The sequence below is a fragment of the Xenopus laevis genome, chromosome 4S, assembly GCF_017654675.1.
Source record: "Xenopus laevis strain J_2021 chromosome 4S, Xenopus_laevis_v10.1, whole genome shotgun sequence".
Classification (NCBI taxonomy): domain Eukaryota; kingdom Metazoa; phylum Chordata; class Amphibia; order Anura; family Pipidae; genus Xenopus; species Xenopus laevis.
This window is the reverse complement of record NC_054378.1, coordinates 32,101,463-32,173,551: the sequence shown is the minus strand read 5'-3', so window position 1 is coordinate 32,173,551 and position 72,089 is coordinate 32,101,463. Positions and strand designations below refer to the sequence as shown.

Here is a 72,089-nt window from a genome sequence, read left to right as displayed (position 1 = left end):
ATGTCCTGGTTAAGCACTGGAGACCAAAACTGTACGGCATATTCTAGATGGGGCCTTACCAGTGCTCTATACAGTGGAATAATAACCCCTTACTGCCTTGAATCAATGTCCTTTTATTAAAGCTCAAGACTTTATTTGCCCTTGATGCTGCTGACTGACATTGTTTGCTACAGCCAAAGGTATTATCTACAAGGACGCCAAGGTCCTTTTCCATTTTGAATTTGTCTAGTGCAGTCCCATTAAAGGAGAAGTAAAACCTAACTAAAGAAGTAGGCTAGAAATGTTGTACATTGTGTTTTGGGCTTCTGTACCAGACCAAGTCAACTACAGCCCGCCCTTTAGCAGGGAAGATCTGTGTCTCCAAAGATGCCCCAGTAGCTCCCCATCTTCTTTTCTGCTGATTCACTGCACATGCTCTCACTTACTGAGTTTAGGGACCCACTCACAATATACAATACACCTAGAATAGAAGTTTCACAATATAAGGCTGATTAGTAATTCATACAGATAATTACTACATGGCAGCACAGAAACCAGCGCAACTAGCATCAGAATTTAATAATTCCTTTAGCATCAGTTTATAATACAGACAAACCTAATTTTCTGCTGGATAATTTGTGATGACCCCTAAGATAAGCTTCTCAACAGCTGCTCAGACCCCACTGAGCATGTGAGTGTCACAGACACTTTCCAAGATGGTGACCCCCTGTTTGAAGTCCTGGATCATTGCTGCTATTGACAAGCTGAAACTTTAGGCTGGTGCAATTAGGTCATTATATAAAATATGGCAGTTTAAGCCATATTCATTTTTAGGGTTTAGTTCTCCTCTAAGGGTATAAGTGGCTTGGGTATTTTTACATCCTAGGTGCATGTCTTTACATTTAGCAACATTGAATCTCATTTGCCACTTAGCTGCCCAGATTGCCAGTTTGTCAAGATCCTGTTGCAAGGATGCTGCATCCTGGATGGAATTAATTGGGCTCGATAGTTCTGTGTCATCTGCAAACACTGATACATTACTTACAATACCCTCCCCTAAGTCATTAAAGAACAAGTTAAATAAAAGTGGACCCAATACCGAGCCCTGAGGGACTCCACTAAGAACCTTACTCCAAGCAGAGACTTTACCATTAACAACCAACCTCTGTAACCTATCCTGTAGTCAGTTTCCTTAATGACTTCATTAAGCCCAACAGACCTTAGTTTAGAAAGCAGTCATTTGTGGGGCACAGTATCAAACGCTTTGGCAAAATCCAAATACATCACATCTACTGTCCCCCCACTGTCCAGCATCTTACTTACCTCATCATAAAAAGCAATCAAATTAGTCTGACATGACCTATCCTTCATAAAGCCATGCTGATTGCTGCTCATAATGTCATTCACTTGGACAAAATTTTGGATGTGATCCCTTAACAAGCCTTCAAATAATTTGCCCACCACAGATGTCAAACTTACTGGCCTATAATTGCCAGGCTGAGATTGCAATCCTTTTTTAAATATTGGAATGACATCAGTTTTTTTCCAATCCATAGATACCATACCAGATGAAAGCGATTCAGAGAAAAGAAAAAAAAAAGAGCTGGTCTAAAACTGAACTAAGCTCTCTTAGAACCTGGAGGTGTATGCCATCTGGCCCTGGCACCTTTTCATTTTTATTAAAGCTTTATGAATCATATCCTGAGTCAGCCACTGACTAAATTGAGCTGAGCCATCAGTGCAGCTATGAAATGAGTCTGGGAACTCTGACTCCTCTATTGTATACACTGAAGTAAAATAGTAAATAACTGATTTAGCACATTCAACTTTTCTGTATCTGTCACAACCATACTGGTACCATTATTTAATACATGGGGAATTAATTTGCTGCCATACATTATTGTAGGCCTCTGTACACATCATGGCAACAGGTATGGATGATTTAATAAAACTGGTTAAATTGAAAGAGAAAAAACTTTTCTCCAAATTCAGTTCCAATTTTTTCCCATAAACTTCTGAATTGAATCAGATGGAATCTCATCCATGACTTTTCACATGATAAACCTTTCTTTCCTCACAAAATTGAACCTGGCCCATAATATGGTTAATAAATAATGAATATGATCATGAAATAAAGTGCATTAAAACAGTGGTATTAAGGTATTGTCAGTGTGTTAAATCTATGTAAGCATCTCAAAAGTCACTTTCCAGCTTTTCAGTCATACCATACAATAAAGCAGAAGATGTAACACTTAAATCATACTGTACTTTAATTCCCTTCTCCTCTCCTGGCAGTTTTTCTTGGAAAAATAAAAAGATGCCATTCATTTCTATGGGCTTCGTCGTGATATACTCTCAATAATGGAAATGTCCTGTGGCTGGTTTCTTAATGTTCCTTAAGCAACTGTACTGTGTACACATGCCTTTATTTAAAAAAATAAAAAAAATAAATGCTTGTTTACAAACTTAGTTTTTTGCAAATGCGTCTTTTTGTCCAGCTGTAATGATAAAGCTTAATGAAAAGGGTTTTACAGAGACACTGCAGCAGGCAGAAAAGAAAAATGACTTTTCCTAATGGAAACAGGGATTTACATATATTCTGCTTCTATGTCAACATGAAAATAAACGTTGGTGGTCGGATTAAGAGAAGGCATTGAAACAGAATAAATACAATGTAATAAATGGGCAAGCATGGAGTGTGCAGATGTTGTTGAACTAAAACTCTCAGTACAGCAAGCTGCCCAGGTTTCCCTTTTGTCAGTCCATAACAACACAGTGGGTGAACAATTAGAAAAAATATTCTTAAAGTGGACCTGACAGCCAGACATAAAAAGCTGTATCATAAAAGTCCTTTTCAAATTAAACATAAAATCCAAATTTTTTATTAAAGCATTCATAGCTGTTGTAAGCTCATTTAAATATCTCAACTGTCAATCAAATATCGCCTGCCCCTCCTCTATGCCTTAGGCATAGAGGCAGGGCAGGCAATTACTTTCACTTTCCACTCACACTTCCTAGATGTCACTGCTCTCCCCACACCCCCTCTCTCTTTTAATTTAATTGTGTAGCCAGGGCATGGGGATGGACATCAGGTCCCCAGTTCTGGTGCACAAACAAGATTCTGAGATGATGCAAGGCTTGCCTTAATAACAGTGTCTACAAAATGGCTCCTGCCTGCTTGATATAATTATGAGTTCCCAGACTGATGGAAACAAGATTCAAATAATGTATACAATGAAACTAACGTTAATTTTGCTTGACTAATGTGATAAAATAGGATTTGGAATACTTCAGTTAGCTGAGTAGAATGGCCTGTCAGAAAGCAGTTCCATAGTGCAGTACTGGCTCTTTCTGAAAGCACATGACTAGGCAAAATTACCTGAGATTGCTGTCTACACACCAGTTAATTATTTGCAGTGTAAACAGTATTATTTGCAGTGTAAACAGTATCATTTAGAAAAAAAAACGACACCATAAAAATCGTAAAATAATTTGTTTAACGCCTGTGTGAGTAAATCATCCCCGCTGATACACTAACAACACTAATGGAAAGTATCTAATATCTAATAAAGTTTACAAACATTTAACAAATAAGATGTGTTCTGCATATTTTAATATATTTTGAAAAAGTTTTTTTGTAAATTCTTTCCTTTCCTCCCCTATGGGTTTACAAAGACACACAGGGGGTCATTTATCAACTTGTTGCATTCATTGTTTTACCTGCAGCTTGCTGAAAAAAGCCAATCACTGATTGGTTGCTGTGGGATACTGCCTATGGGCATTGATAAATAAGCCCTAAGGTGCAGTGTTCCTGTATCAATGAATCTGAAACACATGCAAAAATGAGACATGAAGTTTTCATATGACACCTCAATGCAGCGCTATCCAGGCACTTTGGAGTTGCTTTAAAACCTGTGGAAGTAATAAGCTGCAGCTGATGTGTGGCTTTTATAATGAAGGAACTATTCATTTGTAAAGTGACACAGGAATATCAGTTTACTGCTCTCGGAGGATGGGCTCTCTGTTGGCATAATGTGTTATTATTGTTTGCTCTTTTAATTGAAATGTAAATTCTGAGAACGTCCTGACCCAATAGAGGCTCCAAAGAAGGGCAAAATTCTCATTTTCTTTTTAGTAAAAGGTCTGCAGTCTCATTATTAATGACTGTGAACTGGATGTTCTTTAAAGGAGCAGATACATTTAGTACTAATGATCACAGGATAGTAGTGTATATAACGATATAGGTAAAATGAACATATATGATCTGCACTAACATTCTGGCAAGCACTTCCTTTGGTCTCAGTACTCGTGGATACATCTTATTTTGGAAAAAATGAGCCAAGTACCAGCCCTCTGCCCTTCTAAACATGAAACACTAGTACTTGTTCCAGTGAATCCAAAGTTTCACTGCTCTCTGAGGCTTATTCACTAACTAACACTTGGCAAGTTTGCACCTGCACATTCAGCAAAAAAAATCATTGATTAGCTTTGTTCAGACATTTGCAATAACAATGAAAGCAAAAATGTGCTATGCTTGCCATAGGTTACTGCAAATTATGGAAAATTTTCCTAGTAACAGTAATTTTCCTGGCGATAGGGCGATGGTCTCTTTTGCTAGCGAATTGTCCTCTATGCCTGTTAGTAAATTGGCAATGTGCTTGCGGATGAAATTTCTGCCAAATTTTCTCTAGACAGCCACTTTTCTCTTTAGTTACTCTGCCCCAATAAGTGTACACCATGTGTGTGTACCATCTGTGCGAATACTTTCTTGGATCTGTCCAGGTTAATTTTAATGTCGGTTAGGGAATTTGCCCATATATGATTTGGACCACAGTTGCCCCAAGGTGATTATGCTGCTGACTGAAACTTTTTGACACCTGCATTAGGGGTGGTTCACCTTCAAATAACTAGTTGCTTTCAGATAGATCACCAGAAATAACGACGTTTTCCAATGACTTTACATTTTCTATGTGTGACAGTTTTTCTAATATTGAAGTGTAAAGTGTCATTTTTCACCTTCTGAGGCAACTCTGGGAGGCGGGGTCTGCAAACTGTTCTAAATTGATACATTTAGTTGATACATTTCTTATCTTACTGAGCAGAATCTCTGGGTTTCATTCCATTACAGGCAGCTTTTTGAATTGATACCATAGTTGCTAATATTCCAGAGATGCTGCTGAGAAATGTATCAACTAATTGTTGCAAAATAGTAACAGTTTAGAGTTACTGAATTACTGAGCTGCCAGACACAAACACCAAAGACATTCAACTTTAAACTTAGATTTTGGAAAAACAGTAAAAAATTAATTATGGAAAGTAATTGAAAAAAGTCTTTATTTTTGGGGAACAAATCTAAAAACAACTGAACTGAAAACGATTGGAAGGTGAACAATCCCTTTAGTCAATTGGGCCTGCTTGGTTTGTATCAATCTATGATGTTGTGCATGACAGACTGTTAATTGGCATATAACCCACATTAAGAGCCAGATGAATTCTCTTATTATGAGCAAAATCGCCATTTTTTCCCCCAAATGCAGAGTAATTGCCCCCAAAATTCCAGCATAATTATGTATCACAAGAGGACAAATTGATACCTAATTTGGTCTGTGTTTTGCTGCTTTGCTGTGTTTTAATGAGTTCTGCAGTTCAACTGCATCTGAGTTGTTTCATTTAAAATTAATTTGTGGTAATGTACAGAACCAAAATTAGAAATAAAGTTGTCTTTGTCCAAAGATTTATGGGCCTAACTTTAATTCAAAAGTGAGCACAGAACAATTTATTTAATAACTAAGAATACCCCAATAATCCTATAACACATCTAATACTAAGCAGAATATATACACATTAGTTAAAGCAGACATCAACAACTTGCACTGTTTTAAATGATTTTTTAAATGACTTTTAATGAATTTCTTACCCCTGAACTGTAAATCGCCACCAAATGTCACAGCCCAGGGGCCCAAATCCAGATATGAGCAAACTGACCACTAAAAACCATGTTTGGAACACAGGGCTTATTTACCAGTACACAGTGTACTTGCTATATTGATCCTATATCAACCAATAAGCATAAGACTTACCTGTACTACGGTGTGCCTGGTGCGCGTGGTATCATCACAGAAATGGCAAGAACTTGCACTTTCATCTCTATGGGACAGACCAAAATTCCTTCAACTATTTCAGTGTTTCACTAGGGTTTAGTAAATGTTACAAATGTTACATTTGCTATGGAGTCAATACAAGTTGCATTGTTTTTATACAATTTTTAGTTTTGCTGCCAGTTAAAAAATACAACTTGCTCTCCCTTCAAAGAGTAACAGTGACATTTATAATATAGTGTTGCTGGAACAGCACAGAAACAATTGTTTCCTTCATCCAGCTGAAAAAGCCTAAAAACAATATCGTATATCTTTTTTGGTCAAGTTCTGGAAACTTTTCCTGATTTCTATGGAAATAACAAAAAAGCCTTTCATATAAGAACAGATTATTTAACTATGTACTTTACCTTTAATATGACCTCCATGATTGCCCACTGGCAGGAGTAACTTTCTCTAAATCTACCACAAAGCCTACGTTTGTAATAGATCTGTTTTTAGTCTCATTGGCTAAGAAATAGCAATGCCTGGATTTAACTCATATCTCAAATGTGTTAGGCCTTGAAGGGTCACCGTATCTTTTTCTCCCTCAGATACCTGAATTGTATAAATAACACTTGGCTCATGGCACAGAAGACAGATAAAAATTGCCAGCAGAGTAGTACCCAAACCTAGTCTGTCATTTGTATTAATGGAAATTGCATCAGGGAATTTTGAACAGAAAATGCATATTTGAGCATTTTTAGCTGAAATCGACCAAAACCAAAAGGTGCAAACACTGAACTAATTAACTCTTTACCGTGGGATTAAAACAACAGCCTATGCTCTGGCTTCACTGACAATAACTAGTTTATAGATTTCTTGTGTGCTTAGTCTATAATGCAGCCATCAACTTGGGACTGATATTTAGAATAGGCCCTTGCATTTCAAGTACACAGAGGCCCAAAGAGCTCCCCACCTGGCCACTAAATAGTCTATACAGTATGTTTCGTCATTGGAAAAAAATGTTTTAATTGCATCCACTTTAACCAATTTCAGATCTCAATGAATTTCTCTCAAAGTTTGTGAACAAATGGGTTTTGTGAACATACTCAATGTATGTAATAAAATTTCTGAATCGCAAAGTGTTTTATGCACCAAAATATTTAAGGAAATTCCAGAGCAGGCGTTAACTCCAACCTTTGCTTAGTGATGAAAAACACCAGCGCTAATCACATGCAGCGGTTTGTTTTCCGAAGTTGCCCGAAGTTGCCTCACGAGGAAACTTCGGGCGACTTTGGAAAACGAATCGCTGCGTGTGATTAGCGCTGGACTTTTTTTCATTTTAGCTGGCGCAGAGTCAGGGAAGGCGTTTGGGCGTTTGCAGCAAAAACGAGGCAATTAATTGCCAGGCAACCAAATCTCCCCAAAACGCCCTGTTTGGCCTGACCCTTATAGCTCATCTGCTGCTATCACACTAGTGGCCCAGCAAACGACCCTCTTTCTTCAAGCCTTTAGCTCTTCAATCAACTTAGAAGATCATGACTATGCAGGCAAAATCTCTAAAAGGTAAGTTAAACCCTTCATTGCCTGACAAGCTTCCCATGATGGCTTTAAGTGTTAAAACACTTTGAGCCAGATATTCCCCCTATAGACACAGTAGGCAATCAGGTAATGGGAAGATTCAGTTAGATGAAAAAAAGCTTATGTCATGGTTTGTCATGTGAAAACTCCAAAAAAAACTGTAGAGGAAAATTTGAAACTGAATTAGGATATTTGTTTTCTCATTGAATTGAATCTGGCCCAAATCTGTTACTCCTCTCATGGGTGAAGCTAACAACATTTGAATGGTGTCATGGAAATAAATTGGTGCATATGATCAAGAAATACGCAACCCATTTTTCTCTATAAAAAGTTCAGTACAGTGATACATTACATGAGTACCTTGGTATAGGAACAATGACAGTGTATATTTTATTAACAACTTTAGATTGGGATACAAGTATTTATTAATTTGAAATGTGTATGAAATTAACTGAAACAAATCAAGGAAATGCAACAAAACCAATAAAAACTGAAACAGCTGGGTTTGACACCAGAGCTCTTTGTAGCAGCAATTCCCACTTTCCTGTCTAATGATTTTCTCAATATAGACTTGCAGTAAAGAGCTTGTGTGCAAGTGTTTGTGCCTTTGTGTTTGCCTGAAATCATTAATCAGGAGCTTTCAGTCCTAACATTTGGCATTTAACCTTACTTAACCTTTATGGACTACAATTAGAATGTTCACCACCTTCATTTAAACAAACAATATTTATATATTTACTGGATTTGTTTGAAATGTTACCCATTAATTCACTGTATTAACCCCTTCTGTCCCTGTCCATTAGAAATAAAAAAGGTATGCAGCTAATATCATTTTATTGTAAATTTCAACTGTTTGGCCAGGCACATTGGCCAGTGGAAAATGGAATACGTTGGATATGTAATTTTGTCTTTCCTTTATCTACAAATGTTAGAAAATAGGGTCACAACTCATACTGAAATGTATATTGGGCACCAATATATACTGTATGTGATTCTGGGTACCAATATAATGGCATTATATACCTATATTTAAAATGAGCAAAAAAAAATCTAAAAATGTTTTCTTATCAGTTGCTTAGTTGCTATTCTCTGGCATCTGCTTCACTAACGTCACCAAGACTTTATCTTAAAAGGCATATTTTGTGTAGCACTGTATCAAAAAGTAGAAATCTTCTGCAACACCACTCAGTGTCGGACTGGCCCACTGGGATACCAGGAAAACTCCCGGTGGGTCCAGGTATCAGTGGGCCCTCTTGCTTCTAACCATTTAGCCTATTTCATGGTCCTTCCCTATTTATTTATGGAACAGATGCTTAATAATGGAAGACTATAGTAAGTAGATATAAAAGACTAGGAGAATAAAGAGCTTGACTGAGGAGAGGAGGAATAAGAGTTTGGAAAGTGGGCCCACAGTCTATGGTTTTCTGGTGGGCCCCTGGCATTCCAGTCCGACACTGACACCACTGATCAATATCCTAATTATTAAAGTAGAAGGAAAGGCAACAATGACTGTAGGGTACCAAAGGCTAGACAACCCCTCAGTTACATAATACCTTGGGTCAGTATGCCCAGGCCCAGGGTTCTTCCAGCAAGCACCATGGAGAGATCTTCTTCTTGCTTAACTAGGTGACTATTTAAATGGTTCTAACTGATTTTAGAATTGTTTTCTAATCTAATCTAAACAATAGTGGTGATATATATCACCTGTGTTAGTTATCCAACCTCTACTTGCATGTGTACGGTATTTCAGAAGGGCCCAAAAGTCTTGTTCACATTAACATTGCTTAACTTGACCTCTGTCAGTCACTGATTTGTTTGTGCTAATTTTTCTGTACAACCACATGGTGAGTCCCATAACTGGCTTCTCTTATACAAGAAATCATTAATCATATTTGCTTTTTTGGAGTCCCCTATAACCAAAATATTTTAATGTTTGTTTTGACAGACCAGTAATATAAATCCAGATCTTTTTGCTTTTTTACTTTTGTTATGCTTAATAATTTGTGAATCGATCGTACAACTGAAGCCCCTTTGTATAACCATTAGCCTTTTTGAATTACTGAATCCTATCTCAGTACTGTGGTCCAATGTTTACTATAAATAAAATCTGAATATCAGAATTGTATTGTTGATAGGGATACCTCGAATCCAATTTTTGGTTTGGATTCTGCCTTTTTCAGTAGGATTCAGCATAATCCAAGTGTCTGGCTGAATTGACTCAGAATCGTTAAAATCATGTGACTTTTCTCAGTACAAATAAGTAAGTAAATTATTTTTTAACCACACGCTGCATGCATGGTTCTCTTTAACCTATCTAGCCCATAATTTACATATAAAAATTAGGCTTCAAATTCGGTGCGGTACTCATCCGAATCTTTCACAAAAGAAAGAGATCAGGTGCATTACAATACACTGTAATTATTCAGAACTCTGGACTTGAAGGTAGAACCTTTCATTTTTTAAACATCAATACCACAAAGTCAAACTCTTCTAAAATCTAATCCTAAGAGTTTTTTAAAAGATCCTTTGCAAAGTGAACTTAATTGGTTTCTAGCAAAGTAATACAATATTGGTGTTGACCTTAAAGATACCGCTTACCTGCAATGACCTGTGCTACGACGTGGGAACAGATTGGCTGACTAAAGTTACTTGGCATTTCTGACAAATAAAACATCCTACAAATAGAAGGTGATTCTCGCAGGAGTTCATACAGAGCTTGCATTTGGTAATAAATATGTAAAAAGAAGACATTAAAAGCAGCTGACATTTAGGAAAGGAAAACACGAGTTAAGGCAAATACCTTTTGATTCAAAGCTAATGGAGACCACAAAACTGGCAAAAGGACTTATAGAAAGAATTTATAAATGAGCGAGTTAAAGTATGAAGGTCATACGTGCTTAAGCCATCTGGGACATCAGCCTTAATGATCAGATTAGTGCTATTTTGCCAACCATATAGATAGCATAATTGGATAATACCTGACTATTTATAGCACATGGGTCAATTAGTACTACAGCAGTAAAATATATCTGTCTGAAAGTATATCTGTCTGAAAAATGGCACATAGTGCTGTCTGAAAAATGGCACATAGTGCTATCTGTCCCCCACATTTGGTTGCGGCTACAAAACACCAGAAAATATCCTGCCATTGACAATACTGAGATTTGTCTCTGGTAAAACATTCATATCTCATAATAACTCAGAATGTCCTTGTGATTACGTGATTTGACCTGACTCATTAATACAGTGCTACCTGCAATCGGCAGCCCCCGGTGCCCCCCAGAGGGGAAACATATTCTGCAGCCCCTGTTCTGGGGAACATGACAGAGGCCTGAAGTTGCTGCACAGAACAGCAACTGAGAAAAGAAAATACAAAACTACATACAGTAAACAATTGAAAAAAAAAAACCCATTATTTTTTGGTGTACAATTTAGAAACAGTTGGGGGTAATGATGTATCAGTTCTTTTAAACCATAGCAGCCAAAAAGCAAAAGCTGATTATTTGCTATAAGTTACTAAACCTGGTGCAATTTGTTCTGCTTTTATTACATTACCTTAAAAAAAAATTGTGAATGGTCCATGGGAACTGTAATGCCATTTGACTGTTTTGCTCATGCAGAAGAATGGAGAGTTAAACAAGACTGAAACTGCAAGTAGAATAATTAAACAGATAAAAATAAGTCAGATAAAATGTACATTCCTCATTTATTCATTACATTACAAAAATGTAAATGACTCCATTTGAAAATATAGAACTACAGGAGAATAAAAGTGTAGTAACAGTAATTTTATGAAACTCTTCTGTTCTGACGGTGAAACAGGGGGGCTTATTTCTTAACACTGGCCAGATTTGCTCTAGTGTAACCCAAAGAAACCAATCACCCAGAAATTAGGTGTCATTATATTACTTATAGTAGGCTAACTAAAGCTAACTGCTGATTGGCAGCTATTTACTGAGCCTGGATAACTTTGACTAGTGTGAGTAAATATGTATATATTGTGCATGGGATTTAAAAAGCAAGTAGTAAGTAGGCAGACACTGACTCAGACAAGCAAACTACAGATAATATCCTCTGCTTATTAAATGAGACAGTCACACATTTGCCCTTTATTTTTTCCCCAAGTTAAACTATTTTTGAAACATTTTGCCCAATAATTACATTTAGCAAGGATGGGCTTCACAGAGTAGTGCCTTTTTGGCTTCATAGGATAGAGTATGTAGTTATGGTATGTACAATTCAGCTTTACCTCTAAGTACTGTATTACACATTTTCAAAAATACCCCAAATTCATTATAGGCCCCCTAACATATCCAGAGATTGCCCTGTTATATCAATAAATGTTGTAACTCCTCATTATTTGGTCCTCATGGGGCCCCCTATGCCTCCGGGGCCCCCCTGCAGCCGCAGGGTCTGCTTCCTCTATAGTTATGCCCCTGCCCAAAGGAATGTAGCCTTTGGCATGCAATTGTCCCTTAAAACAATCATGAAATCAGTGCTAGCAGTCCAAGAGATACCTTTTTGCCATAGCCGTAAATAGCTAAGGACCACATTGTCCAAGTTCAATCACTACAATACAGACATAAAAACTTGTAGTAACACACTGGGCTCATTTATCAACACTGGACAAATTTGCCTGTGGGCAGTAACCCATAGCAACCAATCAGTGACTGGCTGTTTTCAGGCAGCTGCAGTAGAACCATGAATGAAACAATCTGATAGGCTGGTCCTGAGTTAATGCCCACAGGCAAATTTGCCCAGTATTGATAAAGGACCCCTACTTTGTATATAGCTGTGCTATTTTTATGTCTCTGTATTTAGAGTTTATATCACAGAAACAGTATTTTTTTGGGGACATGTGAGAAGAAATCAGCATTAAAAGAGTTAAGAAGTGTATCTTTTTACAATTAAATTCCAGAAGAAAAGTGGAATATTAAGTAGTTTCATTACACAGCCCCATTCAACCACTGAAAGGGATCCGTCTGTAGAGTTGTATGAAATAAAGTGGACGCTGTCTGTCCTGTTCAGATTATATCTGCAAGCCAGCTTCCCAGCTGCCTGGGAAAATTAAGAGCACCATATCCAAAGTACTTTAATAGAGTTTATTACATGGCCCTTTGCAAAGTGATCCTGGGCTGTATGTGAACTTTACAGAGAGAACAAAAGGGAAAGTGTAGGGGGCTGCACTCTCTTGGCCTGTGAATGGCATCCTACTTCTGATTTCAACACTTGGCCATTAATTCTCTATGAAGTGTGATGTCCTCAGAAAATAGTGCAGGGCACTCAACCAAAAGCTTTTTATAGGAAGTGCCTCATAAATGCCAGAGTGCTGTGTCATAGCATTGGGAATCAATTCTAAAATGATTTATTGAAGCAATTGCTATCCTTTAAATCATCTTAAACCAGTGGATCAGGATGAAGAAACCAAAAGAACAGACACCCCAACAGAACTGCAATAAGGGAACATTTGTTATAATATATATAGAAGATATAATATATATATATATATAAGAATGAAATTGTTTTTTAGAGCCTGCAGCAGTCAGAACTGAAAAAGCCCATTGTATCTGCAATTAAGTTTATAATTTGCATATGCAAATTAGGGGCGGGAGGGAAATTGTGTGACTTTTTGTCACAAAACAAGGAAGTAAAAATGTTTTAGACTTCCCACCCTTAATTTGCATATGCAAATTCGAATCCGGATTTGGTTCGGTATTCGGCCGACTCCTTCGCGAAGGATTCGGGAGTTTGAATCCTAATTCAAACAGGATAAAAAATGAATTAACATCATAATTTAGTCAATACATCTAGTGGGGAAACAAAAGCAATCTATTATGCTCCCTTTAAGATAGTATGCATCATTTTGGTTCCAAATATTCTTCCAAGTGTATGCATTTAGGGAGACATGTAGTAACATATGCCAAGTTTGTCTAGTAATCCATAGCCACAGCTTGTATTTACAGCTCTTTTATACTTAAGGACTCATGTAACAAGTGCCAAATATGTGTTTGTGCTAATATACAGTAAAATGTTGCACTTATTGACACTATTCATGAAAGTTGCATCCAAACACACTCCTTACAAGTCTGTATAATTGGAACATGAGCCACTGTATCAAAGCTTGGAGCTACCAAACCCTGAATATGGTGGTAATTTCAGGGTAACCACAGGGATTTGTGTAAATGTCATTTTAACACCCAGTGCCAGAAGTGACACAATGCTGACTGAAAATATTAGCTAGAACGTTCATCTGATTAGCTACCACACACAAGTGCAATTATATTTATTTTAACAGAAATGTGGGTGCAACTCCACAAGTGGCCTCAGATATGCCGGATTATGGAAAATAATGCTGTATTATAGGTAAAAAAACATGATTGTTTTCTTACTAAATATTACTTTGCACGTGGCCCTTGTGGTCGTAAATGAGCCGTTTAGAAACAACAGATATCGGATTTGTTGCTATTGCTTACTACACCTGATTTCAGCCCTGTACCTTAAATGGCACTTATCATATAAAAATTGTTTCCCCTATTGGAGATGAGGGTTAAAAGAGCCCACACTCTGGATGAGTGAAACAATTGCTTTTTTTTAAAGAAAGGGAGAAGGGTTTCCACCTCTCTTAGATTTATGTGGCGATGTATTCAATGGCCAACCTCTATGGCTTAGTCCCTACCTGTGATGTCATCACACTGCCCTGAGACATCACTGCCCCACCCCATGATATCAGCAGCCGCCCCCCTGCCCAGATTTTCCCCCCTGCGTTGGGACCATGCGGCCTTGGGGTGCTGCTTCACAAAATCCGGCCCTACATATGACCCAATATTGCAGAGCACTTACAAGGGTGGTTTTCCTAAAGAATGGGCAAAACCATTGTTTAACCCATTCAGAGTGCAGGCTCTGTTAGTCAGCACCTCTGGTGGGGGAAACAATTTTTCCCTTTAACTATTATGTGCCCTCTAACTGGTTTCATGGCTTTGTCATTTAATCTAATCGCCAACATCTGAAAATAATTTCCAGGGATTTGTGCTTTTGTGTCCTTTAAGAATTGCTCCAAATGAGAGAAAATGTGCTGTGGCTGCCATATACAGTATAACAAGCTGGCCACATTTATATCTCTGCTGGTATATATTAAGCATCTTTTGTAAAGGTTATGGTGTGAGTACACACTGATTTCTGGTCACAACTCACAAGTAGATTTACATTTTTTGTTTTACTTCTCCTAGTATTGGAAATCCTTCATTTTCTAGCAACCCTATCTACAAAGCCTGCATCTGAAATGGGCATAGGTTTTGTGGATAAAATGCTACATGAAACTGCTCCTTGGGTAGATCTGCCCATCAGCCCTTTGAATTGGAAACCAGAATCATTTTGCTGGAACTAGTCAATAGCCATACCAAAAATATGGCATTTATCTCCATAAATGTTTTAATAGTGAAGACACATAATTAAACAGCATCTACAAATGTTGACAGAGGTCTGCAGTAACTAATCTGAGGCCATATTAGAAAAAATGTATTAAAGAATGCTGCAATGGGCGGGCTGAAATAAAGCATCACTTAATCAATATTGGCTTATAACACTGTCTCAGAGGAAAGCAGCACTTGTTGTACCAATAACATTTTTGGTGTCTGTCATTAATCTCTATTAAAAATGAGAAGCGTGGCATGCTTTTAGTTCCATAATAAACCTATAGTGAGTTATTATATTGATGTTGTTTTCTGCTGGGATCTTACAGAGCAGGGTATTGATTAGAAAGTGAATTAACACAAAGCATCTACAGCTCAGATAGCAAATATGTGTTGGATTGATTTGCATTCTTCAGCCCAGGCTTCATTTCCAAGGGAACAAAACCATTCCTTGTATCATTTTGCATAGCTTAGTCCTGCCACTCCTGGTTATGTTGAAAGAGATCATTCTTTCGCTTACCTTTAAATATTACAGTTACAGTTAATTGCTTATATCATAATGTTCTGATCCACACGAAGACTGCCCAATCCACTCAATATAATTCATTGCTTCCTGTCCAACCATTGTATCGATTTCAGTTTTGTGGTTGTATAACACAATTTTAAGTCCATTGTAGTTTAATGAGCCATCTTCCTATGATGCTTCAAGAGATTTTAAACAGTTGTTGAAATAAATATAATAGATTGCGTGTCTGCAAGTGAATGGAGTTTATTCTTAACCCAGCATGGGTCTGAATGGGGCATCCAGCTATGCAGCTTTTTCACCGGACAAGATCAAAGCGACCTTATGAAACAATAGAAGCCACACTTACATTATATCAAGGGCCACACACAGCAGCACCTGCGGGGCAATAAAATGCATTACTGGGTTTTCAGTACTGGCAGAGTGGAAGTTGCTGGGACATGATTAGCAGGTGCAGGGAAAGAAAAAAAGGGAAGAGGGGGGTGTTAAAAGAGTTTGCTTCTGTCTGAATTATTGGCTTTCACTTTATTCCAAAGCTGTAAAGGTTTATCTGTACTTGTGTTCAGGATTAGGGATACGTTTATAACTATTCAGCAATTTTCAAGATTTTAAAACTCTTTAGCTAGATCTGGTAGGAGACAATGAGAATAAATGTTATATTTGCAAAAGGAATAGGTCGCTGTCAAATCTAACAAAGGAATTGGCTAAATAATACAGAACTGCTCATCCTAATTAGCATGCAATACATAAAACAAATATTAGGGGAGAAAATTAAAACAAATCTTTGTAAGTATCAAATGTATTGATGTGCAATAAATATTTAACTGATTTCATTTAATTAATTTTAATATGTTTATTAACAGCTAAGCAGGGACCTCCTTTGCCAGTTGCTCTTTCATTCTGTCTGTCCATATGTACAGGAGTGGAACCTGTTTCCTGGGACCTGGAGTTTTCCGGATAACAGATCTTTCCATAATTTGGATCTTTATACCTAAGTCTACTAGAAAATCATGTAAATAAACTCAATAGGCCAATTTTGTTATTATTACAGTGAAAAAAGGAAATCAGTTTTAAAAATTTTGTTTATTTCGATAAAATGGAGTATATGGGAGATGGCCTTTCCATAATTCAGAGCTTTCTGGATAATGGGTTTCCATATAACAGACCCCAGACCCCATACCCGTACTCGATAAATACTCTTGCCCCAAGACATTTTCAAAATAAATTTACCATGATCCTTATCTTTAAATGGGTTGCTCACCTTCCAAACACTTTTTTCAGTTCAGTGGCTTTCAGATTGTTTACCATAAATAAAGACTTTTTTCAATTGCTTTCTATCTTTTATTTTTTTTAAATTTAAAATTTTGTTTGTGTCTCTAGTGTTTTAGTCTGGCAGCTCAGTGATCCAGGAGCATTTTTAACTGTTACAATTTGCCACATTTAGTTGATACAATTAGATGATCCATTTCTTAGCAGTATCTGTGGAATATTAGCAACTATTGGGTATCTATTATAACAGCTGCTTTTAATGAAACTCAGGATTCTGCTAGATATCAAATGTATCAACTAAATGTATCAATTTAAAATAGTTCAAGAGTTGGTGACCACCCCCCCCTCCCAGACCTGCTTTAGAAAGTGAAAAATGAAACTTTACACTTCAATATTTAACACAAATAGAAAATAGAAAGTAATTGGGAAAAAGTCTTTATTTCTGGTGAACTATCTGAAACCAACTGAACAGTAAAGGAAACCCTTTAAGGAAAACTTTTATCTTTAAGTAAGGATAAAATCTGGAAGATGTTTTCTTGCTTAGAACCCAACACGAGAAGGCTTATTTAAAGATGATGGGGTTTTAGAGGTTTTAAAGGTTTTTGAAATTACAATTAGGGGCAGATTTGTCAAGGGTCGAATTTCGAAGTGAAAAAAACTTCGAAATTCAAACATCGAATAGGGTAACATTCGAAGTTGAAGTTGAAGGATTTGTAAGATCGCACGATCGTACTTCGATCGTTCTTCGAATTGAACGAAACGAAAAAATCCTTAGACTTCTCAAAACTTAGCCAAGTACTGGATATAGGTTCTAGGAGGTCCCCATAGACTAACATAGCAATTCAGCAGGTTTAAGGTGGCGATGTTTCGAAGTCAACATTTTTTAAAGAGACATTACTTCGATTTTCGAATGGTCGAATTTGTGAAGTATTTTCAATTCGAACCAAAGTCGAAGTCGAATTTGGCCTATTCAATGGTTGAAGTACCCAAATATGACTTTGAAATTCAAAGTATTTTAATTCGACCCTTAGTAAATGGGCCCCCAAAACTCACAAACTCCAAAACCACGGTTGTCATCGAATTTATTAAACATTCTGATTTTAAAAAAGTACTAAAGAAAAAAAGCTCTGAGTGATCCGAAAGAAAAATCCTCTAAACTTTGAAAACCTCTAAAAATTTGAGTTTTCAGATGATTTATAGCGGAAAAAAAATCTGAAAACCTCTAAAATTCTAAAATGGGCCCCATAAAGTCCTTGCACCTAGTGAAAGTGGAGAGAGTATTTTGATTATCTTGCCCCACCTTACCTTGTGCCAGTGCTTTACCCTGTTTCACCTGGGCAGAGCCTTCCTCATTACTGACTGACACACAGTGAGTAGAGTGCTAACTGGCCACTGATTTTCCTGAAGTGCTGTTGGCTTGCATGTCTGTATCCAGCTGCTGCTGAACTTAAATCTTTTATCCTTTTTAAATGAAATAATTTTTACATAATTCAAGGGCCCACTAACACGAAATCATGAAAATACTTTAAATACAGTTATAGATTCATTCTGTCTGTCGAAAATCTGCAAATATAAGTCACTCATTAGCAAGGGTTGGTTGGTATGGGCTTTTGGACATGGTACAAACTTTGTGACTTTAACTACATTGCTCTAAAATATTTTTTAGCTGATATAGACTTTTTTGTAGAGAATTTTTATACTATTGGTGCAATAAGAGCCATGCATGGCATCGGAACATTGTTAATCACCAGTAAAGTATTAAAATCATTCTTAGAAATGTACTCTCAGTGAACATTAGCCTTGAAGCTCTACAGCACTTTGCTTGGCAGCCTTAATTGCTACAAGCCTCTTACTTATACAAGTGGTATTTGGGTTTCTGTAGCCAACACTATTTTTGCAAGTGAAGTGTAAAATTATATTATATATTAATTTAGATTACATTTTTTTTATTTTTATTCTACTGGTCCTTTAAAAAGACCAGATTATCATTTAGAATTTCTCATAACATATCAGCTTTTTAACTCAACAGCACAGCATGTAGGAATATGCTGACTTTTTTCTAAAAAAGCCAATTTAGTATAATACATTAACCCTCATTTTCTTTATATAATTGTAGAGATGAAAAGGCAATTATTGGATTGATATTTCTAAACCATGCAATCTCACAGCAGCACGACAAACACAGAAATTAGCAGAGCACGGGATGAGAACATTTTTTTCCACCCAAGCACAGAGTTACAAATAAGAGCACCACAGGATCCCTATTGACTCCAAGACTTGTGTTGGTCACAGCTATTCAGTAATAATGTCTGCTTCAGGTCCTCTAAAGAGCAGGGCTACCAGAAAGAAAATTGTGATTCAGGCATCGTACTGCCTGCTTCAATATCCCACAGAGATATCGTAAGTAGATGGTTACTGGGTGATAATAATATATAGTATAAAGCAAGTAATATGGTAATATAATGAAATTATCATGTAGTGTTGCCCTGCACTAGTAAATCTGGTGTGTTTGCTTCAGATACTCTAATAAAGTTGATTTAAACAAGTTGCTATGTAGCCATGGGGGCAGCCATTCAAGCACGGGATACCCAGTGGATAACAGATAAGTTCTGTAGTCCACAATGGTATTCTTCAGAAGTTATCTGTTATCTGCTGTGTATCCTGTGCCTTTTTTTCAGCTGGGAATGGCTGCCCCCATGGTTACCCAGCAGTTTGTTTATATAAACTATAGTAGTTTCTGAAGCAAACACCCCAGTTGTTCTAGTGCAGCACAAAAGTACATTATAGTTTCATTACTAAACACTTTAATTTGTTGGTGTTACTGTTCCTTTAAACATCAGTGTTTACCCAAAATTCATCAGCTCCTTGCTTTTTTGCCACCTCCAATGTGAAAATCTTCATGCTTCTGCAACTGGGAGGAAAGAGTTGTGTCTGAAGGTGGCCGTACATAGTCTAAAAAAAGCTACTTATGAGTCGACAGCTTATTGGGCCTTGTATGGGGTTCTCTGACAGGCTTCTCGGACCAATATCTGGTCAAGAATCAACCAGATATTATATTGGACAAGTTTAAAAATCCTGTCAAAGCAAGGACTACATTGGGTCATTTATGCGGTCCTCACTTTGACCACCTGTAATAATTTTGCTCTGAGCCTCAGTGTGGGCATATCAGGGAAAGAGCTGCTTGTTTGGCTATCTTCATGTGCATGGCCAGCTTTAGTATTTGGTGAAACACCACAATCCACATGTATCTGTTACTAGCACAATACTTCTTATCTATGTCTAAAAAAGGCTAATCTTAGGGTTATACTTTGTATTTGTGGACAGTGCTCAATCATATCTACCTTTTACAGTCAACAGTCAAGGTGCTTGATGTGCAAACCAGGGCTGAAACTAGGGAGAGGCAGAAGAGGCCTTGTCCGTCACTGAAAAAGGTTAAGCGGGTGCCTCTCTCTGACGTTACAGCATGCTGACACAGGCCCATCCGCGCTCGTTTGCGCATGGGCATGCACACGTGTCCTCTATACTAACGGGTGCATGGCCACACGGGGGCCGGGAAGCTACATGGCCGGCAGGGTTGCCTAGGGCACCTGGCTGGCATTGCCTGGCACTTGTGCAAACTAACATCATAGTTCAGTGTGCCCAGTATATTTTACAAAAGGGTGGCTATAGAGTGTTTGTGTGTTTATTTACTCTAATAAAACAATGAGCAATAGCTGGTTTTACTGGGGTAGAACTCCACGGTGCGGCTCGAGCCAATACGTCGCCATGCGACGAAATGCAGCATTTTCATCCCATGTAGTTCTTACCTGCGAGTTATTCCCTAATTAGCAGTAATAATTGGAAGTAGGTGTTATTCAGAGACACATCTAATGGTTTGATTATATGTCTCAGCTTCACCTGGGTGATTATTCAACCTGTCAGCAATTTATTGATTTGTATACTGACCAATACCAGGCATTAATGCTTAATTAACAAAGAAAATTAGAAATTAGAATAGATCACTGAACGGTAAAACAAAAACAGTTTTAACTTTTGTAGAAATCAGAAAAAAGGTAAATGGATGTATTTTGAACAGATCTATTTAAATTAAATAGGTGATATATATATATATATATATCAATAATACTTTACTGGTGTCTTCTGACTGTAGATTGTTACTCATTTTAGAGATCATTTTTATTAACTCCCTCCTGTGGGACTTCAGAGACTCCATGAAGGAGCTGGTTGATTTAGTCCAACTGTCTTTTTTAGTACATTCTGCTCCGTATAATTAATGCCTGCTTATTCATTATGCCTGTAAAAATGGGATGGAACGGAGAAGGTGGGTGGAATTAATTCTCCCTCTTTGTACTGGTAGGGTGAGGGGTATTAAATCATAATTGTCTCTTCTCGCAGTGACTCATGAGCCAAGAGGACTCAAGCTGGAAAGACTTAGTAGATAAGAACATACTACATGGAGTATATATATTTACAACATACATTGATGAATGTTGTATTACGGTGTATATTAAAAATGTAAGGATTTTTTAGCCTGTGTCCAGAAAGCATTTAATATTCCAGAAGTGGTAGATGTTAAAATACCTCAGTTCTAGTTCAAATCTAATGTTTAATTAATGGCAAACATGAGGTGAGATGATTGGTGTAATATATGACTTGAGGCTTTATTCTCTTTTAGAGCAAAGGCAGACAGGGTGCTTAATGGCCACAGGAAAACTCCTCTCTTGACAAAGCACTAAATTATACATTTCCCTACCCCGCATTTTCTCATGATTACCTAATATTATCTTATGTAAGCGTTCTACTTGCAGTAATTCTAATGGATCAGGAGGGGAAGGTATGTGGAAGGTATGTCACCCATGGGAGAAGAGATTTCCTGTGGGAAGCAAAGCGCCTGATCTGTCTTTGCCCATAATTTCCAAGAAAAGTTTTTATAAACAATTACATTTTTTTTCTTTCATCATTTTCATATTTTTGTATTTGGTTGAATAAATATAATTTTAGGTCCAAGTTAAAAATAAAAAGTTGATCCTTTAAAGCTAAGCCAAAGCCTGACGACCAACAACAAAGTCTGTACCAAAAACCTAAAGCGGATGTGATAGTAATATTTTAATACTGGAGTAAGAGAACTAGTAGGAAAATACAATGTTGTAATGGGCCAGCACTTTTACCTTTGTTCTGTACGCAGCACTATTACCTTTGTTGTTACGCAGTGTCAAATGAATGCTAACAAAACTTTTTTACACGGCTTTACAAATATGCCCCTTGTGTCATTGTTATTGCTGTGCCTTGGAGCAGTGATCAAATGCTTGTGAATTGCTTCATATTGACAGTAGTAGAAGACACCGTGGTGTAATAAAAAGCACTCACCCTGGTGGTCCAGTAGTGCGGCGGGGACGCCCACCACGCCGCTCCTCTTCAGCTTGGATCCTTAGGGCGCGCGTCTCGTTGTAATGACGCAGGCGCACAAATGCGTGCAATGGCGTGAAAATTGAACACTGTAAAAGACCCATTTGTGCTTTCAGACCTTGCTCGTTATAGGTTTATCCTGTGGTGTTTGAGCTTTGTGCTATTTGATATTCTGATCTTGATACCTGTTTTGACCCATGCCTGGCTTTCGACGATTCTGAACTTCTGTATCCTGACCCTTGACTGATATCCGACTACCTCTTCTGCCTAATCTTTCTGATTGACTTCCTGGTTTGACCTTTGCCTGCCTGACTTCGTTTGTACTCTGCCTGCCCCGACCCAGCCTGACCTGACTACAATTCTGTCTACACGCCTTGTACCACGACCTTCTGCTGAAGAATTTGCTTTATAGTTGTGCCCCTCTGCTTGTCCAGAACCCCTCGCCTTGCACCTCTCGTTATAAGACCTGGCAGCATCTGAGTAGCTGAGGGCTCCTCCCGAGGCCAAAGGCGGCTGCTACAGTCAGAAGCACGAGCCGAGACCAGGGTGCTTGGAATCGGTTCTAGATTTAGGGTGCCAACCGTTACACATGGTTCACTCTATTAAAATTAGTGTTGATCAAATGCCTAATGTGAAGTTACATTTAAACAGCAATATAAACCTATATACACCTACTTATAACATGAACAAAATAAATTGAACTTTTGTAAAAAAAAAATTCTGCTTTTTGTTTACATTTTGCTTATTCTTTTCAGGGAATACAAGTTTGGAACCAAAGACTTGTACAGATATGGTATTTATTACCCAGAAACCCATTATCCAGAATGCTTTGTAATATGGAAAGGCAATTTTTCATACAGTCCATTTTGGTGGCAAAAGAATCCTATAAAGCTTTTTATAAAGTTGTCCTAAATGGGCATTTTCTAATTGTGCCATTAAAGTGCCTTATTTGTATTGTTCTTTCTACCACAATCTTTTCCTTTTTTTATTGTGTTGAAGATGTCTTTGATAGAAAGTTCTTAATGGCTGCCGAAAATACAAAATTATTCATTATAATAAGATCTGTGCCGGAAGTGCCCCATCTATTCAAAACTGGGGAATAAGTGACTTAATGACTGGTCAGGTTCTCAAAGGATTATTGAATGTTTATGCATTTCAGTACAATACCATGCCCAAAAATAATACTACAGTTATTTTGTAAAATAACAACATAATATTGTAGGTGATGTCTTACAATAGAATGCTTAAGGTGGATTTGGGGAAAGGGGGAAATACGTACCCTTATTTGACACAACCTCAGCTAGGCTTATTCTAAAAATAATCAACACTGCAGTAACAGAAGGGAAAAAAGCAATACTGATTTTCTGGGAGGGGACAGGCAGGCAAGGAAGCTGCCCTGATTGAATGAGTAAATACTTGTAGGAGGTTGCCGGAGGCAGAAATCAACCTAAGCAATGCAACCATCCCGAAGAAGGGAGGCAGAAGGCCTTGTAACTACCTCTAGCACAAAAAAAAATCCTGCTGCAGGTTGATGTTTCATCCTTTATGACAATGCACAGCTTTCTTGTTTTAACTTTTACAGTTATAATGAAGTGCAATACAGTATAATTCACTACCACTGTGCCACCGATCAATGTTTTAATAATAGCACCACCACCTAACTTCCATGTACAAATGTCTTTCTGGAGCTCTGTTGTAGCACCTGCTCATAAGCCACATATCCATGGGGAGACCTATAATGTCAGATCCCTGGTTGAAATAATATTATTTTCCATGCCAGCTATGCATACACTTTGGGGAGTTCCACTGAATTCTTTCTACTTGTTGTGACCAAAATTATTCTGTATATTCTAGCATCTATTCTGTTTTTCAAAAGTTCCCTCCCAGCTATTTGTATAAGATTTAGTTGACTCTGTCCAGCAGCGATACAGGTTATTCTGTTCAGTCTATTCGTTTGTGGCTAATTTTAGGGTTCAAAGGTTTCCACTGTGTACCTTGTCCAGAGAATATGCAATGCTGCATCATAGTAAGGTGCACTTTCTTAAAGCACAATGATTGTTGCTGCAGTGAGGTGCTGATCCTGTTTTTTCTTTTCTAGTTCCTTTTACTTCGTGCTTGGCCTCTGTCTCATTCTTTGGCCTTGAACCTATGCTGTCTGACTCAACCCTTGCATGTCCACATCTCTTCCTTCTGACCTGTCACATTACTCAATTTGGATTTCTTTTTTACCCCTGCTACTCCTTTAAGATGTACTGCCCTGTAAAACCAACTTCAGTGACTACCACCTTCAAGGGAAGTGTAGGAGAGGCTGTACCCTACTGGCTGATGGGTGAAATGCATTCAAGTCAGTGGCGAGAAAATCATTTTGACGCGTGACAGTTTTTCACGCACACAACAATTTTTACACACGCAACTTTTTTGTCCAAATGCAGTAACGTCAATGGGCATCAAAATTATATTGATATGTGACAATTTTTATGTGCGCAACTATTTTTGTCGCAGCTAATTTTTGCAACAGTTTTGCAAAAAAATTGCAGGTGACGAAATGCAGAAATCCATGTCTGACAAATAAATTTGCCCATTACTAATAACAACCATTCAACCACGTTGAACTGCATCGACAGTCGTGTTGCGCCGGATCAAGGCTACGACTTCATCCAACATTTCTATCTCTTACCTTATTTCCATCGCATGCGATTTGTCACATTTGGTTTGTCAGATAGCGCCGTAAACGTCCGTGTAGTCCTACCCTTAACCTCTTGCCCCGCGACTTTGATTGCTAAAAAACGGGGCTGCCTTTCTTTTCTCTCACTATAATGGTTAGTACCATAGTTTCTATTCCAGTATATTGGCTGGCTAAAACTATAATACAGGTATATACCTGTATTGTAATAAACACATTTCTCAAAATATAAACTTAATATCTATATGGCCTTACAAGTTTGAAGTCCTTTTTATAGTTATATTATTTTAATTTCTATAAACATTTAATCCAGGCTAATAGAGATCTGTTCTAAACAACTTTGTAACTGATCTTAATTTATTTTTGTAATGTTCTTATATGTATTTTTTTTAATAATAAGGCTAAGTGGGTACAGGTAAGTTAGGGCAGGCAAGTTATTTACTAATAAGAGTCCAGATAAATGCCAGGAGGAGTTAACAAGAGTCCTAGTTGCCTTATGCAGGCGCACTGACGGAGATTTTCACCTTCCTGAACCATATTATTACCAGTTTTTTTAATCCACCGTCTCTTTCCAGCTCTACCCATCAGTAAGCCCCAATCTGGGTATATGGGGAAGTAGTCCAGGTACTCTGCAGGGCCCAGTTGCAATCTTTTTACTCTTTTTTAATAGCTGGCACTCCTGATTTCCTAAGGATTTCTGGTTTGCCTACAAAACAAGTAATTCACCTCTCCCACATCTCTATCAGACATTCTGAATCCTTTGGGGGCAATAGAAAATGACTTAAGAATCTATTTTGCTTCACATTTTTCTTACCTAGCTCATAAATCTTCATTCTCTAAAAATAACTCACAGTTATAAATATCTCTTAAGCAAACGCAATCCTTATATGATATACCCCATCCCTTTTAGACTATAAACCGAAAGCCAGATACTCATTCCCCCATTGTTCTTTCACATGATATCATCTTGTATACAGTACTACAATTTTTACAATTCACAGAGCCACACCATCAGGTCTCTGGACAACACATATACAATCAAACATAACTGGATACTAGAATTTATTTTACGTAGTTAATGCACAGTATCCATCTTCCCTTTTTTAAAACCTCTATACCAGGACAGGAAGACAAACGGCAGAAAAAACAGGGCTGAGTGTCAGTGTCAGTGACCTATTATTTAAGCAGTGCGTGACTTAAAGTAGTGTATCATTTCATGTACAATAACCTCCTTTATTCCACAGATAGAAGCATTGTGGGGGTAAAGCTGTAATTAGATATTCAGAATATTTAAAGATCTTTTAACACAGCAATAAAAGGGGAAACAAGTATTCAGTGATATGACACATTTAGAATTATGATTCTTTAATGACTTTTTTTGTCCTTTAGCATTTACATTTTTTGCATTATTTATGTGTTTAAAAAAAAGTTGAGTAAAACATCTAAAAAAGAGGTGAAATGACTGGAAATCATTATATGGGTAGTTAGCAGACTGTTACCATGAGGATTTTTATTGGTAATGGAATGATAGTGCACTGATTTTTTAAATGTACATTAATATCCCTCTAGAGTTGTGTGTAATCAATGTCAGGATGATGGGTCCCTGAAGCCTTTATAGGGGTCAAGGGACATTGAAGTGACTCAGTTATTAACAATAGAACGGCATATACTGTATGTATGGATGTATATTTTTAGTCACATAGTAACATGTAGTAACCTTCTTAAAAAAAGTGTGTGGGGGAGAATAAATATTTTCAGACTGTTTTTAAAAAACAGTACTGTAGAGCCCCCTGACAAAGACTGCATGAGGCTGAGAGCACATAAATATTAATGTGAGAGACACAGCCATGATCTATTCTTTTATAACAGGCTGGAACCAGGTGGAAAGTGTTTTACATTACATTCATGACTTTAGCCCAGGGCTCCAAAAATAAAGTAAAGGGTGTATCACAGATGACTCTTCATATTTCTGAAAAAGGAAACGATACCCCCGAACAATGTAGGCCTCTATAAAAATATATTGCATAAGACTGTTTTTATGTAAACCACAGTTTCATCTAAATAAACCATTTTCATAAAACGCCATTGGGTAATTCTAAATAGATAACAGCCATTTTAAGAAATAAGTGCCACCCCCTGGGACCATACAATTCACAAAGCACAAAATCATATAGTATAGGTGTCACATAAGCCAATTAATGGACTTTACTCTGTCTTTTACTCCAAAACTTCTTCCTGTTACAGTCAGAGCTGCAGTATTTCTGGTCAAGTGACCTCTGAGGCAGCACACGGACCATCACAAAATGGTGGGTCAAGTTAAGAGATGTAGAAGGGCAATATTTTATATATATATATATATATATATATATATATATATATATATATACAAACCAAACAGATCCGCACTCCTCCAATTAACTCCTTAATCATCCGCCCGGGTGCTGCTCCTGGGATTGAAAATGCAGAAACGAAAAAATTGGTAGCGCACTCCAGGGACTTGTATATGATTCTTTATTCTTTATGGCATAATGATCGACGTTTCGGCTCCCCTCTAGAGCCATCTTGAAAAAGGCTCTAGAGGGGAGCCGAAACGTCGATCATTATGCCATAAAGAATAAAGAATCATATACAAGTCCCTGGAGTGCGCTACCAATTTTTTCGTTTCTATATATATATATATATATATATATATATATATATATATATATATATATATATATATATATATATATATATATATAGATCCAATGATGATTTTTTGTTGGTTATTGTCCGTGGAGTGCTGTCATCATTGGATCTACATACTGTTTAAATCAGACTGGCACCCAGGCATTTACTTGACTCGTGGTTGTGCGTTCCATCCAAGTATATATATATATATATATATATATATATATATATAACGATCCGTGGAGAAGTCAGCACTCACGTAACATGGTGTAAACGTGCCTGGGTGCAGTGTCCAAAATATTTAGAATTACAATTCAACAAAGAAGGTCCGCACTCTCAGGTCTTAAAAATCAAATATGGTTTATTAAAAAAAGACTAACGTTTCGGCCTCTCCGAGGCCTTTCTCAAAGTACAGATAGGTATACAATGAAAGCTTTAAATACCCTAGATGGCCGGAAAGGTTAATTGGCTGACAGCATCATCATCATCACTATGTGTCAAGTACTCAAGTAGTTAAGATTCACATATAAAACACATTAAAATTCAGAACACTTTTATGTTAAAACCCCAATTCCACTGAATAAGGAAATAAAAGCATACCATAAACAATATTATTTGTAACTTCTTGTTTTGCAACGCAAAGTCAAACTGGCTGTATTGTTAATGTTACATAGTATAATAATCTGAGTGTAGATGAAAGGTCTGGTTTTCAAAATCCCCCAAATGCAATAACTATAGATACATAAAGCCAAAAACATAAAGCCTAAAACATGAATGCGATCCCTCAAACAAGTCAGGTGTCCGTATTATATCTTAATTTATGCAGCACAAGTCCTCTCCTTACCAGTGTGTCAATATACTTTAAATTGACTCATTAATAATATGTCATTATTGTATTGTGTAGGTGCCTATAGGGTCACCCATCTTCCCACCAGTGAAAGTGTGTAATGTGTCTATAATGTGACTCCAGTACGTGTTATATAACCCCTTATGTTAGGAGTGTTAACCCTTAGTGTGACCACTACCCCTGTTTACACTCTATCTCAATGGATCTTGTGAGCAGCCATATATACTAAACGAAAAGTGCATACAATTTAAATATCACGCTTCTCAGTCTAGAAGTGTATCTAATTAAATATTCAAAATCAATAAATACAAGAAAAAATATAAAAAAATATCTAAAAAATAATATCTAAAAAATAAAAAAAATAAAAAAAAATAAAGAATCCCAAAGTCACCATAATATGTGAAAAAAATCCCCAAAGTTTGTGGGACATATTATTCAGTCCAAATATTCATATAGTCAAAATACCATCTGGTAAACATGGATATAGCCATCTGGGTTATTGAGGTTTGTGGCTTGCACTTATGGGCGCCGAGACTGTAGTTGTTACAAGGGCAAGCATTAACTCATTGACTCATTACACATTAGCAGATCGAACAGCAAACACCCATCGGTTCATGTCCCACGGAGCAAAGAGCGGACCTCCCGCAGTGCAGGGGCAGCTCCACCCCAATCAACCCGCATCACAGGGCCCGACCACCACATCCCCACCGGGAAACAGATGTCAGACTCACAGAATGAGTCGGGACCCGGTATGTATGACACACCCGAGCTCACCAATGATCGCCGACTTCAGATTTTCATTATATATATATATATATATATATTTATATATATAGAGAGAGAGAGTGAGAGAGAGAGAGAGAGAGAGAGAGAGAGAGAGAGAGAGAGAGAGAGAGAGAGAGAGAGAGAGAGAGAGATTGGTAAGATTCTTTAACATTTAATATGATATAAAGTGTATTTTGGTTAAGTATTCATTTGGGGGGTAGAGTTTTCCTTTAATTGATCTAGCATCAGAGACAAGTGATCTAAGACAGAAAGGGTAGCATAGGGTTAGGGTATAAAAATGATGTGTCAAAGATTCTCTTTACTTGTCCATGCAAGAATGCAAGACATAAGAAGAAGGGGCTGCAGACTGAGTGTAAAAACATATAAATTACAGATATATTAAAAACACACCCACACTCAACAACACAGACATGAGAGTCCTAATAACTAGTGATGAGTGAATCTGATTCGGCAAAATTTTACAAATGCAAAACTGTCATTAGTTCAAACCGTGCGGCAATTTTTAAACTGCACAACTTTTTTTTACTATCCATTATAGTCTATGGGCATGCTATGTATAGGGTCTATTGATAATAGCGTGACATATTACTGCTTTTTATTGATAATGTCTTAGGCTTTTTTCACTCCAATGGACCCTCAGCTATATGCATGGCTCCTTGGTTTGCACACGCACATTACTGTGCTCATTAGGTTGCACTCACACAGGAATGAGCATATATTATCACACCACTGGTTGTGTCATGGTATAAAGGCACACAGGTGGCTCCACTGCTATAATTAGATTATCATGATTGACTTTATATTGCTTTGCTTTTGGATCTCAGTTGGTACTTTGCTTGGCTCTGCTGCTCTATTGTTATTGAGCTTGCCCTGGCTTTCTTTCCTGTTTATCATTGCCTGTGCCAACCTTGGTTTGAATCTTGTGCTTGCTTCCTTGTTGCCTAACCTGACCTCAGCCTGTGACTCCACTCCTACTTCCAGAAAGCATGTTTTTTCAAGAGCCCTGAATTTCATCTACCTGTTCTTGCTCTTACAGAAGAAGTTTTGCTCTTATACCATGCATAACAGGTTCACTCTGTTGCTAATTCATGGAGTAAAGGTGGCCATATTTAAAACTTCCATCTATACTCAGTAAGCCTTACATATAGTTACTAAAAAAGATGTATAGAATCAATTTTATGTACAAACATTAAAGGTGCACTGCTTCTGTAACCATTAAAATGGTAATTAACTCAGAGGTGACTTGCCTTCTAAAGTTAATTGGTTGGTACATTATTCTATAAAATCTGCAGAGCACCAATGGCAATAAACAATGTTGACAGGCAGCTACACGAACTTGCATTGGTAAAATACCAACCCTGTAAATTATGACATTATAACAGGACATCACAGCATACTTATTGTCACTAATACATAATGATGATAATTGACAAAGAATTGCCGCAGATGGAACATACAAAGTAGATAATAAAAATGTTCATATCTTGTCAGAGTCTGTTTTTTTAAAATATTTTTACAAGTGACAGCTGTGTTTAACAAATAAAGCATGTTAAATGAAAAAAAACAGTGACATTTAATTATAATATTTCAAATTAAATTAAGTTTGCCATATGTGCAGTAACTTATTTATGAGTTGTTCCCTCAATGTCCATATATTCTGGCATTTTTAGTTTCTTACATTAACTACTACTTAAATGAAAAGTATGTTCTTTTCATATAAAGAGTTGTAATGAATGAATTTGGACCAGATACATTTTTTTACATATAAAATGAAGTGCTAAAATAGAATTTGTTGAGAAAATGTACCTTAGAGTATATTTGAAGCTACTAAACTGAATGTGAGCCCTAATTCCCTTATTCGTATACAAAGAAATAAAAAAAAGTATCTTCTGGGAACAGGTAATTGTTGCTTTCCAAATGACTTATATGGATTTAGCTGAATCCTGAAATCCTGAAATCGGGGCATCCCTCATATTTGCAGATCATGTTGACAACTCCTGTGGTATCCTTTTCATTTGATTTACATAGTGAGCACTGCAGCAGGGGTTTGGGACATCTTGATGATGTATTTTGAGTGGGGGAAGGAAAAGACAATGAATAAATGAATATATATATATATATATATATATATATATATATATATATATATATATATATATATATAAAACGAACTTAAAAAACTAAGAAGGTGAAAAATGTAACTTTACTCTTTAATATTAGAAAAAAAACAGTCACAGAAAATTGAAAGTAATTGGGAAAAGTCTATCTTTCTGGTGATCTGAACTGAAAAAAGTATTTGAAGTTAAACAACCCTTTTAATCTAAAGGTGTGGCCTTTGGTTCTTGTTATTTTTATTTTCTATATGTAAAAAAAATAGATCTCCCTCTATATGTCTATAATGTATATGAATCAAACATGTTTCCTTACAAAAAGGTTGTGACCAGCCAACCTGAAGCAATGTAATAGGATGTAGCATGTTTTGTATTAGAAACTTTTGTTTTAGATATAATGTTAATAATCGTTACTAAGAAAAGCAATTTCTCTGCTTTTGAATGAAGCAAGAAAGCAAAACACTCTTGTGAATGTAGGTGTGATTTTATTTTGCATGTGCCAAAGCAGAGAAACTGTTCCTGTCTTTTGTCACAAAAACAAAGGTCCAAAAGAAAAAAGTCCAGTGTACCAACAGACTGAAAAAAGATGAGTCTGTACTAACATCATCACACAGTCAAAGGGGAATGTGATTAAAAACATTTAGCATACTAAATATGGAAATCAAGCACTGTTTACTTACTTTCTATATTGCATGGCATGGGAGACAGTAGTAGCAGAGGTTCTGAGCACAAATGTATGTATATTGTAAATAATGGAAGCAAATCAGATTTGGAGGAAACCTTGAGGGATGACAAAATGGAACTGAATTAGAAAGAGCAAGTCCTAGTTGTAGGAGTAGAGTATGAGACAGAAAATATGTAAGCTGATGATCTGAAATAAAGAATAGACGTAAAACGGAGAGTTAAGTTCATGGTGAAAGCTAGATGAAGGCATTGGCCATCCTTAGGATAATGTAATATGTGACATTCTCTGTCAGTGTAAAAATGCCCCTACTGCCCATGACAACTGTCACTTAATGCCTTCGACAACAAGGGCTTCTATCAATGCACAGGGTGTATTTTGGTCTAAAAATAGGGTGTAGACTGGGCATAAGATTGGCTTACCTTCCAACATCTGGTTTCCAAGAAAATGCACAATTAAGGCCACGCCCCCATCTGCCCCAGAGATTTTGTTTTTTGCTAGATATACAGAGGATTTGGCTTTTATCAGGGGAACAAGTTCTAGAAAGATTTTTCAACAGGAAAATGATTAATAATAAAAAAATGTGCATGTCTTTTTTAGAAAATGCTGGATTTGCTGAAATATATTCTTTCTGCCTGCTTTGTTTTATTCGATTCAGTTTGCCCTCCACCACAAGGTGTGTATATGCCTCTAGATTTACTGTTCTGTTATGAGTCCCAGTCTGTTTTTAATATATTTAGAAAAAAGCTCCAGTACAGGCTTAAGTCCCAGCCCAGTATATTTTATTGTTGTATTTTATGCCCATATACATATAAAGGACCTACCAAACAATATATACCTTGATATCAGTGGAATTAGTTTATGAAGGGATGTGCTAATAAAATATATTTAGAATTTAAAGACCAGGTAGGTGAAAGGCTGCACCTTTAATACAGACAATTTGGACATTTTAAGAAAATTTTTTTTTAAAAAAAAATAGGTCAATAATTTAAAAGTGTCCAATTTCTATACAAAATTTTAGGGACTTGCTCATAGTAACACTTTTAAATTGTACAAAGTTGATAAAATGTACTCTACTGTATATTCTGCAAATTGCCATCACAAAAAACAAAATAAAAGAAAATATTCAAAATGCCACATGGCTTTAGATATATGTCTCCATATCCCAAACAGAATTTTAATTTTATCTCATTCACTGAATATTGAATTTAAAAGCAATGTATTATTAAAACAGAAAAACACATTAGCTCCATTTTATGACAGTCAATTTTAAAAGGAAGAAAGGACTCTTTGAATTGATAGTAAATGATGATGCCAAATAAGTTTTAACTCATAATACAAGCAGCACAATTTGTTTAAGCATTAATATTTACACACATCATCCACTTCTGAGATGTCTCATTTTGCCCCAGTGCTCTGTGTAGACTATAAAATAATCTTTAATCTTGTGGTTTTTTGATCTCTCTTTTTAACAATACTTTGTGACATAACGAGTTTATTTTATACAAATTGTTTTACTAAATTAATATTAGAATTTGAAAATTAGCATGGCAAAGATCCAGGGTGTATAAATCTGTTAAATGCTGTGTTTTTATGTATATGGTTTAAAAGCTTCAGCTTTGGGAGCAGGGAGGTATTTTTAGTCCTTTATTTTTGGATGTGCACCTGAGTGCAACCAAAGCAATTATATTTATATACAGTATCTTTATTCCATACATTACAATTATGGCACAACTTCCCTTAACATCAAGGAAAGAATTACAGATTTTTACGGTGGTTATGTAAGGAATAAACAAAAAGCAAGCGCCTCTAGATAAGGAAGCAGATTCAACCCCCAACTCAAATAAAAGTATCTTCTATTCAGGGAACAGATGTGAGTGTCAATAGCACAAAAGGGTCATCAGCGAAGAATCATTTAGTCTACTGATCTTGCAAATATTGCAGACTTTAGCCAGCTATAAAACCTAACATAAAGAGACTGCTCAAATTAACAGATCTTTTAATGCAGGAAGTGCAGTAATGTGGAACATTTAACACAGCCTTTGAAAAGACCTAGCATCATTCCATTCTTTTCCCAAACCTCCAAGGTTCCCACTATTCCACGATTAAAATAAAAACAAAATGTTTTCCTTAACCCGACAGCCCTTTAGAATAGATAGATTGTAGTCTACTGATCAGCATATTGTATTTTCAGCTAAATAGGAAAAGATTGTGTGTATCCGCTTCAAAGCTTTTTGTGTTACACAGTGGAAAAAAGGGAAATCTGAAATGTGGTATAGATTTTTACAGTCATTATGAAAACACTCTCCATTTAGCTAATGCTAATCAATTATAATAAAGATAGAGGACACCCAGCAAAATTAAAACACAGGGGCAGATCATTTAGATTGGAGGGCATATAATATAGCAGTAGATAGTACTCACCCACAAAGATTTAACAAGTTTGGAAAAGAACAAAAAAATCTGAATGTATATTTGTAAATATATAGTTAATATCATTAAACAGCTTTAAACTCCACTGGGCCAGGGACTGATGTGAACTATTAACAATCTCTGTCCAGTGCTGCATAAATGTATAGGTGTTATAGAAAGAAAGCATAATGTTCCTGCAAGGCAAGAAGTGATGCAAAGGATGCATATTCTGTAAAATGTAAAATGCTGCAGAAAATATTGGTGATATATAAATAAAGAATGCTAATGATATATACATAATACTCACAGATACAAGTACAGACACATAACATTAAAGTAGCACTTTACCTTAATTTTTTTTCCTCTATTTGATAAGGATAGGAGGTGAATGTTTATTTTTTTTCCCTTGTGTGGTGCTTTGCTATATGAAGGTGTTACTGAAATCACAATTTTATTTGCAAATATGAACTCATTATTTCCAGTCACAACTTCCTCATCGGGGTAGACTGTCATAGTTGTGGTTGTTTTCTCTGGAAAAAAGGCGCTTGCGAGAGGACATGATTACACTTTACAAGTACATTAGAGGACATTATAGACAAATAGCAGGGGACCTTTTTAGCCATTAAGAGGATCACCGTACCAGAGGCCACTCCTTTAGACTAGAAGAAAAGAACTTTCATTTGAAGCAACGTTTGTGGTTCTTTACAGTGAGGTCAGTGAGGTTGTGGAATGCACTGCTGGGTGATGTTGTGATGGCTGATTCAGTTAATGCCTTTAAGAGTTTGGATGATTTCTTGGATAGACATAATATCAAAGGCTATTGTGATACTAAAATCTATAGTTAGTATAGATATGGGTATATAGAATTTATGTGAGAGTAGGGAGGGGTGTGTGTATGGATGCTGGGTTTTCATTTGGAGGAGTTGAACATGATGTATTTTTTCAACCCAATTAATAACTATGTCCGACAGGCCTCCTGTATCAGAAGGCTGTGCTCAGTTCACAAGAGAATTGTGGAAGCGTTTTTATGTTTTGACTCAAGCTCTGATCAAACAGTGTGTTGTAGTTGCTAATGCTATAACATGAAGCCTACTTAGTAATCTATAACACAATAGAGGGGTTGTAGGAGTGGATAAGAAAGTTCAAAGAGTTGTAGCCATGACTGAATCAAGCTGATACGTTAGCACTTGTATAGAAGCTAGGGAAACAAATAAGTGTAGACATTATTGTTATTATGATACAAATATGAAAACATATTTCAGTTATAGTGAATACAAATTGGACTGCATGTGCCTATGTTCTAATCTAAATTAACTTAGTAAATAGTTTTCAGACCTTTTTCTTATTACCTATTTATCCTCCTGCATATTGGTACCTAATGCCTAATGTCCCCAGCAGCATCAAGGAAAAGGGAGGAGCCTATTATATAAATTTAGAATTATCAACACGCATTGGGACAGAGGTTCTGGGTGGAAAATGTTGTATGCTGGCCAAATGTATTGTGAATGCTTTCTCATAAAGGAGATTTTACATTATGGCATTTTATATTATGTTACATTATATTGGCATTCCTAAATTAAATTGTTTTAGAAAGAACTGCAGTTTAGTTGTTTTTACCATACCATGAGAAATATCTCGGACACATCTAGAAATTTCAGCTAGAAGGGTTATATAGTATGTAATTTAAATACATCTGATTTTCAAATGATGTGAATTTAATTTATAATTTCAAATCCCTTATTCTATTTAGATTTTTTTATATTGATTACATAACCTTTACAACTGCTTCAAATGATACTTCGGCTTTGCAAACATATACAGACCTTCAGGAAAATATCTGAGATTTGCCTGTCACAAATAGAAGTGCAAATAGCCATATGATACTGTTTTGCACACATGACACTATTTAATAAAGACCTTTTTTTAATTTCTGCAGCCGTTGATCATCATTTTCTCATATTAATCACCAAGATATAAAGTTCACCATCCCTAATCCGAGGTTTTGAAGCAGTTTATATGCCATTTGGATACACAGGAGTCTCCGTAAACAGAATGTCATTAGGAAATGCCTGTGGAACACCCAGTGTGTCCTTAGCAAACAAAGTAGATAAACAAGGCATTTTTCACCCACATTCCCAAAAGATTATAAAACAGATGTTGCTATGATACTAGCTGTTTTGGCCAATAACTTGTAAATCTGAACTCCATGTGATACTTCAAATCCTCTCTATGTTATCAGATCAGTTTTAGATGATCTGGATGCAACCGTTAACAGACATCATTAAACATAGGGGAAATGGCGTTTAACTTGTATTTAATGAATACTTTCTCAATTGAATTCCAAAAGAAGTGTAAGGTTATTAAGCAAAATGATACAAAACAGTGCCATGACATAAAACTTTAAACTGGCAAAGCAAAATCAAATATTTCTGGCAAATTGGGCTTAGCAAGCAGAACAGGGCTTTTATCTGAAAGTATCTCCTAGGGACAAGATGTGTGTGGCTGGCCAGCTGGGGGTTGGGATGGTTGGTATAACTGAGCAAGATGCTCCACATCAAGGTTTGATGACAATAATAACATTCTTTATATCTGTTGCCTAACCTACATTTCACCTTTTGTGAAACCACAAAAAGGCCTATTGCCTTTTCACTGAATTCATTGTGATTTACCCAAATTGTTATTTGTCAGCTGAACAGAATCCAAAAAGTCAGCCATACATTGGCTGACAATTAAGTGATGGGTGAATTTCTCCAGTTCATGAAAGTTCATGAAAAAAACGTGAAATTCAGACGTTTTCACTAAAAAATCTTGAAATTAGAAGGATTTCACAAAAAAATCGTGAAAATGTGACATTTTCACAAAAGAATTGTAAAAATCGAAAATTGACGGTGGCGATTTTTCACGGCATATTTTTGCAGGAAATTTGCGAATTTATTCGCCGGCAGCGAAGCATGGAAATTCACCACAAATTTGTGCCAGTCTAATTTATTCACCCATGACTACTGACAATGTTACCTTATTGGCCTATAGTCAGACAGCCATCCTGTTGTTCAAAACGCCATACACTGCAACAGTATGTAAAGAGAAGCTGTGGTTTGTATTGTTAGCATAGTATGAAAATACCTAAACTAGAAAAAAATTATCTAATTGTCGCAGAAAATAACTTAAAATTCTTTTTCAGGTCAGGTTTGACTTCCACAGAAGCTTGTCAGGATTTAGTTCCCCATTTTTTTTTTAATTCAGATATTCAGGATTTTTTAGATTGATCAAACTCAAATTTTCAAGTTCAGAAAACTCGTATTTCAAAAAAAATTTAGATATTTGCTTAATTATCGTTGCTGTATTAAACTTATAAAACTAACTAATACATAATTATTTTTTAAGTAGTACTTAAAAAAGTTTTTCCCCAAGTTACTGCTTCCCCATGGTTAACTGATGTAAATAATCATGTCTGCAAAAGAAAAGCACTGGAACCAAATGTAAAATGGTTTACTTTGGGCCAAGACCCTTCATCACTTTGACTCCATGTTTCAGTTTTCTGAATTACTGCCCTTAACATAGATATAGACAGTAAGGGGCTGATTTATCAAAAATCGAGCTTGTGAAAAAAAAGTGGAGGTGGGAAAAAAACGCAGATAAAACATGTGCCAATTTTTTTATCAAATGCTTGATTATTTAAGAAAAAAAACTAGACAAAATATTCCTGTGTGTGTTTTTTTGCAGTAAAAAAAAGTTGCATGCCAGCGAGAATCTTATTGTCCCATTCATTTTCAATGAGGCTAAAAATCTCAAATGATTTAATAAACTGGAAAACTAATAAATAAGAGCCATGGACAATTTAAGTAACATGAAAGATCTTTACCACTTGGCAATTGTCCCTTGCAGCATTGATTTAAATTTAAAAAAGGTATTTTTATTTTTAATTTTTAATTACAGAGTGATTTAAACCCTTCTGTTTACTCTAGACAGGGGAATTTGCAGGGGCTATTTATTAAGACAACAACACAATCCATTAATACAGATGTTGCTTCAGGAAGGTTCTAAACTTGCATCAATGTTGATAAATGCAAAAACAAACACAATAAAGAAACGAGCCCAAAGGCTGCAATAATGTGAGTGCAGGTGGGATATGATTATACTTGTGATCTATGAGATATACTCCACCTGTCCATTCCTCAGGGACAAGCCAATAAGTGAGAGAGAAGGGCCTTTGTCAATAAATCTTTTGAGCTCCAGTGTCATTTATCAATCAGGACAAGTGACCACACATGAAAGAAACTGCAGGGGAGCCATTAGGAAGTGTCCCTTTCTCTGCACACAAATGAGCTACTTGTTGAGGGACAAGCAATATGTTTGAGCAGAAGATGATCCAGCATGTGAACTTCTCACCTCCTCTGGGCCCCTGATGAAGTGACTGTACAAAACTCAGCAACTACATACAAGAACATGATTATCAGCGGTTAACATGTTTTCTGGATGTTGCTTTAAATGTATATGCTTGATATCGGTGCCTGAATCCCGTATACAGTGATTATTAAAGAAGTGTTAAATTCTCAAAAAGCTAGGGCCTTTAATATCTAAATATAAAAATGTATTTGATGCCTATGTGTGTTTCTCCTTCCATTTTCTCTAGCCGGTGATGACATGTATTATGGCTGATTGAGATGCAGTTCAGATTGAATTAAAAAATAACTGGTATTGGTAACTGCACTGGGTCAGCTGAGCACCTATACAATGTATAATGTATCTATTGTTGTAACAGAGCATACTATAACAGATGTTGCAGTTCAATTGGTCATTTCTACCATTTAAAGCCTTGTGAGTTGTCAAGGGCCCACAAATTGGTATTGATAGGGGATCAAAATCCACATGGGTAATTAACATAAACTTACTCAGAGTGGCCCTTTGATCACTTTTGTCCTTTACCTTCATTTTCTATTTTTAGTAGTTTCTGAAACAAGGCTTTGAGCATAATAGCTCTCTTTGAAGGTCAGAGTTTCAGTGACCCTAACTACCTATGCACTTTATATGCACTTCCTTTATAGTTGGTTAACCCAAGCTCAGAGAGAGCTAACTGCAGTCAAAACTGCTAATATCTCAGATACCGCTGAAAATAGGAAATAAATGTAAATTGCAAAAGTTCACAGAGAAGCACCCTGAGTAAGTTTACACCAATCCATATTTGGGGTTAGACCCCCTTTTAAGTGAGTTTCATCTAATAATAAAATCAATATGGTTAGTTTGAAGGTGTACCCTTTGGTGTGGGACTGCCAACACTGAGAATCAGTTTAGCAACAATGTCCCATAATACTGAAAATTCTAATCTAATATCTAGATCTTTCCAATCCTACATGACAGTTGATTCACCTGCATCACAGATTAGAATATGGCACTGTTCTATTGTAGTCAGTTGACTGGTAAGAAACTGGTAATTAAGTCAATTCATTGCAAATGGCAAGCCAAGTGTTACAGATATATTTTTTCAATGGTGGGATACAACCACTTTACCCCAGTGCAGTAGCCCATAGCAACTAATCCATAATCAGCTACAACCTGCCTAGTGCAGCTGGAATAATGAAATCAAATACTGTATTTGACTGACTGGTTTATGTGGATCACTGCAATGATACAAATCTACTTATGTTTGTGAGTGTAAGTGATTGCGATTGAGATTTAATTTTCAGGGGTTTTTATGATGCTGCAGTTTATGCCTGTGTTACACATTGTAGAGAAACATTTACATTACATTTAATTACTCTATAATAAATTCTTTAACCTGAAGTCATGAATTATTGTGTTACAATATTTGTACTTTTATGCAGATGTGGGAACTGCCACTTTGTTTCATTTGCACTTTACTAAGACTTTATTGGGCATATATTATGTGAGAAAAATTAGTTTGAATAGGTTTTACTTTCCCTATAAAACTATGTTAATTAAATTATGTAATTAACGTTATTTTCTTAGAAAATAACATCCAGGAGACAATTCTGTAAGCATCAGAAGTAGCATAGTGTTCTAATTGATTTCCAAATTAAATATTTGGTTAGATATCTAAAGAGGGAAGCAGGATTTGGCGGGGATTTGACCAAATTCTAGCACTTTGTAAAGGACTAAGATTTGCCCAGATCCTTCATAATTAGTGGAAACAAATCCAAACCCTTAATCTCATTAGTGTTTCGTTAAGCATTTGGCCATTTTTTTGGGAGTATTTATTTGGCCAAACTCCAACATTTTGGATTTGGTGAACCTGTGTCTCTAAAGGTTTCAATAAAATTGCGTTAACCTCACTTCAAATAAAAAATATATTATTAATTTGGGGATCACTGCATAAACTGAACTGCCAGCAACTTTAGCCATTTATTGTGCGAACCAAATGAAAAATACCAATGTGAATGTTTAAATACTAGTCTGGTAAGTAATAAGAACTTTATGATTTGCATGCTCAATCACTTGAAAGCCAGGATGTGGATTATTTGGGCAGTGGCATGTGGGTGTTTCCCAGAGTGTTATTGCCTGGGTGATAAGTAGCTTAATCGGTGGGGACTGAAATGCCCCAAACAAACCCCATTCAGTTGAATGCCAATTGCCTGCAAGCACTGGTGCACTCACTGCTCAGGTGATTGTTGCTCAGAAATACAGACTGTCACATCAAGCTGCTAATTGTGTTTGAAATCACTCTGTGGCTCTTACTAGGGATACACTGAAACCAAGTCAACAAATTGTTGATTGACAGGCACATTTAACCTTTAAATTCAGTTCCTTGAGGAGGTGTAGGGATTTTTTTCAGGTTATTATTTTTTTCAGACACTATAGTTTTGCCCGTTGCACAAATAAAAGTTAATGCTAATGGTGCCAATTTATTGGCTTCAAGGAGCAATATTTTAATAATAGCTAGCAGTTTCTACAGGAAATATCCTGTTATAAATGGGAAAAAATTTTTTATAAGCAGTGAAACATTCAATTTGAGGTAAAATAAATATGACATCCCAAATTTCTGTTCTAGTATGTGCTATTGCTTGCGAGCTGACTAACTTAAAGAAACCAAAAATGTGAAGACCAGTTTAATACCGAACTGTCACTCAAAAATAGGGCTCAGCTCATTTTAGGGAATAAGTCTTTGACGCAAGGTTTAAGAAAGATAAGCAGTGATCTCCAACCAGTGGCTCATGAGCAACATGTTGCTCTCCGACCCCTTGGCTGTTGCTCCCACTGACCTCAACGCAGGTGCTTGTTTTTTAATTCCAAGCTTGGAGGCAAGTTTTAGTTGCATGAAAACCATTAGTACTTCCAAACAGAGCCTTTTGTATGCTTAGGAACTACCAATAGTCAATAAAAGCCCTTATTTGGCACCTCCAGGAACTTTTTGCATGTTAGTGTTGCTCCCCAACTCTTTTTACATTTGAATGTGGCTCATGGGTAAAAAAAGTTGGGGACCCCTGGTCTAAAGCAACTGGAGTCCCATCACTTTAGATTCATAGCTGCTGTATATCATGACCTGCATGAGTGTAATCCTTCAAAAATATTTTTTTGAGCACACTAACCATGTGCCTTACTCCATAAGCAACCAATAGGTATATATTGGGCTGCTTCCCTTGCAAACCATGTAAATAAAGCATAAAATAACTTGAGGTGGTATATGAATGTGGAAATACTCATCAGGACATCCTCATTATATTTGCAGTTAGAGAGACTGGGTAATTGGTTTTATGCTATAGGGACACACAAATAACAACTTTTTCAATTGCTTTCTGTGTTTTAAAATTTTTCAATTATTTGAAACCTAGATGTGGTTTCATTTTCACAGTCTCATGTTTTGTACTAGCAGTTTAGTAAACCAAATTTAAGCTCTCTAAGGGTGATGGCACACACTAAGATTTATCACCTGCAGTTAATTCTGCGCTGCTGCGTGCAACAGATCTCCCAAACACAACTTGCCAAAAAAAATTACATTAGGATCGTTGCAAGTAAAACCTGTTAATTGCGCCAATCCAGCTTAATCGTGAGAAATTTCCCCCTTAAATTAAACCAGACTAGTGTGCCATAACCTTATACTGTTACAGTTGATACATTAGCTGCTGGCAATTCTTCCACACTGCTGAGAAATGTATCAAATAATATAGTTTAAATACTTTTAATGTGCCACCTAGCTTGCAGCACATATACATGATGGAGAGGAAAGCAAAAGTAAATTGGTCTTTAAAACTTAAAATATGGTAAATAGAAAACAATTGAAAAAAAGTGTTCTAAAGGTGAAATGCCCTTTTATTTTCTAAATAAATATAGAATATATAAAAATACCTCCACTGGTAAGCAAGCTTTCATTTAGGGCCTTGTAATTATTAGTCCATCTGTAAGTGCTGTATTATCTAAAGTTCCAGAAACAACATACTGATGAATTTGGAAAATCCTAATGTACGTATATTGCTGTTATTGAAATAAGGCTGTTTTTTTCAGGTTTCTTTTGTTTTTATATTTGAGAAGCAAATACGTGAAGTAGGGCAAATTGACTATCCTACCAGTATTTTAGAGCTGTTTACCCATTGTCTTGTGGCAATATATTGATGAAAATTAAACTGGGCTCCTCTGAGGTGGAACTGCTTTCTATCATGTTTCTGATGAAAGTCATGGAAAAGAAATGATGCTCAGTGAGCAGAAACCTGTCTAGTATTATCTTTATAATAAAGTATATTTTCTTTTTAAATCTGAACATTTTAAAACGTTGGTAATGGCACCTCAATCGGCGCTGCGGCATCCCAACTGGCAAGTGCCTTTACTTAACAACACACACCACATCTGTTGGAAAAATGTTGTATTTCATTACTTGCTTAAAATTACAGTATTTTTTGCTATTTGTCAGTAAAACTTTAAAGGAAGTGGTCTCCCAACTTTCATAAGAAAGAGCATAACTGTCCATTCCTCATTAATAAAAAATGAAACACATCTTACTTTTTCTTCTATTCAAGAATAGAGAGCTTGATTTCCATTTAACCTCTTCACCACAAAAGGCGTCTCTCAACGCTGAGCAAATAGCAACAAGAAATCTATTTACATTTTCCCATGGAAGCGAATATTTCCTCACTTTATATTTATATATATATATATATATATATATATATATATATATATATATATATATATATATATATATATATTTATATATGTACAAGCATCTACATTTTTTTCTATTTCCACAGAAGGTTGTTAAAGATGCTAGATTTAGCAGCAATTGTGAAATTTCCAGCACATTTTCTAAACCAAAATCAAAAACCAAATCTACAGGGCAAAGAAAAATGCAAGGTGTGAATTGCAACAAAATATATATCTTTTCCCAAATAATCTATGTGCTTGTCACTGTACACACAATTATAAACAGTGGAGACAAGTAAAAAGCACAAGACACCTACTAAAGAGGATAAAGGAGGATAATGGAAACAAACAAAAACAAAATGGATCACAGCAGAATCCTGATAAAAACCCACCCCTCTAACGGTATTTGCAATTGGAGAAATGATTTTCCCTTTTAATGTGCATTCAAATACAGATAAATAGTCCATTTCCCATGTTCTTTATGCATTAACATAAAGGACCATATTAAAACTAGAATATATAAAATAAGTTAATGCCTAAAATCAACTATAAAGACTTGCCATTGCCATAAATGTTACAGCTTGTATACACATCTCTAGTCTATAAGTATTTAGTTCCAAATACAGAGACCAAAGTTAGCAATTGCATGTATGCAGAGCTAAGTTATATCACTAATAAATACACTCACGTAAAACTCTAGAAGATGACCATGGTACAAAAATGCTTTAATGGTGCAGTTCACAGAAAAAAAAGAATGATGCAACCTCTAGTTGCATCAATTGTTCTTGAACATCTCTATGCTAATTCGTGGCAATTTCTTTGCTGTCTTCCACAAAGCGCATAAATCTGAAAGATGTGCCATTTTCACTGCTTGCTAATTTCTCCAGACCAGCTAGAGGTGCATTTGGTTCAGAGTTCTGGAGCTTTTCTAGGCTTCCAGTCAGGCCACTGATGGGGGAGCTCCCACCATTTCCCAAGCTTCCAGCCATTGGAGTAATGCCACCATTCTGAATGACAGAAATCTCATTGGTCTTCATGGCCAATCCATTAGACAGGGCTGCCGCATATTGATTCCAGAAACTTGAAGGATCCACATTTCCAGCCCTTGTAGCTAAATCCTTTGGGAACATTTCAGGGAACTTAACAGGGTTTCCTCCAAGAAAAGCCATAGGTCCATCAACTGAAAGTCTTCTTCCTCTTCTTGCAGGTGTGCTGTTCCACATGTGAGTTCCCATATGAACCTGGGATCAAAAAGATCAAAACAGAGATAGTGTAAATAAAGAGATTTACAATGCTTATTATCAAAATGTTTCCAATTCCATATCGACAAATACTCTCCTTAAAAACTGTCATTCTCAATAAACAATAGTCATTCTTATTACAGAGGCAAATACAACAGGCTATTGTTATCAGGAGAATGTTTACCTTCATTTCAAATGCCCTATTGTTAAACAGCTATAAACAAGATGGAATGCTCACGAGTTCTAACATCATTTTTTTTACTGCACGAGCTAAGATTAAAATTATATATATATATATATATATATATATATATAAAATAATGAAAGAAATAGAAAAATAGAAAAAGAAAGGAGGAAAAAGGTATGGCTCTCTGATTACTCTTCTGGAGAGGAGTTATCTTAAGAGTAATTATTCATCTCACATTTCTGCCTGCAATCTCTAGAGACATCCTCTGTCAACACCATGTGTACACATGCAAAGTGCTCAGCTACTGCAGAAGGACCTAAATCAGACATGCTCTAGCAGAATAAGAGTATCTCGTTTACACAAGGAACAATTCAAAAGTATTTTATGTAAATAAGTCTAGAAAGAACAATTCACCTATGAAATGCCCTGGTAGTACCACCAATGTTATCCGGAAACCCATTATCCAAAGGCTGTCTCCCATAGACTCCATTTTATCCAAATAATCCAAAATTTTAAAACGGATTTCCTTTTTCTCTGTAATCATAAAACAGCACCTTGCACTTGATCCCAACAAAAATATAATGAATCCTTATTGGAAGGCAAACCATCCTATGTCCTTATAAAATTCAAATACAATACATGGAATGCTCAATTCTTAACCAATTCTCATCTTTATTATTTCAAGTCTTTGCATAGAAACTCCTGGGCTTCACCCTTGGTAACACAAGATAAGCGTTCTGGCCTAATCTTACCCTGCAGTTTATTTTCCTGTCTCTAACACTGCCACCACCCCCTCACTTCCTCCTGGGATTATTTCCTCTCTGAAGCAACTTTATTCCTGCTTTCAAAACTATACCCACAATAAACCATTTTCATAACGATATACTTTTATATGTGCCAGGTAATCCTAAATAGAAAATTGCCATTTTAAAAATTAAAGGAAGACCCTTGGGATCCCACAGTGCACACAAATGAACCAAGGGCACACATACATGTTAGGTCACATAAGCCAATTAATGGACAAAATTCTGTCTTTTACTCCCACATATGTTCTTGTTCCTGATACAGTTAGAGCTGCATTATTTCTCATCCAATGCATCACACAGACCATTACAAAATGGTGGCTCAAGGTATGATGTAAAAAGGAAATATTTACTTAAATATATAATTCACTTTTTTTATGCTTCTTTGAAATGCTATTTTATATGATATAAATTGTCATTTAAGTATTCATTTGGGGGGAATATTTTCCTTTAAATCTTTGGAAAAGGATGTTACAGGTATAGGACCTGTTATAGAGAATGCTAGTGTTTTCTGGATAACGGATCTTTCCATAATTTGGATCTTCATTACTTAAGTCCACTAGAAAAGCATGTAAACATTAAATAAACCCACTAGGCTGGTTTTGACTCCAATAAGGTTTTATGATTACACAGAAATTGTTTTATAAAATTTGGATTATTTGATTATACTGGAGTCTATGGGAGACTGCCTTTCCATAATTCCAAGCTTTAGGGATAATGGGTTTTCGAATATTGGATCCCATACCTGTACACATTACAGAAGGCTGAGGACAATGAAGGCTTAACTTTCCCAAAAAGAGGCTGCCATATAAAGCTCTCTCCTTTGTACTTATTCCTTAAAAGAAAGTAATTCCAAAAATTTAAATGACACAATCACAATAGATCAGACAAAGGGAAACCTGAAGCCCTGAAGATGTTGTGGAACTACAATTACAAACATTCCACCGACAGTCTTGCCTGCTGGCGAGTTGCTGTATAAGAGCATCTGGAGAGACAAAAGTTGCCGATAACTGCAATAGATAGATTGAAAGACTTTTTTTTCCAGGCTAATTTGTCTTCCCAGATAAATTACATTGTTTTACTGGAACCCAAATCATTTTTTATTGCTTTAGGTAATCCAATAAAAGATTTCTTTCATTTGAAAAAAAAAAGCCAACATGCCAAATAAGCTATGAACATGCAGATATTTTGTAAAAATATGGGTTAAATTAGAAAGCTGGAGTAACATAATATCTATCTAAGATGAGGGTGCTTTAAATAAATCTAGATGATTTTAATGTACCGGGTTTAAAGAGCTAATGCATAACAGATTCCTGCTTTCAAAAAGCTACAGAGATAGAAGAGCGATTCTGAATGTCTTCAACGAGTTCCAAATCCACTAACTCATGTCTTATAGTAGTTAAACTGCCAGAGAGGACTCTGGGTAATAACATAACATACAAATAAGCACAACATGGTATTATGGCCTCTCTAGGGGTTTTGATTGCTGCGGCCAATGAACATAACAAGCAAAAGATTAAAGCAAGAACTATTATATTTTTAAAGTACTCTACGCTATTTAATATCTATTCGTGATAAATCCACTAAATAACTTTTTTTGCTACTATGATGCAGTTGGAATATATTAGTATACATTGGCCAGGGCACCAACTTCCAAAGAATTTATTAGGGAACAAAAATCTAGCATGCAAAAAAAATAATTGTATCACATTCCGTTCCCATTTTGCACAGGTCAAAAATGTTACAGGCCTTGACTCCAGATGTCCTAAACAGTCCCAAGTAATGGCCTCCTACAAAATGTGCTCGCTACTAAGAAACCTGTTGTCATTGCAGAAGTCAGCATAAGGCAGAGATTAGTGACCAAAGCAAGTCTTATATGCAGCACAACTAGAAATCAGAATCAAGCCAAAAGCAGTGAGCAGGGTGGGATTCTACCAGAGACTTTTTGTACCAAATCATGATAAGTAATGCCAAAGAATTACTAGTCAGTAAAAATGTATATTTCATGATGGAAATATGGTCACCTAAAAAATCAAGACCAACATAAAATAAAAACACATGTGCCTTCACTCTATATAAGAGGCAATAATAAAAAGTAATTTAAAAAACAAAACACAGCTCTCAATATTCAGCCCTGATATTGTGACCAATTGGCTTCTGTAAAGGCTTTACAAGACAGGAGAGACAGCTCTGTTGGACTTGGAACTCAGTTTGCTTCCTATTACAATATCTACCAGCGTCTTGTGGCAATTGAGCAAATCTTTCATGCAAAGTGGACCCAACAACCTTTCTGGACCTGGAAATGTTGCGCCAATGGCTATTTTGTAGTTTATTTATATTAACTAGTTTGGAGTCTATTAAAAACACAAAGAAATTTTAAAAATGCAGGGGAAATTATATTTTTGGTATTACTGGCCCCTTTAGTCCCTGGAACTTTAGTTGCCAAACTTAGATTCTGTCTGACTCTATGGGCTAGCAGTTCACTGTATGAATAAGCCTACCATAGCCAATTTAACTGCAAAATGGCCTCAAGGTTAAATCTTTCATGGCTAATATAACAAGTGATTCTCTATTACACAATGACGGGGCTTGAATGCATAGAAGCAGTAGAGTCAAGAAAGCGTGCAACACTTACATGATTCATTAACAGTTAAGCGGAAATGCAGTTAATGGCATTAAACAATCACACATTCGACAACTTTCATTACTTTGTCACAACTTCTTACACCTAATATAAGGCTCACGTTTTAAAACAAAAATGGGTCTGATAAACAGTGTAATTTATTTAATAAAAGAGCAACTTAGGGCAATACATTTACATGCATTATTTATCTCATATTCCTACCAATTCTCTAAAAACCACCAAAGCCCTTTTATTGAACTTGCTAAAAACAGTTTACTGCCCACTTTCAACATCCCTTTTCCAAAGGGAAGAAACAAGCTATTACTTTACATTCATCGACTAGTGCTACCTGTTGAAGGTTATGATGGATGCTTCTGAAGGCAAAAGCAGCATGACAAAATAATCTGTTAGAGAACTAAACAGAAAAGAAATGATAAAAAAAAAATTATAAAAAGCATTCCCCCATCAATGTATTCCTGAGAGGCCTTTTTTACTTTCAGACAAGCATCCCTGATGAAGAATGTAGGAAAACCACAATCAAAATTAAAGGCAAGGAAAGTGATAGATAGCCCACCTAAAATTGTATAAGCTCCCTCTGTATACCATCTGTACAAACTTAGAACCACTAATCTGCATGCATGCATGCAGTTGGGTGTGGAGGTGCATGATTATATAAAGGCGCAGGGCTGCAAAGCATATAGTTTCATACAGGCTCTGGTATTCCATGTTGAGTTTTAATTGCAATATATTTTTAAGTGCAAGGATGGTACTGTCCATTTTTAGACAGAAACTTAGAGCAACACTTATGTCTAAAATGTGACCAACAGCATCCAGGGCACTTGCTAATTGCTGCAAATTCGGAGCTGGCTGAGCTCCGAGCTGGAAGGACTACGGCTGGACCCAGAAGGCAGATCATCAGGTAATGGTTTTGCTGTTGGCTCATAGCCGATGACCCCTCCACCAGTATGTCAGCGCAGTAACAAGCCAGAAACTTGTGTGTCAACTGCAGCCCCCACCTGCCAGACTGCCTGAAGCCCTGCAAGTATAGCAATAGCAATCACTTGATCCTCACCGGCTCAGGAAACTGCCAATAGTAACACATCAGGCGGCAAAAGTTGCACATGTTATTAGCCTAAAGGCTGTATTTACCTTTCATAACGTATCAAAGACATCCTATGTAAGTCCACTAATTGTGTTGTGTAGGCAAGTCATTTTTTAAAGGAAAACTAACAGAATGGATTTCCCTATGGAGTTCATGAGTAAGTATATTGGATGAGTATTTGCCAATGAAGTCTGTAACTCCCTATAGATATAGGCTTTAATTTGGAAATGCAAATCTCTTTTTCTATTGTATTGTTTCTATTGCAAAACAATGTGGGTGGAGCTGTACAGTCACCAGAGAGGGCTTTATTTGCTGGGTGTCAGAAAATTTTGCCAATTGCCATGAAGTATATACTGAATTGAGACTGGTGCCATCTGCTATAGACGCCCGTTGCAAAATCAGAAAGAGACATAGTGGGCAGATGTATGAAAGAATCTTGCACAGGGACACTAACTATACAACTTTATATTTAAGAAAACATACATTCCACTTGGCTTTATTTTAGGTACTGCAATAATCTGGGTCTCCATTAGAAAACAACTCAGTGGACAGATCTCATACCAGCAGCTCTCTGATGGTTTTGTAGTTCAGTAATAGTGCATACTAAATTCTCTAATTTGGCTGCATTCATTTATTTATGGAATGGGTACACAAACAGCTTTTAATAGAATATTAAATAGAATAGAGCAGCACAATAGATATAACCTTTTTCCAGAAGAAGATCTTCTACTGTTATCTTCTATTGTTAGAGTTTACTTTAAATTCTATGACCAAGTCTCCTAAAATTATTCTGTTGCAAAGGCCTTCCCAAAACTTTGAAATAAATACATAGAAACAAAACTCTATAGAATGTAGAACATATATATATTTACAGCACTGGACTGTTTCAGAATCCAGGCAGAAATGAAATGCTTGCAACTTTGCCATGATTTCACCTTATGAATAAGACTGCATATGTCCCACTGGAGTGCTCCTTGTTCTCGTAGGACCTACGTCCCAGAAGTCGGCAGCAGAGATTATCTTCCTGCTCACAAAGTGATCGATCTGTTATACTAGCATCAGCCATGCTTTACTGGCCCAGCCAATTTTTAACCATGGGGATAGCTATGCATTTAGGGTTAATATTATATAAAATAAATAGAACAAGCTTAAACTGAAAGCCAAACTTACATTGCTACTCTAATAATGTCAATGCTTTCTTGCTAATATTCCTGCCCTGTCACACACACATCACTAGTGCAGTGCAATGGCACAAGACTCCTGGTGCTCAGTTTATGATTGCTTCATTAATATCTGATTAATGTCCAGTATTTTCTTGAAAATGCATTATAATGTTGAAGTAACAAAAATTCATAACTAAGGGCATAGTTTCCCCCCATTTAAGAAGACACTTGCTGATGATGCCATAATATCAGGTTCAATATTCTATAGAGAACAATATTACAGAAGGGAAATCCAAAGACTCCTTAGCAAAGAACAGAAATGAGTGCAAAGCATGAACTCTGTGTCACGACAGATGCAAAAGTCTTATTTGGATTGTTGGCCTATGAGCTTGCATTTCACATTGTCACATGTAACAGCTGAATCTTGGAGAACAACCAAATGTAGGAAACCTTTTAAGTAATTAGTCATTGTGGCCTTATAAGCCTTTAAGTGGAATTGCAGTGCCTGCATACTGTTAACGACTGGGAAATAAACGAAAGGCAGTACCCACAGATAATCTGCATTTTTTTTAAACTACACATGGATTATCATACTGGGTAGTGCTGTAAACAAATTCCATCTCATGTGTAAATCAATGAAAATGTGAACCAAGTTTCTTACCTTAAGATTGCCTTTTGTAGTAAATGCTCTTCCACATATAGTGCAGCCAAAGGGTTTTTCACCAGTGTGAGTCCGCTCGTGGATTTGTAAAGCACTGGAAGAAGAGAATGATTTCCCACATGCATTGCAGTAATGCTGTTTAGGAGTCCTTCTGGCCAAAGCAGGAAGCAGAATGGGTGATGTGGCAGAAGATGGCAGAGATCCTGGTGAAACTATATTTGTAGGCTGTTCTTTAATGTCCTGAGAAGAGCCATGCATGAAACCATTAAACTCAGTCTTTATTATAGTTGCCAGTAGGTTAGTAGGCGTTGAGGGAAGTATTGAGTTTGGTGTCATACTGGAACTGGGTTCAAAGAGTTGTGATGGTAGATCCCTCATCTGGTGAGTGAGCATATGCTGTTTCAAATTGCCCTTTGTTGAAAAGCCACGATTGCAGGCTGTGCAAATAAATGGTCTCTCTTTGGTATGGCTTCTATAATGAATGTCCAAGGCACTCTGACATGCAAAGGTTTTGCCACAAATATCACATATATTGTTTTTATATTTACTCCGATCTCGGAATGGAAATAGCACACCTAAAGGTTCTTCCTTGATCACTTTATCTGTGTTACTAGATGTCAAGTCCAAAGCCCCTCCATTAGCTGGTGTAGGGGACAGTCCATTTGTTGTGTCAAGAGATACAGGTCGTTGAAGTTTCTCATCTGTGTTGGGTGATTTCAGATCGTCATTTGTGCTATTGAAAGGAGACAAAGCATGCATGGAGTAAGAAAATTCAGAGGCAGCAGGGCTTCCAGCACTCTGGATTTCCATGTCACCACCAAGAGATGAGGAGTCATTGGTCATACCATCACCCTCAATAGACCCATTTTCAGCTGACTTTAGACTGGCTTGGAGCTGTTCAGCAAGTCCAGCATTGATCAATTTCATTTGATTCTCTAAAGCAGTGATACTTGAAACTGCAGGCGGTAGTGGGGAAGAAGATAGGCTGTCTTGAGATGCATCAATAGATTTAGGGGTGTCTGGGACACTGCTGTCTGGACAATCTTCCATGTTTTCATCTGAGAAATTGTCTAGATCATCAATAGTCTTCTCATCAAAGGACCCAGTATCTGATTCCATGGAATCAGGGTAGCTTTCAGCAACAGGAGTATTAGGAATGTGCCCTCCCATATGCATCCTAATATGCTGTTGGAGTACAACAGCATTTGTAAATTTCTTTTGACAAATTGGGCATGAATGCTGTACTCTAAGAGGTGGCATGGCACGATGGACACTATAATGAGTCTTTAAGTTACCTTTAGTTGTAAAAGCACGACCACAAATTTTGCATTTAAATGGTCGTTCTCCAGTATGTATCCTATAATGCATTTTTAGAGCACTATGGCAACTCAGGACTCTGTGACAAATAACACACTCATTTGGATCACTTGACTTTTTGTCAATATTCTCTACAAGCTGTTGAAGTTTTGAAGTCTCTGAAGCAGGTGTCACATCCAAAATTCCTCCAAATGGAAATTTTGCTTTAAATTGCTCTGACATTAGAGGTAAAAGCAGATTTGGGAACATGACTGATATGCCAGAGTCAGTTGTGGGAGAGCAGGCAGAAGTATTAAGATTTTGCAGGGAATCTGAATTTTGAGACTGATGTTCCTCTTTGTCTAGAATGGGTGGCATGGCAGCCTCAGCCTCATCTGGAAAATCAATAGTTTTTTTTAAAAGTAGCTCTGAAGCTGTCTCACTTTTTACTGAGTCAGGTGGGCTGGCAGTGGGATGGCTAATAGATATAGGCTGGGGCTCTTCAGTTTTTATAAATGGAGTCAAGGTGGGAATTGTTGGTGGGAGAGGCATACCCACTGATGTTGTGAGGGTAGTTAAAATTGGTTTACTGTCCAGCCAGTTAGTTACAGGCTTTTCTGGTGGGATAGACATCCCATATGGTATACCGGTGCTTGTAGAAATATTATCTAAATGTTCTGGCACTGGATATGGATTCATCTGAATATGGGGATATTTCTCTTTGTGACGCTGAAAATGGACTTTAAGATTCCCTTTGGTGGAAAACCTGTTTCCACATATGTTGCATTTAAATGGTCTCTCGCCAGTGTGAGAACGTAGATGGATCTGCAAGGCACTGTCACTGCCAAAAACCTTAGCACAAAATCTACACTTGTGTTTGAAGAATGCCTCATCAGATGTACTCTTGGTTTCAAAAGCAGTCACACTGGGTGGCTTACTTTTCCTCAGTGAGTTTAAATCCTCTGCTGTTGTTCCTATGCTGGGCAATGCACTGGGGAAAGGTGTGGCATTAGGGGAAGGTTGAGGTAGTAGTGGGTTGGATGCAGGGCTTAATAAACTACTTATTGCAAAAGGTGGTGATGATGTTACAGGTGCTGGTTGATTATTGACCTGTGAGCCACCAGTGCTTGATGGTACTCTCTCTGAGGAAGGTGGATTAACTGTTGCTGCCAATGCATTCATATTTGGAGAGGAACTACAGATGGATGGAACTGTGTTAACAGAGTTGCTCTGAGGTAGCTGTATGGTGGGTAGTTGCTTCATACCACCGATGCTCGCTGACTGGCTAGCAAGACTTTGTGCTAAGCCAGCTGCTGCAGCTAGCTGCTGGGACAAATGGGAACTCAGAGTAGTCAATGGAGTGGCAGATACCCTTAAAGCCCCTTGAGGGTCACTAGATGAAGTGGGCATCTCTGCACTCTGTGATGCCAACAGTAATATTTGGTGACGGATTTGTTCAATTAGATGCAACTGGTGTATCTGCTGTTGCTGTAAAGCCAAGAGCTGCTCCATGAATGCAGGCACTGCCAGTTTATTGTTTGCTGCCCCCTTAGTTTTGGCTTCTTGGGAGAATTGTGCCACTGCCACTCTAGTGCTCTGAAGGTTCTCAATGATGACATTGCTGTTAATCATAGAGAAGTTGCCCAAGGCTGTCAGATCCCTTACTTGAGGTAGCGAAGTTGTGATAGCTGAGGTACCCAATGTGGGATTATTACTGCTTGAATCACCATTGTCCACTTTGTTAGAACCACTGCTGCTATTGTTAGTTTCCGAAATCTCCACCTCCACTGATTCTTCATTGTCAGGCTTGCCGTGCTCACCATGCTTTGAAAGGTCACTGCAGTCTGCTTGATCTGAGTTATTAATTGTGTCATTCATGTGCTCATCAGGATTATCCGAGGGAGGACTAGGAGAGCTGGCTTCAGCGGGAGGTGGTGGATTTTCATTCACAATTAGAACCAATTGATTTTTAGTGCAGTTCTTCTTGTGTTGCAACAAATCTGATAGTTCAAAGAACTCTGCACAACATCTGCTACAGACATGCGCCTCCTTGTTCTTGGGCGTCCGATGGATTTGACCCCTCTCTGTGTTTCCTAAAAAGGGGAGAAATTCAGAATTATATATATATATATTTTTTTTTTCTTTTAATAAAAAAACTTATTTATGTCTTTCTTTCTGGAACTGCTGTTATTCATATTAAAATGGAACCGAAGTTAAAAACAGACAAACAGTACACAAAAATAGATAGAACATCAGAACAATTAATGTACAACTTTAAAAATAATAATAATTTAATCTAAAATAACTAGTGAGAAAGCCATCAGTGCTGGTGTTTTATATAATCATTTCCATGTCATAATCCATCAAAATATAAAATACTATGAACCGCAGACATTTGGCAATAATGAAATTCCATAGAAAATATTGATTTCCAATATTTCATGCTGCTTATTGTCTAGTTGAAGCACTCGTTTTCAGTGGCCTCTGATATACTTGGGAATCATTTAGACCCCCATCAACGTATTCTGACACAACGAAAGGAAAGTAAACTGATTAAACTAATTTAAACTGATCAAACTACATAAAAAGGTTTGAAATAAATATAAAATAAAACTATTTTTGTACACAATGTACAAAGTTTAACAAGCAACTAGCACAATTAAAGGAAAATAGTTTACAAGAATTCTTATAAAAAAAGTAGCTAAAATCTGGATCCTGCTTTACAGTAGCATCATCCTACTTAATTCTATGGAGCATATTGAAAGTTGCAGAGACTCTAGAAAATCAAAGGGGAAATATATAAACATAACACACCCTGCACCACTGTATGCATATCAGAGATTTGTATATGAATGGTTTAAAGCAAAAGCGCAATTGTTGCTTGCAGTCCTCTATTCTCATTATTTGCTCACATTTCTTATCACACCCAGATCCATTTGTAAATGAAAACTCAAACTGATCCTATTGAAAAACAGGATGGTTTCCTACTGTTTACCTAGCATGAAGACAGAAACTGCTGTTTTGTAAAATGGAGAGTGGTTATTTTACAAGGCTGTGAAAACCCCCTGTTTAATTCAGAGATTACCACCCTGTGTGTTTTACTGCATTTAAAAAAATATATAATGGGAGTTTCCGTGACTCCACAATCCATATTCCACTAAAATTATTTTTCAAGCTTCCACTGACCTTCCTAAATTTCTTGTATTGCTGTATTTTGCACACAGTTTCCAAGCACATTTTAAACTCAAATCATCAGGAATATTGCACCAACATAATTTTAGATTACAACAGCTAGTATATATACATCTGCTTGCATAATATTCCTATTAGTCTACTTTTTTCAGAAACACACACCAAATTTTGTATGTTTCAATGTGAGTGAGTAGAGAAAAGAAAGTGTTTGTCTAGATAGATGATAGATTTATAAACAGATAAATGAAACCCTATTGTGCCTTTTATACTGAAATTTAATTTTAAGCTTCAAAGAGACCGGGATCAGTGTGAATGATTTTGCTATAAAGTGCTGTGAAATATGTTGGTGCTATATTAACAAATACTTGTATTAATGTATAATATGTAACACACACACAAACACATGAGTGCTTGTACTCTTTGGTCCTGCCATCCTAACTGTGAGGGGAAAAACGGGGGGGGGGGGGGGGAAATTGGCACGAAAAACTTCTTTTTAAATAACATTGTAAAGAACATCCCAGGCAGGTTATTGAAAAGTAAAATAGAGGATGCAGGTTTTGTGAAGGAACAGGGAATGTATATGCCTTTTAGAGGCTTGCTTTTCACCCATAGAAATTCCGTTTCTAATATATTCAAGGGAAATGCTGGTTGCACATTTCCATATGTAATGGTTATGTCCCCATCCACTTTTACAGCCAATTATGAAGGAACAAAAAGCCATTCTGTTTGTGCACACAATTTGAACGAAATGCATTAAAACTATTATGTCAGCATGTTTTTTAAGCTCTATATTCAGTGGAAAATACTTTTCAACCAGATCACATTTATCAAAACATAATGCCACTTTAAAAAACAGTTTTGCTTGGTCAGCTGTGCTTAGGCAAATAATAGCAGATTCAGAGCTAAACAGCTCACAGAGCGGGCCAAAGCCTCCGCTCCAATAAACCAGGCACGATTGCCAAAATAGAGCACTTTTTTTTTTGGAGAAAACCAGCAGAGTTCTCCTGGATTTATATAGTTAAAAATAAAACACATTTCCAGACACCTTAAAATGCTACATTTAAAAAAAAAAAAACAATTAAAATACTGGGTTATTTTTCTTATTAACAAAAAAAGAAAAAACAGAAAGAAATTTATACAAGCAGAATATTTTTAGACAGTGTAGCTAAGTGCAGCACAACTGTAAAGGAAACAAAATGGCAATATAAAATACATACTTTCATGATTAAACTTTAGTTTTATTTCTTCTGGTTCAGATTTCATTTCTTCGGATTCTCTGCTGATCCTTAACTGTAGCAAATCCAGTGTACCTAAAATTAGAAATAGATGACGGTGTGTTTGCAAACAAAGAAGCAAAATGCTATTCATGCTGAAATACTGATATTCACCAAAACTATATACAGTGCCCAGAGATCAGTTAATATTTCCCCTAATGACTAACATATCTGATAGAAGAGTTTGTGTATAGGTTTTTCTAATCCATTTACTTATATACAAATAATTTTAAACCATAAAACTGTAATGTGTTTTCAAGACTCTGTAAGTTGATATGAATTATGAAGCCCACTGCCAAACATAATGCAAATCTATTCACAGTAAAATTCCTGAGAGAAATATAATTCAAAAAAGTAATAAAAGGACCATTCTGATAAGTAATAAAATGCTTAAAAACTATAGGCAATTGCAGTAATTGAAATACTGTAAATAAGATACTGAGGGGAATAAATGCAAAAAAAAAGGTGCTGTAATAAGTCAAGAATTTAAATGGTATGAAAGAGGTTGTTCACCTTCCAAACACTTTTTTTCTGTCAAGTTGCTTTTAGATTCTGAACTGTTACAATTTGCTACATCAGCATCTCCTGTGGAATATTTGCAACCATTGTAACAGTTGTCTTGAATGAAACTCATGGTTGGATTCTGCTCTGTAGGGCCAAATATAAGAAATGTATCACTTAGAACAGTTTAGACAGACGGTGACCCACCCCCCAGCTGCTTTAGACAGACATAAGTAATTGAAAAATGAAACTTTAAACTTCAATATTAGAAAAATGGTCATAAATATAAGGGGGTTGAAAAAAAAATTGTTTCTGGTTAACTATCTGAAAACAACTGAACTGAAAAAAGTGTTGGAAGGTCTACAATCTTAAAATGGAAAATATAATTGTCATGTTATATTAGCGAACACTAGGTGGGGATCCAGATACAGAGCTTTGAAGGGAACAAAAGTACAGGAAAACTTCACTGTCACGCTAAAAAGAAAGACTCCTTGAGGCAACATCTACACTTTGGCTACATAAATATTGGCATTGAGACAAGAAACTAAATCCCAGTTGTTTTGGAGAGCACTGGTCTATGGGAAGTACTTGTCAATCCTGCAGGAAGGGGGAATGGGGTTAGTGGAGAAGTGGTGCTGATAAGGTGTTGTTAGTCTGTTAACTCCCTGCTAAGAAAGATCAGGAGAACTGGATCTGGGGTCAGAGAGAGAGAATCAAAAAACATATTGGGAGTCTGAACTTTGTCACCTTTTCAAGAGATGAGGCCAACAAGGGTTAAGAAAGCAGAACACTTAGATTGATGCACATCTCCAGGCATCAAATGAGCATAAAGAGTTGCTTTCCTTCCTAATTTGGGATGTATATCTGTGGATGGATGGATGAGTATTGGGATGGATGGATCTAAACAGACCCACAGATAAAGAGTGTGAGAGAGAGCAACACATACAAAAGTGCCCGGCAGCAACAAAACTGAAGTTTCCTAGAAATGAAAGGATGCTCCCTTGTGAAACAAGACAAATGCCAACCATTTTAGATCAATTATTGCACCAATAACAAACAGAACACTCCAAATTAGCAACTGATACTACTAAAAATAAAATAAAAACATAAACGTAAGTCCTTGTTCCAGCTGCAGGAATACAAATTTTTTTTTAGCATGAAGTGGCTCTGGTCCTTGCAAAAAATAAATACATCCAACAACTAGACACAAAATAGATTAACATTTGGGGAAATAGGTGTGAGAAGGGATTTTTTTTGTCAGATGAAGAAGTAGTAGAATTTATGTTTATTTTTAAGCAGAGGAGCAGCTGATTATTATATTCCATGATAAGAAAACATCAGCCAGCGCAGAAAACTTGTTGCGCATCCGTTGATGAAAAAGTAAATTATCATTCAATTGTAAAGGGGATCGTTTTCGTCACACACATACAGTGGGTGAATATTTACAAATTAAAAATCGGAAGAGTTGTTGAGACCCTGACAAACAAATCTAAAATGTTTGGACCGTTATTTAAATATAAGTCAGGCTGCGCAATTGCATAGGGCAATGAATGAAAAATGTAACGTTCCCAAATTTACTGCGCCGTGTATTACCGGCATAGTAATATTATTATTACAAGAGGATTATCCTGTAAAACTATTACAAACCATGTCCTGCAGGCAGCTTGCTCAAGACCTGGTGACTAAATGCTTGGTGATCTTTTCAGCCCTTCTAATCATTTACCCAGCCTGGAACAGTTGACGTTTTAACAATAATATCTTGCCCGTGATATATTTATGGAAAAAAGTCATAATTTAGTTATGTCCATTTAAAATCCGTTAAAAAAAATAAAAGGAAAAAAAATCACAGCAGATTACGATTCGCCACCCCCCGTCCTTTTTTTTTTTACAGCCTATAATTTATCTATACAAAACACAGCAATTATGTAGCAAAAGGCAAGATCTTAGATAGAAAGAGATGGCTTTGATGTAGTTTTTCCCCTTACCAATAAAAGTGGTAAGGAAACAGGATACAAAAGGGTTTGCTCCAGAAAAACACCACACATTCCACTTAATAATACTTTATATTAGAAATGCATATAACTACTTTAAAAGAAGTACAGATTCCTTGGGCCGAATGTGTGCCTAATACACATCTATTCCTATAATATATATGCACATGTATTTTAAATTCTATAAACTCATTTGTGGACGCTACAGTGTAAGGAGTTTAAAGAGATCGGATTAATACACTCAATAAGGATAGTATTTGGCATCAAAAGATTTTGGTGCGGTCTGATAAAACCAGATACATCTTGGGATGGGAGGAATTTGCATTCCTAAAGAAAAATCATGTTATATTAAAATATATAAAGAATATTTTAAAGACTGAAAGTTCTTAAAAGCGGTTTGGCGGATAACTGGTTTAATGAGTAACCAAGCTTAGCTGGCAGTGGGTTAATCTTTTAGCTGCGAGATCATGAAATCTATGGATCTACTTTTCACCAAATAAGTTTGCCACAAGCAGCATTGGTACCTATTCCAGTTTTGGCCATTTTTTTGGGGGGAGGGAGGGCATTCAGAGAGGTCACAAAGAGGAAAGAGATAAAGCAATGGAAAAGCTAAAAGTTATCTCAAACAGTCAAAAGGTGTTTCCTTCTGCTGTCTCTCTAACTCACCCCTTGCAAGTAGCATTTAGAAGCAAACGTATATATATATATATATATATATATATATATATATATATATATATATATATATATATATATATATATATATATATTTATAATATTCACCTCTGGGGATTGAGTTCAAAGCTCGTTTGAGCTCATTGTTTGTTGGTGAATGGCTTGGGAGATGTCCCCCTTTTAATATCATAATGGGACTTGCTGGGCAGGCTGCTACCCCTGGAGCTTGTTTAGGAAAGGGGACAAATCACCGCTCAAAGGGGGGGCTTCTGTAACAGAGCAGCAACTGTCACACAACAAAGGTAACGAAATCAAGTCGCACTTAGGAGAAACTGCACCTCTCAAAGCCAGATCTAGAAATATCAGCCCCGATTGCCCATAGAAGTATTAAACAGTGGTCAAGGTGCTAGGGTAACATTGGAGGAGCCGATGAAGACCCCCAAAATAAGCGTATTCCTCCCCCTCCACTGCTCCCAAATTCGCTGCTCCGTCGCTCAGTATAAACTCAGTAACCTACCGATATTGTTTATATACTCCGTTGGCATAAACAGTTCTGCAGTCCATCATGTGTAGTTCCACGTGTATAACAGAAAAGTCAAATAACGTGAAAAATGTGCTGAAGGAGATGCCCATGTTGCCCCGGAGCAGCACTGGGCTCCCCCTTGGCACCCACGGGCAGCACGAGTGCATCTCTAGTCAACAAAGAGCTCTGTATAAACTGAAAGGGATGAGATCCCAAACTTTCCGAGTGGTGCCACTTTCTTGGGGTTTCTAACAGGTTCCAAACAGGGTAAGTCGGAGTGCCCCGAAAAAAAGTGCTCTTGGCACCGGGGCTTAGTAAACGTGCGGAAAGTCACACGTTCAAGCAGAATTAGAAGGGTTAAAGTTGCTGTCGGGAATGTCTGAAGCACTTGGGAGCAAATAAAGATGAATGTAGCCAACACTTGCCTGCGGGACTCGAAAGAAAGTAGCTATTTGCGGAATAAGAGGAGTTTCGGAGATAAGAGAAGGGGGTGCCACTTACCATGACTTCCAGGCAAGGCCAGGCAGGGGTCCGATTGGAAATGCTGGGGTTTCGGCTGCTTCCTCCGAGACATGCTGGCTCACACATCAGCTGGGACAGAAGACAAATAATTTACTCCCAAAATGTGCTCCCAATTGCGGCCAGGGAGCCCCAGCCAGGGCGCATGTGTCCTGCCATAATTATGATGATCAATAATGCATTGCGATTAATCATAGGAGTGGGGTTAGTAATAGGGGAGGGGGGGGCTGGCACATGGCCAGCTCTATTCAAACCAACTCTCCCTAATCAATGAGCCTGTGATTCGCCAGAGGCCTCTGTCTTTCTCAGCTGCCACCCAATGATAAGGGGGCCGGCTCACAGGGAGGAGGCGGGGGCTTGTGTTTGGATACAAGGTTAGCCCTCTTAGCAACATCTCGCCGCCGCCACTACAGGAATGTTTCAGGGGGCGATATATGGATGTACCCAACTTCCCATGCCCCTTTCTTATCAGGAGATTGATGTAGATCGCAAGCTCTGCGGTCTGTGAGGCGACAGCTGAAAGATACGCAGGCGAAGAGCTGCCTATCCGCTACTAGCTACCCCCCACAATATCGCACCTAAAATCCGGGCATCGCATCTCCATCCCATCTAACTACCTTGTTAGCGCGATCTGTCGCACCCAGTTATATGGTCTGCTCTACACGCATCTACTTTCCAGTGTTCCAGACCCAATAACTGTTGCTGAACTCATTTGGGATCTAACATGTGTAGTTCAGCAACAGCTCGGACTGCAGCCCCAGGGATCTGTTCCCACCAGTAGCAGATAGGCAATAGGTCCGGAACTGCGCTTAGTCGGGGGCTCCTATACTAACAGAAGTGAAAAGCTCAATATCATAGGGTACTAGGAGACACTTTCCAGTGATACTACACAGTAGCTCTATCCGACTTTCTGCCCTTCACATCTCAGGGAATAAAAAGTCTACGGACTTAGCATCTTCCAACAGTCGCTAGTTGCTGGGGGTTCAGATTTGTGGATTTATGACGTATCTGCCGCAGTTGGGGGCCCTGGATTGGCCCTCACTGGCCAAGTGAGGCGTTTGTAAACTGCAGATCAAGTTTACCTTTAAAAAAAACCCCTATGTCCCAGGGTGTAATGTTGTCCAGGTTATAATCGGCCGCCCGGCCACTTTCACTCTTCTTGCCTGATAACCTCTTTGAAGTCTTTAAAACGCTGGAGTTTTTCCAGCCTGAAAGTTGTGTGTCGCAAGTAGCAAGACCAGCCCACACGTCTTTGATTGGTTACTGTGCCTGTCTTTCAACCGAAAGGCTACTATTTTAAGAATAGATTAGTGGGCGGAGCCAGGCAGCCAGTGGACAGAAATTGCAGGCTCAGTTCTCCACAAAACAGCATAGAGGGAGCCTTGGGGTGGCAGCTTCTGCTAGATCTAAGCCACCACTTTTGCATGAAACAATAGAAAAACGCAAATCAGATGAGCTGCTTGTCTTCATACTTTCTCCTTTTCTCAGCCAGAATCCCTCCATACAGTACCACAGGCAGGACCGCCATCAGAAATCGCAGGGCCCCATACGACAAAATTTCCTGGGCCCCCTGGGCTGCACCCACCGCAACCCCCACCTACAGGTCCGCCCTCCCCACCCCACAGGTCCGCCCCACCTCACAGTAAAAAATATTGGTGGCTAGGGTTCCCACATGTTAATAAAAAGATATTGGTGGTCAGGGCCCCCCATAAAAAAACTTTTGTGGCCAAGGCCCCCCCCATTAAAAAAATATTGGTGGCTAGGACCCTATATTAGAAAAAAAATTGGTGGCCAAAATTGGTGGCCAGGGCCCCTTAAAGTCCATGCCTTCCCGAAGTCAGCAGCTCTCAGAAAGATGGGGGGCCGGCTAATCAAGTAAGTGTGGCGTGGCCGGGCCCCCTTACCCTCAGGGCCCTCTACAACTCTCCCCCCTGATGGCTGCCCTGACCACAGGGATACTATTAGTCAGTGTCGGACTGGCCCACCGGGATACCAGGAAAACTCCCGGTGGGTCAAGGTGTCAGTGGGCCCTCCTGCTTCTAAACATTTGGCTTATGTCATGGCCATTACCTATTTCTATGAGAATAAAGAGGCTAAATAGATGGAATAATAGGTTATAGTATGTAAAGAAAGGAGAATAGGAGAATAGAGGTTTCGTAAGGAAAGGAAGAAAATAATACTTAGAGTGGGCCCCTGGTCTAAAGGTGTTTGGGTGGGCCCCTGGTCCAAGGGTTTTTTGTGGGCCCCTGGTGTCCCAGTCCAACACTGCTATTAGTCTAAGATGATCCCTTGGTGTCCAGAACTGACCCCTTGTACCTCAGCTCGTCAGAAAGGTGCTTGCTCATAGGAATGACACCCTTCATATAACAGTGCGGTGTCTTTTGCTTTCTTTTACTCGTTCTAATAATAAAATATACCTATGGCCGGATTATATTCTAATTTAACTCTTTGTACTACTAATGAACATAAAATGCAAGTGTTTATTATAATTCCCCGCTGATAAGGTATGTTTAGAATAGGCAAGATATGGTTTTTGTTATATTTATGTATTTGTTGTACAGTATCAGTACATATCAAGTATATATATATTTATGACTTGCACACTGTCTTCTAGTACTAGGGGGACTCTCTTCCTCCTGACACAACGTTAAACTCTGTTGGGGGCTGAGTTTGAAGGATGGACATAATAATGTTTCAATAGGTGATACTGAACAAGTCATTATTTTTCACTGAATATTTAAAGGCATCCTTTGGCAGAGATTGATCTCCAAAAGCTTACAGACATGCAGCCGCTGCACACGCTATATTTGTGGGACTCTGTGTATGTGCACAACATATAATACAGAAAGATGTAATTAGAGCAGCATGAAACTAAATGGTATAAATAGTATATTGTGTGTTCCTTTTGAATAAGCTAATTATATTTGAAAATTTTTTTTTTTGTGAAATAATGTCATAAAACATATTCTTACTGTAAGTAACATCTCACTATATATATATATATACCTTGTAGCTGCCCCTGTGCACGGTGGTATATTATATGTAGATAAATGAACAAAAACCAGCACCCATCGGGGACCGAAACGTCGGTTTTGCATACTATGTAACAATACAATATTTTCATCACTGGAAGACCCTTGGTGCTGGTTTTTGTTCATTTATCTATATATATATATATATAGATATATATATATATATATATATATATATATATATATATATATATATATATATATATGTCCTTTGGTAGTAAGCAGCGCACACTGATTTTTTAAAAAAAATATAATAATCAAACCTTTAAGAGCATATTACAAGGATCATGCTATGATCCTTGTAATATGCTCTTAAAAGTTTGATAATAAATTATATAGTGTACGCTGCTCACTACCAAAGGACATGTGAGTATTCGATATTGCAGCAGCACCTGGTTAATTATTGGTTTAAGGTGTGCGAGAGACCTTTTTGGTTTTGCGTTTTATATATATATATATATATATATATATATATATATATATATATATATATATATATATATATATATATATATATATATATATATATAGTCCTTGTGTTTTCTCCGCACTCCAAACAATAGCAAGTGACCCAGGTGCTACCCGTAATGAAATAGATAAATATATATATGTAAATGGGTGCACACCAGGAACAGGCCTGTTTTTATATTTTTCAATAAAGTATGTTTAACTTTTAAGTAACCTTGCCTTAAACGTTCCTGGTGTGCACCCATTTACATCTATATATTTATATATATATATATATATATATATATATATATATATATATATATATATATATATATATATATATACACATACTAAACACATTACCCCAGCACTCCATTATATAGCTTTAAGAGAAAAACAAAACCTCATTTTGCACAACTTGAAGGGAACATGTCTGCATTTAGTAAAAAGAGACACTTTTAGTTACAAAGTTTGTACAAAGTATGCGTAAGCTGACGCACCCCGTCAAGGCAGTGTCCATGCGTCAGTCCTAACTAAGAAGAAGGTGGGGAGGTGGCTTTCTCCTGAATGCTTGCTCTCCCAACCCTGCCTAATGGTTTCTTTGGAAGAGATCATGCCAAATAAAGAGAGAATATATTCTCTATCTACCATTGTCAGGATATATAACACACACACGGATTAGGATCAAGAGGCGTCATTTATAAATGGTAGCTTCCCTTGAAATGTTAAATCAGGATTAAAGCAGTGCTCCCCTTAGGTAGGTTTGGTTATATCACTGTACTATTTTATTTTCAAAATATATCACTTGCAAAAGTTTATGTGTTACAGACTGAAGGCAGAAAAAGTATTATTTTTTATTTATACCAGGCAGTATGTAACTTAATATAAGTTTTGTAAACATCCTTCAATATTTGTCTTTATTTTTGCAGCACTGGGTCAGCTCATCTGACAATAATATGTCTCCTTCATCCCCTCAGTGCCGAAGCGTTTTCACTTTGTTTTGCTTATACGGAGAGGGATGACTGCCGCAGGGAGAGGGAGGTGTTGTCTGAATCCAAAAGGAGAATAGGTCCTTATTGTTGCTGATAGAAATCCATCAATTACAACTAATAGCCTGTCTCTGAATTAAAATGTTGGAAAAGCCTAATGTAATGATGTGAAACACGCGGGTCCTTTTTTTCTTTTATTTTAACTACCTCAGCTGATACCAGTTTTCCAATTTTTGACAGAGTTTTCTATTCATTGTTTGACACTGGCATTGCTGTATATTATATTGTGGAAATAAAGAAAATACAAATCTTTTATGTCACAAGTGATTTTATTTATTGCTCAGAGGAAATGGTTGCTTCATTCATTGAGGGAAACTACCTGTTAATAATGTAGGGTGTATAGGTTAACATATACAAGATTTTTCTACAGCAAACAAATTTTAAGAAATGAACCTTTGTTACAGTTCCCTCATTATTGGGGGCGAGGGATGTGTGTTAATACAGTACTTGGCAGGCCTTTGGTTATTGTTCAAGTAGCTGTAAAAGTAATCTCAGAATTATAAATTAGAATATTTTTTCATTCAGTCTCAGCATCTTTTCCTTTTAAAAAAAGAAGTTTCTCTCAACACACAAATATTAATTCATCTCATTTGATTGTATATAGCATCCACACATGTTACATATATAGGTAAATTTTGCCAAATTAGTAACACATGCAATTAAACTATAATATTGCCTTTAAATAATAATACACATATCCTGTTTATGCAAGATTCTGCTTACTCTACTACCAAGTCTTGGAAGGTTAACAACAAATTCAAATAAGCAGAGGTTATAAATAAAGGAGAGGGAAGATTTAGAATTGAGAATTATAATATATTGCCTCTAAATAATAAGCTTATCCTGTTTGTGCAAGATTCTGCTTAATCTAATATCATTTCTATCCTGCATATATTACCTCTAACAATGGATTTATACAGTTCTCAGCACAATTTAACCCCTTTCTTTATAATAGAGTATAAGGTTGGATAATATCTATCCCATGTGGAGCTTTCCATATATTTGCTATACTTTTCCCCTCATTTTAGATTTGTTTCCTAAAGATCAATACACAGAATAGGGAGCCCCAAATTGAATCCCCCTCCATTATTTCTGACAGCAGATAATTGATCAGAGGTCAAACAAATGTGTATAATTGAATCACAAGTAATATGGGGTGGCAGAAGGTAAAAAAATGAAACACAAGCAAACTGCTGGGGAATCAGAAAAGACTGTGCTGCTTTTTAATAAATGTCCTTTGTTATGTCAATTGTAGGATGATGACCACTTTTCACACCTAGAGTTGCACTTTTAGGACCTCCAAATAACACTACCAGAATAATTATTAGAAGATTTACAGCCATGAGTGCTTGAAAGCTGCAAGGAAATATCATAATATATTTTAGCTGTTACCTGCATGTCTATAGTCAGTATTGTGCAACATAAACAACACTTAACGTTTTTAAGCGGTGTGATCATAAATTGAAAATATCAGAGCACATTAGAATTTAATGTACAGATCAGTATTGTTTATTACCATAAAATGACTATTTATTATAATATTAATGAGACAGTGACAATTTTACAGCAAGAAAAAATGTAATAATGAAAAGCAAAACTGTAGAAAGTAAATAACATTGGATTGCGGAAAATAACATTGATAAAGTACAGTGTTCTGTTTTAAAGGGGTTGGTCACCTTCCAAGCACTTTTTTCAGTACAGTTGTTTTCAGATTATTCACCAGAAATAAATATTTGTTATCCATTTTTATATTTTTTACCATTTTTCCAAAATTGAATTTTATAGTTTAAGGCTTCTGTCTGGAGTTTCAGTCTGGCAGCTCAGTAATCCAGGTGCAAATTCTGAATTGCTACAATTTGCTACATTAGTTGATACATTACACTCAGCAGCAATAGTGGAATATTAGCAATTATTGTATCAATTCTAACAGCTGCCTTTAAGGGATTCTGCTCAGCAGGGACAAAGATAAGAAATGTATTGACTAATGCAGTGATCCCCAACCAGTAGCTTGTGAGCAACATGTTGCTCCCCAACCCCTTGGATTGTGCTCCCAGTGGCCTCAAAGCAGGTGCTTATTTTTGAATTCCAGGCTTGGAGGCAAGTTTTGGTTGCATAAAAACCAGGTGTTCTGTTAAACAGAGTCTCAATGTAGGTTGACAATCCACATAGGGGCTACTAAATGGCCAATCACAGCCCTTATTTGGCATCCAGGAACAGTTTTCATGCTGTTGTTGCTCCCCAACTCCTTTTACTTCCGGATGTTCCTCATGAGTTCTAAAGGTTGGGGATCCCTGGACTAATGTATCCTTTAAAACAGTTTACAATGTCTGTCATCCCCTTCCAAGAGCCGCTTTAGGTAGACAGAAATGCAGAAAGTTAAAACTTCAATATTAGAAAAATATTACAAATAGATAATAGAAAGTAATTGAAGAAAAAAACTTTAATTGTGGTGCACGTTTTAAAAAGAACTACACAAGTCTTGGAAGGTGAACAACCAATTCAAATAAACAGAATACAGCTTTTTAAGTAGAAAAAGGTTAAAAATTAAGGAGAGGAATGGTTCATAATTGAGAATGCAGTGACTTCAAACTTTTTCCTTCAGCATTTTTGCTTAAACATATTTACTTCTGAAAAATCATCCCAGTGTGAAGAGGAAAGTTGTTGTGAATGAATATAAATGAAACATGTAATTTTTCAAGATTATACCATCACCCCCCCCCCCTCGTAAGAGTCAATAAATCGAGTGTGAGAAATCTGAATAGTCTCTGGAGAAGAAAACTGTGTCCAACGTCCTCCTGCAACTATGACAAAACTTGAGTCCAGCAGCCTGAAACCATTTACAAGTCAGTTGCTAGTTGTGTATTCATTGCAATAAATTTCACGCCATGCTAGAACATTTTCAGTGCTTGTGTCTGATTTTTCTGATGCTGAAGTCAGTTTAGGTTATGAGGACAATCTTTTCAATGCAATTGTTTTAAATAAAAAATTACTTTTACAACATGGATACATTGATTTATTCAGATGTTGCCCATTTTACTCAGTTCCCAGGAGACTGCCCTAAGAGCACCATTGTACTCAGTGCTTGAATTGGGACAAAAAAGGTGGAGGGTTAGTAGGTGCCCCCGCACGTAGCGTGGTGCTAAAAAAATAAAGCCACACCCACAATTATAAGAAGCCCTGCCCATCAACACTTGCTGGTTTTGCACAATAATTTAGCCAATTACTTTAATGCCATTCTGTGATTAATAAAGATAAAACATATTACAAGTCACTGAGTTACCATATAAAAGTGATAAAAGGGACCATATTAAAGTACAATGCCACAGTGTGTATGTGTGTGTGTGTGTGTGTGTGTGTGTGTGTGTGTATATATATATATATATATATATATATATATATATATATATATATATATGACAGGTACTGGCATACAGGTACAACCACTTACGCAAAATTCAGCAGCACAGCAGGTGTTATCGTTTCTGTAACCCCTTCCTGGTTACATTTTCTCTTTACTTCATTCTATACCCTCTATTCTATTCCTTGTCTGTTTTCCACTATTTTTCTTATTCCATCCCTCCTCTAGTTTCACTAGTGCAGCCATCCATCCACTTCTATTCTATTTTCTGATCTCCATTTTTTTGTAGTCTGTCCTGTTTTTGTATATTCCTTTTATAATCCTTCTTTCTGAGCTTTGATTTCTCTTCTGATTTTAATTTCCTCCCCTCCTCATTTTCCTGCCTTTCTAGCCCTTTCATTTTCTACTCTACTTCCATTGCTTATGTTTTTTTCCCTTTTGTTTCCACTCTTCTCTGCTTATACTTGTATTTTTTCTAGTGCTTTATTAGTGCTCTCCTTGCTTTTACATTCTTTAAAATAGGCACACAATTTTAATATATACTGACGCTTACTTGAAGGCACACTGTAGGCAAGCTGCACATTATTTCCTGTTCTCATGTTCTCACGTCAGACCAAGAGCTGTGCAGTTATTGGAAGAGGGGCTGGTTCAAGGATCTTACATTATCCAATCAGTGCAGGCCTTGTGCGTGGAGGATAAAGCAGGGTAGAATAAAGAAAGAGCAGGCAAGTGGAGGGGTGGCATCCCGCTGCATCCTTTCCAGCATTGACTGTACTACTCAAAAGCTTTCAATGGTCATGAAAACAGGAGGCTTGGGCAGTGTCGGACTGGGACACCAGGGGCCCACCCAAAAAGCCTTAGATTAGGGGCCCACTAAAACACCTTAGACCATGGGGGCACTTTCAGTACTATTTTTCTTCCTCTCCTCACTTAACCTCTATTCTCCTAGTCTCTTTTCTTTACATACTATAATCTATTATTCCATCTATTTAACCTCTTTGTTCTCATAGAAATAGGGAATGACCATGAAATAGGCCAAATGTTTAGCAGCACAAGGGCCCACTGACACCTGGGCCCACCGAGAGTTTTACTGGTATCCCTGTGGGCCAGTCCGACACTGGGCTTGGGACTCCTTCAGGAGGCTTATGGTGCTCAACTACACATTGTACCCTGGTTTATAATCTAGTTCTATCAAAAGCAAAATCGTCAACCACAAGGGAGTCCCAGATGAACTGATATTACGATTCCTTATTTTTTAAGTAGATTTTGTAGATGCTGAAAGTCACATGGATGCTCTGTGTAACATACAAGTCAGTTTTGATCAGCAGGAAGCCACAAATCCTGGTTTCTTAGCCTCCAACACATGTGCCAGATTTGTTATTTTGACTTCCTGATAGACAGTGAGACACCCTGGTTGCATTGTGGTAGAAAAACAATAGTCTGTGGCTGAAGCAAATGGAAATGTTGCAGAATGAATAACAAGAATGCTAACAGAGCTCTCTTTCAGTAATCTACAAAAGTAAACATTCTTGCTCCAAAATGTACTACCATCGCCATTGTTTATGATAATTACAGGTGTCGCACATGCTAGAAACTGAACTTCTTATTATGGGAAAGCATTTATACCTTGATTAGCTTCACAGGCCCCAAGGGTATATTTCTAAATCTAGCAGGGCTGTTCAACAAAATTCACTCAAAAATATTCAGTTTCAGTTATTTGCCCCCATATCATAAAATAGGAACCATGTCAGGATGTAATTCCACTAAATGTCTTTATGACTATATTTTCCATACACTGGCACACCTCGTTCTATAGCCCATTGCAATAAACTGGTGTAATGACAAAAAAGATGAAGAATTGGTTACAATAAACAAATCAAGCTTTAAATAGCTATAGCTTCATATATACTGTATATATAAAATTAGCTTTTTTTCTGTAGAACGTGATATGAATTTAGTTCCATGATAAAAATACATCTTCGGCTATACATAGATATAGAGATCTATGATATGTAATATAGAATTCTATACAAGTCTGGGACCCATTATATACAATGCTTAAAAACTAGCAATGTCATTCCCTGCAATGTTTTGATTAAATAAATTATTTGTTTTTGCTTGATTATTGGTAAACAGTGACAACATTTAAATATTCTCTTGTCTTGAATGACTGATACCATAAGGAACCAAATAATCTGTCAGTATTCCCTAATTTCTATAAAATTCACATATACCACTGACAGATTTGAAAAAAAAAAAAAATATGCAGAGCAGAAAGTAATCCACTATTACTTTTGCCACTGAAAATGTTTTCCTTTTCATGCACCCCACCTGTATAATTCATTTTAAGGAGTAGTATTACAATATAAGTGAGCCTACTGTCATATAATGAAATATTTATAGGTGTAGCCTGCAATCATTTGCATAAAGCTGGGTTGGGTTACACACATTGAAGGACATTTACATAGCGTTAACCTGAGAAGGTACCACAGATATGCAGTTATTGTGCTTGCATTTTAACCAGCAAACAAAAGGTTTGTCTGGAAGACATTCATTGTTGAATACCCTTTTGTGAGTCAAATGGTTCTTTTGATTGCATTGAGATAGCTACATGCTGAGCTCTCTAACTGGTGACACTTTATTGTAAAAAAAGAAAAAGAATGAGGGCTCATAAAATAAACTGGTCTTAAAATTTGGGCAAATCACCATGTTTTTTCCAAGTTTTTCAAAGCATAATTGATTTTTTTGCCATTCTCTGGTACTTGTTGCAACAATTCAAACTGGATAATAAATAGATCACATTTGGGCACACATTGTACTCTCCAAGGAACAAGATGTAGGAGGGACATGGGCATTACCTTATTAGTGTACTATGAACAGGGCTTCCCTGTTGCACCTTGTGTCTGATGCTGTAATACACAGTA

General features: G+C 36.9%; 1 protein-coding gene across 6 annotated transcripts; it reads right to left on the bottom strand.

Moving 5' to 3' along the window:
• Positions 1-43,232: 43,232 nt before the first annotated feature.
• LOC108715370 (sal-like protein 1) lies at positions 43,233-62,554 on the bottom strand. Of its 6 annotated transcripts, XM_018260446.2 has the most exons (6): positions 62,359-62,554; positions 61,259-61,348; positions 57,581-57,715; positions 57,011-57,103; positions 51,306-54,694; positions 43,233-44,766 (listed from the first exon to the last, which is right to left on the bottom strand). In XM_018260446.2, exons 2-6 carry the CDS (start codon positions 61,329-61,331, stop codon positions 44,326-44,328), a joined length of 4,131 nt encoding a protein of 1,376 aa, XP_018115935.1. In that variant the 5' UTR covers positions 61,332-61,348; positions 62,359-62,554; the 3' UTR covers positions 43,233-44,325. The 6 variants fall into 6 exon arrangements, with proteins under 6 accessions (XP_018115935.1, XP_041417058.1, XP_018115934.1 ...); XM_041561124.1 differs by lacking the exon at positions 57,581-57,715 and having other exon boundaries at positions 62,359-62,549; XM_018260445.2 differs by lacking the exon at positions 62,359-62,554 and having other exon boundaries at positions 61,259-62,324.
• Positions 62,555-72,089: the final 9,535 nt, after the last annotated feature.

What these genes read in the sequence shown, in the direction of transcription:
- LOC108715370 (XM_018260446.2), bottom strand. Translation starts at nt 61,331, where the DNA reads ATGTCTCGGAGGAAGCAGCCGAAACCCCAGCATTTCCAATCGGACCCC. An exon ending in GGCCTTGCCTGGAAGTCATG is followed by an intron (nt 57,716 to 61,258) that starts GTAAGTGGCACC and finishes TTGGCCCTACAG; the next exon opens with AGCAGAATCCAACCATGAGT. An exon ending in AGAAAAAAAGTGTTTGGAAG is followed by an intron (nt 57,104 to 57,580) that starts GTGAACAACCTC and finishes TTCTAATTTTAG; the next exon opens with GTACACTGGATTTGCTACAG.